This window comes from Sinohyriopsis cumingii, chromosome 2 (assembly GCF_028554795.1).
Source record: "Sinohyriopsis cumingii isolate HCF-2022 chromosome 2, ASM2855479v2, whole genome shotgun sequence".
In the NCBI taxonomy this organism is placed as follows: Eukaryota; Metazoa; Mollusca; class Bivalvia; order Unionida; family Unionidae; genus Sinohyriopsis; species Sinohyriopsis cumingii.
The window spans coordinates 24,278,475-24,350,563 of record NC_142962.1 but is presented as its reverse complement, the minus strand read 5'-3'; the positions used below and the strand labels follow the sequence as shown (position 1 = coordinate 24,350,563).

At 35.8% G+C, this 72,089-nt stretch overlaps 1 protein-coding gene across 1 annotated transcript; it reads right to left on the bottom strand.

Moving 5' to 3' along the window:
- Positions 1-27,530: 27,530 nt before the first annotated feature.
- On the bottom strand, positions 27,531-54,656 carry LOC149804482 (mitochondrial amidoxime-reducing component 1-like). The gene is made up of 9 exons (XM_089940698.1): positions 54,468-54,656; positions 48,962-49,013; positions 47,695-48,024; positions 46,710-46,880; positions 40,696-40,870; positions 40,283-40,423; positions 32,468-32,532; positions 32,065-32,139; positions 27,531-29,350 (listed from the first exon to the last, which is right to left on the bottom strand). Exons 3-9 carry the CDS (start codon positions 47,919-47,921, stop codon positions 29,239-29,241), a joined length of 966 nt encoding a protein of 321 aa, XP_089796824.1. The 5' UTR covers positions 47,922-48,024; positions 48,962-49,013; positions 54,468-54,656; the 3' UTR covers positions 27,531-29,238.
- Positions 54,657-72,089: the final 17,433 nt, after the last annotated feature.

Genomic DNA, 72,089 nt, shown 5'->3' with positions numbered 1-72,089 from the left:
ATTTCTACAAGGAACTGTAGATAAGCACATTACTGACTACAGCATACGTCATCGTCATCCATCTTGGATTTGACATCAGGATTCAAATTTGAAATTATTAGAACAGTTATTACTAGGACTTTTGCAATTTAATTCGTGGATTATTCTTAGATTATTTTTGGATTTGATTCTTGAAACCGTAAGTTCTTCTCCTTTTTTCAGTTTTACAAAATTTTCCAGGAAAATAAATTATTTGTTAAATTTTAGAAAGATTATTGTTTTCACTCTTTCTGTGTTACTGTTTATTCGAGCCTAAGCACGTAACAGTAGATAGGTAAAGAAAATAATCGATTTTAGGTTTTAAAAAGGAAGAAACAATTAATAAGTAAAAAGTCAGTTCCTTTTCCAACATTCCAATAAATAACGATATTATACAAATATTTGAAAAGATTATTTAAAATAATTTGCATACGGAATACAGTTATATTACGTGCACGTCAAATACTATTTTTGATAACTACACATTATATTTTGACTATAATGAATAGTTAAATTGATACAGTGCACAGCGTGGTATGAAACATTTTGTCAAATAAGAGGGCATAATTGATATTAATAAATGGGTATGTTTTTTCATACAGGAATTTATTAGATAATTGGATAACAATAAATGGGTGTGTTGTTTTCATAAAAGAATTTATTATATAAATTGGATACCATAATTTGTAAAATCAATATGCAGGCTGGTGTTTTCTTTCTAATAAGATACAATATTGCAGAATACACACCAGCTGATGTAAAATGTGGTTGTGATTATATTATAATTTGAGCGCCGTAAAAATTACATTCTGAAAAAATGCTAAATTTGGAAACTGATAAAATGTTAGAAATTATAAAATATATGGCATGCTTACTGATTAACAGTACTAACAATGGGATATTGATAAACGGTATGTATATTGAATTTGTTTTGTTTCCTTGACGTTTGTCCGTGATTAAGGGTAGAACAGAAACAGCTTACCTGACATTTTATAATTTTTTGAACTTGTTTTTCTGATATCTGAGTATATAATCTCCTCAATTATAACGTTATTCACCTTTAGTGATTCTACGTTTTCTTTAGCTCTTCTATCTCGTCAACAGAAGCAGCAGGGATGGCGAATCCTACAACTTTTAGAAGGTTCCAAATGCCGAAATAAGCCCTTTATAAAAACCACGATTCCTAAGGTTCCAAATGCTGAAATGACGCTTCATTGTAAACGCAACTGTCGCCGTCGTTGCTGCCCTTTGTTGTCGTTGCCCTCCCTGCTGCTCCCTGTGTCCTTTTTCAAAAACCGACCGAGGAAATAAATTAAAAATTACTATACCAAATAATGGTACACTCAGAATCCTACACAGCTAGACTATCTAGAGAGCGAGAAGAAGCACTTAAAAATATATCCCTGTAAAGGAAAAGTTTAAAAAAGATGTGCAATCACAACAGGAAGCACATGTTGAGTACGCAGCTGAAGCGAAACAATTATTTAGACCGGTCACTGCGGTTACTGGAAAAGTCTTAACTGCTATTAAGGGACCTGAGGGGGAAAAAGAAGAAAGTCTTATTCAAGTATTAACAAACCGCTGAAAATAGCTGCCGCACAACCTGAAGGCGCTGTTGGTAAAAAATCTCTTGCAAAAATAAAACTCGGAGAAAGATGTACTGAAGCGGGTATAGCAGAAATTGAAAAACAAACACGGAATCTGCCCCGGATGCAGTTGCCTTTGGTGAATTTGCTGCCGAGAGTTATCATCGCAAAGGTCAATTTTTAAAACCCGAATATTCTGCAAAAATAAATAAGAGTACTTGTAATGATTGGTTGTACAAGGTAAATAAAGAAAGTTTTGATTATCAAATATATTTTCGGGCGGCAAAACAACGTGATGATACTACTACGAAAACACTACGACAGCAGCAACTGGCAGAAAAACAGGAACGGCAAAAAATAATACGAGAACAAAAACAAAAAGAGCGGGATGAAAAGAAAAAGAAAAAAAACATCAGGAAGAACCCTCCCTTTCACTTCCTCCGCCGTTACAACAAGACCTTACACTTCCTCCGCCGTTGCAACAAGACGAAAAAAAACGACGAGGAAGACCCAAAAAGAAACCAGAAACAATAACAGTACCACACGTGGATGTAGATGATCTACCTCCGCCATCTCCTCCGGCTCCGACTTCGCCTCTGCAGCAAAAGGGGCAATTTGCAACATTCCCTACAAAACATATTTTCACAAGAGAAGCTCGTGAACTTTTTACTGACGGTGACGAATTAGTCAAAATAGCTGCAGATTATGAATCAAGAAAAAAATATCTAAAACCTGAATTTGTTAATTCCCTAAGGCCTGGTGGTTGGGTTGATGCATTGTATACTGCTTCCAAAGACTTAACCCCAACAGACGTTCAAAATGATCCTGGGTTAACAAAATTTAGGGAGGATGTGAAAACCTATAAAGGAGGACAATTTGGTGGTGGTCTAGATGGTTTTGGAATCCCCTGCCCTGATAATATCTTCAATGACGTTTCGCGGTTAGAAGTTCTCATCGGAGGAAAACGCGCTGGAAACAACTCACCAGAAATAATTAATGAAGCCGCTGATATCTGTCGGCGATTAATTCAAGGTGGTGTTATGGATGCTAACATATATCAAGAACTCGTCATGAGCTTGTTGATTATTACAGCGATTAGATACATAACAACAAATAACATAATATGGTTATTTACAACAGACACTACACACCTGTGCAGGTCAGAGCAGTAAACTCACGATTACCAGTTTATAGCGCAACTTACGGAGATGGACTCGGCGGTGTGGTTCAGGGTTTATTTGCGGGATTAGCACCAAAAGTGAGTCCTCTTGCAAAACAGTTATCAATGAAGGCTATTAATGTTGTTGGTGAAAAAGCTCCTGGTGCAATTGTTAGTGCTGCTAGTAAGGCACTCTCGGCAATTAAAGAAAGACTAGCTCGACTAATGCGCAAACCTCAAAGACCGGTGAAATTACCAAGTACCGAACTTATGCCCGCGGATGTTAGTAAGGTGATAAATCAGGCTGCAAATCAGAAACTAGCATTCTTGATAAATCAGGAATCTGACGCACAAAGAAATATCACAGCAAATTTGATAGCAGGAAGTGGACTTCGTGTGCAACGAAGATAATCACCATTTGGAAAAATACGCAATAGTATAAAATGTTCAAACACATATCAGACTCAGCATTTGATATAGATGCGCCGGCGCCGGTCCCTAAAGATAAGTCAGTGCGTGATTATCAATTTTATTCCTATGATGCAGTTAAACCGGATCAACGAGGGCGTATCGAACTTCAAGTTCATGATACAAGTAGATATTTTCTGCCTTGTGAGGCGTTTATTGAAGTAGAAGGTGACCTTGTAAAGGCGGATGGTCATAACTACGATCCCAATATACGAGTTGGTTTTGTCAATAACGGAATTATGGCTTTGTTTAGTAGCGCCACATACATGATTGATGAAAAAAATATCGAATCGATTCAAAATGATGTCGATGTTGCCACAACAATAATTGGTCAGGAAACAATAACAGTTTTTCGTGCGCGATTCCACTCTCTGACATCTTCAGATTTTGCAGAGATGTTAGAAGGGTCATCTTTGGAGCTAAACACACAGTTGTGCTTCATAGAAAAGGTGATGATAATGATGCGATCTGGCGAGGGGCTGGTGTTGCTGATGCTGGTATGGTAAGAATAACGAAACTTTCACTGTGGATGCCGGTATTAACTCCATCGGTCACAGAAGAGCCGCGATTACTTTCTTTTATGAATCAAGGTGGTAAATCATTGCTATCGTGGTTTACAGTAACCACAGACGCCATCCAAAGTTCCGTCAGAGATGTGTTTACCTGGCATATAGCATCACAACAAGGGGTTTCTGCACCGCGACATATTTTTATTGCGCTGCAGGATTATCGTCGGGTGGGTAAACAGGAACGGTCTCATATGATATTTGACAAACTTGACGTTACTGAGGTTTCGTTGAGAATAAACGGACAACAAGAACCATCCGAAGACATATCATTAAGTTTTACAAATAATCATGTGGCGCGCGTATATCATCGCTGGCTGACGTTTTTGGTGCGTAACACAAATATAGATACTGGGACGCAAATATCACAGTTTGATTTTACAAATTTGTACCCGATTTATTACTTTTCGCTGGAGCATCTTGATTTATCCAAGCAGTCTGTCGTTGATATACACTTTCGAGCTCGTGTCGGCACCCTACCAGAAACTGATCATGGTCCGCCAGCTGTTTATGGTCCCTATAGAGCAATCGCGGTCATCCTCAGTGACAAAGCGATGTTACTTGAAGGTATTAGTGGCCGAATAAGAATCATTGATGCACCAGTAGAAAACATATAACATTGTTAAAACAATGTGTAGACAATTAGATCAATCTCGTATTAAATAAAATGTCATACAGTCACGTTAATGTCACTCTGACTTCTGGTCAGGCTAAGAAATTACAATCGAAAAACGCAAGCACATGTGGGGCAACGATAACACTAAAAAATGATCAAATCACTAATGGTGGTCCAAAAAAGCTATCGTTGACTAAAACACAACTTAATCATTTCAATAAAGCAAAACAAGCAAACACTGGGGTTCAACTTAGTTTTGCTCCAAAAGCTATCAAGGATATGGTTAAAAGCGGTGGTATATTCCCTCTTTTCGCCGCGATACCAGCACTGATAGCTGCTGCTGCCCCAGCTGTCGCTAAGGCCGCCGCGTTAGGAGCTGTTGGAACAGTTGCTGAAATGGCACTGAAGAAGGCCACAGGTAAAGGATACAAAAGAAAAAGGACGCGGGTTAAGACTTCCAGGAACTCCGCCCACATGGTACCCAAAACGGTTTTAGACATCACTCCAATGTCAAATTTTGATTTACTCGATGCTGTTAAACAATTAAATATAAAAAATTTCAGAGGCGTCTTTATGAGAGATCAGTTACCACAACAACCGAATAATCCAGAAACTGGAATTATTAATCTCGATAACAGTAACGGTTCAGGAACTTACTGGGTTGCTTACGCGATACATCCAGGTGGAATTATCTATTTCGATTCGTATGGGTTACCACCGCCAGTTGAATTTCTAAAATATACAAAAGGCATCCCCCTGTCAAAGACAGGGACAAAAGTTTGGTACTCAACGCTGCCAACACAAACACTGACCGATCCTCCGATATGTGGTCGTGAAGTATTAAATGTCTTCGATGCGATATCAAAATCAACCAAACCACCTCACACATTTAAACAATCGTTGAATAATAATGGTTGATATTTACGGAAGATCTCTTCTCAACAGAAGAGTGAAGCTCACCGATATAGACCTATCAAAATATGCGACCAAAGATGAAATTGATAATCTTTTAAGCCTGACCGGGATAGACTCAGATGAGGTTGTTATTATTCAGGACCGACACGGAAAACTAAAAACCAGTGATATCAAATGGCATGAAATAATTCGTAGGGTTATTGGAGCCACTCCGGGTAACATCCCTGTGTTCACTGATAGCGGAAAAATCAGAGATTCGCTGGTATTAATTGCGGCGTTAAGAGATGATACGCAGAAAGCTGCAGGGGAACGTGTAAAAAAGACCGGCGACACAATGACAGGTGAACTCAGCATGAACGGTAACAAAATAGTGGTTTTAAGAGATCGAACACCCCCGGAAGAAGCCGCGACAAAAAATTATGTTGACACAAGCGCTAGCGCCATTGACGGTAAATTATCCACGTTGCGGGCCGAGTATGACAAGCACGTAGACGCGTTTACAAGACTTCGTAGAAACTTTCAAAAAACCGATAAGGCCACAGATGAGTTCTTTGGAACTCCTCCCGTCATCGATATGAAACTTTCTGATATCAAGACCAATATTGACACGATCAAACAAACACAACAATATATCGTAAGTGGGAATCTTGAGATCGTTAACAAAACCGGTTTGATTAAAATCCCGTCTGGAGTTACTCCCGGGCATATTATCAACATAGTATATACAGTATCATCCGGGTTCGCAACATGGTCTAAACAAAATAATACTATCAAATATACAGCAACAGTCACTGGAGTGTATAGACTGTCTGTGTTCAGGGCCGCTAAATTTGAAATTTTCACAACGTATCCCTGGCGACATTCCACTGACAATTATTCCGGGGTTGTAACTATCATATTAAACAAGGGAACCGAAGAAACATTTATACTGGAATCCGCCGACAAGAAATTAACCGCGACATCTTACTGGTGGTGTTTGGAATTCGTAGCTGAAACGCCTCAATTGGTTACTGCGTAAAATAATAAAATGGCATTAATGAAGTCAACAATGGCAGCATCAACGACTACACTGGATGCGCAACAATATAGATATGATCAAGTACGCGAATGGCAATCAGAGTTAAAAAAAATACCATTAACGAAAGCACAATAAAAGTAAAAAAAAATACAAGCGGCGTGTAATTATCCTAGACACAATAGTGTAATCGGTATCTGCGATAGTTGCATCTACGGGAGTATTATTATCAACGCCAACACCAGTGACAACTGCAATCGCGGTCACAATTACAGTTTCAACATCAACGACAATTGCAGGCGTTGCTAATATTATCGCGAAAAAGATATCCTCCTGCGCGCTAACAAAATTGCACGAATATGAAAAGTTAAACAACGCGGCCACGAGTGCCTACTCGAAATTATCGTCGCTGATATCATCAAGCCTCGACGATGCAGTAATATCAGATTCCGAATTTACGCTAATGGCAAAGATGTATGAAGACTACACCAGTCATTTGAAGCGATGAAAGATAAATAATAATGCCGGAATTACTTCATCAAGCTCTGCTTGATATAGTCGAAAATACACGTCCAAAACGAACTTCAATGATAACAATAATTTCGACTGAACCAAAATTCAGTATTAATTTTCCAACTGCGATTCAAGTAAACGAGATCGCTTTAGCACAATTACGAGTATATCACAGTTGGCCCAATATCAGATCAAAATCGTTTGGTGGATTGCCAGCGAATAATTCGTTTGTGTTTGCACATAAAAATAAACCCGATGGCACACCAGACTGGAACGTCATTGGGTTACAAACCGGGTCTTATCAAATCGAAGAAATCAGTGAAGAATTACAACGTCAAATAAAAAATATCACAACAAAGGAATCTAAGATAAGAATAACTGTTCATGAACCAACGCTGTCTTCTGCCATCGAAATAAGCACCCCAGACTACGCCGTGGATATATATAATAGTTCGATCAGAACAGTGTTAGGATGGCCTGAAACCCCGCCACCGGCACCGCCAATACCACCGGAACCTAAAAAGTCTGACTATGTCACTGACAAACAATCATATCACGAAATTAGACCATCGTATAAAGATCGTCTACACGATATAAAAAATGCAAAGTTGGGTAGTCAGTTGGACTTCTTTCTTGGGAATAATTTTCAGTGGTCGTTTACTGATGAACGAAGTCACGAAGAAGGAAGGCCCTTTATTACCATAGAAAATATTATTGAATATTTTAAAATCATTAATCAAGAAATCAAGAACATAAAACACAACTAGAGCGACTACGGCAACTTTTTCAAGAACATCTTTTTGATACATCGCTGCGCAGCGAAATCATTAAACACATTGAAATATTAAATCAGCTTGTATCCGACATGGAATATATTAACCAGCGAGTAATTCAGGCAACAATTGATTACGCCAACAGTGACAGACATCGCCCTAAGTTTCTTATATAAATATAAAATAACAAAAGCTACGCTGCCAAATTTTAAATTACCGGGTATAATGTTCCCGAGCTAAAAGAATCTGTTAACGATCTAATCAATGAGTTCTTTGATGACATACTCGTACAGTACAGAAAAACACTACCGGAACCAACTATCCTCAGACACAACAATAGTCTTTCGGGTGACGGACGACATGTATCTCCGGGCATCATAAATATAACTGAAGTGGTCGCGATCAGTCTTGTGTGTGATGTAATCGACGGTAGCTACGGCATAGACACGACAGTATCAAATCAAGCCCAGCAAGGATTTGTTCTTTATTCATTCACCCCGAAAGAACCACCTGGATTTCTAATCGTGCAAGAGCCGATCAATCCAGTCTATCTACGATGTCATAATCCGTGGCTGACCAGAATAAATTTCAAACTAACAGACCAGAGCGGCCACCTCCTTGATTTTCGAAATGAAAAACTACATATTAATTTACTTGTGAAATCGTAGCTCAGTAAAAATATTTTATTTATATATATTTTGTACACATCGACCAATTTCTTAATTTTGATAGGGTGTTTACTTAGAAATCGTCCGATTTGCTAATTTTGATAGGGTGTTTACTTGCAAATTTAGTAATATATATATATATATATATATATATATATATATATATATATATATATATATATATATATATATATATATATATATATATATATATATATATATATATATATTACTGAAAAATCGTTTAAGATTTCACAATTAATCAAGCGAGTATTATATAATGTACCACCGCGTAAAATGTTTCATACATAACAAAGAAATTCTTGATGAAGCTGTCAAAACCGGAAAAGTTACCACGGAAAAAATAATTGTTGACGAATACGGCACTGACGATTTTATACTGACTGATACGCAACTACAAGTATTAAAAAAAGTCATATTGTGATCGCGCATTGCAGTATACCTCAAATTTTAGAGTATATACGCGTATTTAGATCTTAGATCTTTAAATATGTACCACCACATAAATGTTTTTGTGTATGACAAACAAGCGCTCGAGGAAGCAGTTAAGGTCGCATTTACCCAAGAAGAAATTAACGTTAAATTTATTATTGACGAATACGGAAACGAAGATTTCTTACTAACACAGCAACAGTTAGATAGTCTCAGACGCGAGCATATTATTTCAATTGTATGCGACCGAGATCAAGTTCTCAATTATGCGCACTTTGCATTAAATCCGATCGACTAAGGGAAATATTATCTAACTCGGACTGATACAAGTCACCTTGATGAAATCAAGGAAGTAAAAAAAGAGTGATATTTTTTTTTTACTTTCAATTTCATTTCCAAGTACTTGATGCAATCACCTTAATGAAATCACCTTGATGAAATCAAGGTGAGGTATTTACTTCCTCGTCATCCATGACTTCGTCAAGGGACATACAATTTTTTAGCTTTCTTACACGAGTATTTATTATCTTCCTTGTTTCAAATTCTTGGGCTAATACCAACCCAATTTTTTCAATTGCACGAGACAACGAAACAAATTCATTTATTTGTGCTTCTTCTACTGTAGCCAGCGATTTATATAAATTCGTCTGGATCTTTTTTTATAAATCGGTACTGAGCAGGCAGAATATAACGCCCTGCTCATTTAGCATCATGTAGTGTTTCAAAATCAGACATGATTGTTTCAGGATTTAGTTCATCGGATATATTAAATCCGCGCTCTTCTAATTTTTTAATAGCAACAATCACATCATTGATATTTTCGTAATTCATATATATATAAATATTATATATTTAAAATAAAAAAAATGAACAGCAACCATGATGAGCGGCTATCAGTCATGGGTCTGGCCAATGGGTCTCCACGAGGTCCTTTCAGACTGTCTTATTTTACTTTCTTGATTTCATCAAGGTGATTTTTTATCTTTCAGACTTTCATCTCGAGATTTTATCTCGGAGATTTTATCTCAGTCTTACAGAGCATTTCTGATGGCTTCTCGGCAATCCTCGTGATCGGTTCTATTGGCCTTTGTTTTTGTGAGACTCATGTGACGTAGAGCTTTCTGCATCCAAGGTTACTGTTTATTTTTGTGGCTCCATGTACATACCCCCCCCCCGATCAAAGTCCCAGGGGTGAAAAAACACACCACCACGATTTGAGGTGGAGGAGATATGTACATAAGGCCCCTGCTGGAGCTCCCATTTTATTATAAAACCCCAAATGGGCACCATCGACAATGTGTCCGTGACGAGATTAGAACCGCTGGTATTTGATAAAGTCGGGAGGAGAGTCAAACGCTTTACCCCTGTACCACGGTCTCATCTGATAATACAGGGTTTAAAAATTATCATATAGGTAACTTGACACACAGTTAACAAGTTTTGAACTGGATTTTAAACACTGAATTTAAATTCAGAATTTAAATTCTGAACTGGATTTTAATTGTGAAAATAACACTTACCTGTACTGACAAACGCGGAAGTGTTATAGACTGTGACGCAGTGTGTATACAATTGGCTGTGAAAAAAATAACCGTGTAACATTCTGCTCGCTGGATAAATTTACCTCTATTGCACACTCTCAAGGAGTGTTGCGCAATCTCCTGATGAAATCACCTTGACAAGGGGAGGGAACTAATTGCATGAGATATGCTTAACGGAGCTATCTCCCATTTACATTAAAAAAACTTCAAGATTTTAGTGAAGTAAATCATAAAAACAATTTTTTGTTTATTATATTTTTTAGACAGAGCTGATTTGGTTATATTTTCTGCGACTCTTCGTACTGAGAGCAGGCAAATGTCAAAATATTTGCCAGCTGCATACATTGATTGAAATATTATTATTTCATTCGTACCTAAATTTATGGATACAACTTCCTTGGCACTTTTATTGCTACATCCAGTATTACCGAACTTACAATTTTGACTTTGTGTTACAATTCTTAGATTGGATAAAGAATTATCGAGTTTGTTGTTGTTAATATGATCGATCACAAGACCGTCTTGGATCTCTCCGTTAAACACCTCAAACACGAAGCGATGATTGTGATACTTCTTTTTTCCAACAGTAAATCTAAGATAACCAGCATTAGTAACAAAACCAACTGGTTTTTTCAACTTGCAATTTCTGACTATTCCCTCACGATTCGCTTAGTAATTCTTAATGATATGGTGTGGGACAAATTCTTGATTCATTTTATATATATAATATATTTGTCTAATTTAAAATTTGTCTGAAAACTTAGTTATATAATCACGCTCACATTTTAGCGCAACATTATTATTTTTTTTTGTTATAATATCTTTTAAGTTCACTGTATCTCTTTCCCCCGCTACTTGCACATAACTGTGTTTTACCCCTGACCCCAACACCACATCTCAGACACGGTATTGGACCTAAACTCACCCTTCGGACGCTTTGGGAATGTTTCCCGCAGAATTCTTTCCTGCAGGATTTATTACAGGCGGTTACAGATCCAACTTTAGACCACTTGCACTGATTCATTTTATATATATATATATATATATATATATATATATATATATATATATATATATATATATATATATATATATATATATATATATATATATATATATATATATATATATATATATATATATATATATATATATATATATATATATATATATATATATATATATATATATATATAAGATTATCTGCAATAAAGCCCTGGAAAGCTTCTAGATTCGATCTTGACAGACTAACCCCTGACTCGCGGAGACGAGCCCTGACTGATCTGTTTGATATTATCAGGAATGCCAAAAAAGAATTCCGTAATGATGGAGCATCTCACGTATGGTCTATATTTGAAATTATACGCGACGCCGAAGGTGTCGTTGACGAAGTCCAGGACGCTACAATGAATGATGCACGAGCGAAAACAATTATCGATTATCTTAATCAGAAATATTTTTTCAGAATAAAATTTATTGTGCAAGCAGATTCCGACACGTGGATTATCCGTGATAAAATTGACCCTGTCCTTGCTAATGGAAAAACCGTTCTGTTGAGTAAAGATTCCAAACCAGGAATGTTGACTGGGATTGATAAACCATATTACGCTCGAGCGTATCCTGTGACCGCTGTCATTTATGGAATCTATCCGATAAAAACACCAAAAATCAATAAATTTGTCCCAATGAGATTCTCAAAGCTAAATTGTGTAGCCGAGCGAGTAATGGAACATTTCAAAAATGCGATGAGCGGAAACGGTCTAACTGATCTAAGACGTTCCAAGATAGCAGCGTGGGCTGAAAAAGTCAAGGATACAGGAGCGTCAATAAACGATGTTGTCGAGCTAGATAAAGCACTAAGATTTCCCATAACCGTAACAACGATAACAGAGAAAGTATTATACAAATCGAAATATAATCGGAACGGAGCTCCAATAAATATCATTGGTCATAACGCTCACGCTTGGACTAACGCAGTTACGATATTTCCGCGGGATCGTGTTGTGAAATATTACCCCGGTAAAAATATGTTTCATTTTATTAAACAGATAAGCGAAAACGACCCTGTGTCGGTGTGGTTGTTTAAAAGTTCCGAAGATGGCGAGTATGATCAGTTTGTAAGATCTAACGGTGAATTATACCGGACGGAATCTCTACAACAGGAAATGAAAAAACTCGCATAGAGATATTCAGAAAACACTGAGAAGTTATTAACTATTAATTATTGTTTTACAGTTCCGAGTGTTGCCGCTCACGCCGCCAGAGAAAAAAATTCTTGGAAGCCAACCCGAAGTGAGTTTCTCGAGGATATACAATTGAGTTGTGTCGAGTATGGACATGGCGGTTTGTGGAATACCAAGTATGACCACAAGGATATCATTTCCGTAGACATGATTGCGTGTTATCCGGGAAGCTTTCTTGGGATGGGCGAGTGTAGTGGATATTTTAATAGATTTGGACATCCCACGAACTCGATGACGCGAGTTGCTATAAACGGTCCTTTACCCGATTTTGACCTGACAGGATTTGCACGTGTGACGTCGTTTGAGTTCGCTGAAGAGCTTCATCCATGCTGTTATGTTTGGTTTGGCAGACATTTCTCAGAGAAACGTTGGGCACCAATAGTGTTGTTGCGATATATGCTTGACAGCCGAATAATGGTATCGTTGACGGTCAGTGAAGCAATTATATCATATCGATCGCAGACTTCGGTTTGGTTACCAACACCTGAGCGTATCAGTCTCGATGAAGTCATTGAAGAATATGCACGAGAGTGTCCCCATCAGACAATGGATGTCATTAACAATAACGCTCCTAATATTCTTAAGATTAAACTCAGCAATAGTGAAAAAACAGCAAAAGATCTGGGTAGAAGAATAATCGGTAAATTTACTCAAGGCGGTGAATATGATCATAAACGACATCACTCACGATTGATTATGGATGATGCTGAATTAAAATTTATAATTGCTGATGCCGCTGCGAGAAGTATATTTTGTAATCGGAGGACGCTTTCTTGTCCGACAAAACACGGCTGGGCACAATTGTAAGTTACATTAATGGAGAATCACCTCAATACACACATTTAAGATCTTCGATGCTGGCTTATGTTTCTATAAATTTGCTATCGCAAGTAAATAGATTTCCCGACGCTGCAGTTAGAGTTGCAACGGATTCATTTTATATCGATAAAAGATATTCAGAATCACTGGCTCGTTTTACAAGCAACGATGAATCATGGAATTCGTGGAGAATAAAAAAGGAAATGCTACATTGTTATTGTGAATCCGCTGATGTTACGATCACAGACAGTTATTGCAAATCAGAATTATCAGAAGTGTCGAATTCACCATCTGTGAATGATCCAATCACCAGACACAAAACCGTTTATTTGAACGGACCGGAAGGTTCTGGGAATTATTTCGTGGAAAATCGGATATGACCGTATTAACACCAACACACAGACTTGCCAGGGAGATGAAACAACGAGTTAATTCTTGTACTTATCACAGCTTTTTCAAATATAGCGGCGGTGTGTGGACTTCTGACCGAATCGGGGAGAAATATATTCCGAGGATTATTATTTGGGATGAAGTGTGCACAGTGCCGTTAGAAACATTAAAAACATTTCTTGATTGGTTGCTAACAAAAAATACTGCAGTCGTTATGTGCGGCGATCACGGTCAGCCACCACCTTTTCTTGGTCCATCTCCGCATTTGTGGTTAAAAGATTTTGTTGACTATGTTGAAGAAGTGTCTGATGATCATAGATCTCTTAATACAACGTTGAAGGAATTAAAAACATTAATCAGATTACAACCGAATAAAATTCATTCTGAAATTATGCGTAAAATAATTTCAGAGACTTCAACGAGCGACTTTTGGTAAAAGCGGAGACCAAACGATTTGATAGTGGCAAGTAGAAAGATAGTCAGAGACACACTTCAACAACAGTTATTTCAATTACAACGGGAGAAGTTTCCAATGTTGCCAGTGCCGTTGTGTTATAGACCAGATGATACGCGGTTACAGAATATAGATGTTGATATTCCTGGGAAAACAGAGAAACAGAATTTAGTATTAAATGATATTGTCACAGTTGATGTCGGCGTTGTTGAAGATGCACTAAAAATGAACAGATCCCCGTGGACGCAAGGATACGCAATAACGATTCATTCATCTCAAGGACTGACTATTTCTGATACACTTGTTTGGATCGTTGATGATCGCATCGAGTGGTCAAACTTAGTTTACTTGTCAGTGTCTCTAGTCAGAAGAATATCTCAATTGCGGAGAATTGTCTTGGACGAGTCAATGGCTGATGAAATTAATAATGAAAACAACAGTGATATAATAAGAAAAAAAATTAGCCGGTTACAAACAGAGTGACAAAAAAAATAATCGCGATTTTGACCTCGATGTTGAATTTATCATGACACTGAAGCAACAGCAGAATAATCACTGTGCGAGCTGTAATTGTGTAATGTTGTCGCAGTATTCGAGTAATAATTCAAGACAAGTCACCGTAGATAGAAAAGATAACAGTCGCGGTCATACACAACAAAATGTGATGCTGACATGTCTTGAATGTAATCGAAGTTGTGGTGCTGGCACCCTTGGTGCTAGTTAAGTGATTTGGGCGATAACTGTGTGTCCTCAGGAATTACTTGTAGTTGTTCACGTGTGAATCCGCGTTGAGGAGCAGTTGAATCCAGCCTGTAGATTGCTGGTCTACCAGTGGATCTAGTTATGTTAGATATCTTGTGTGTGGTAATACTCCAGATAGGATCAGTCGCTCTTTTTTTACCACCTTCAAGTTCACCTGGTTCATATAAATATCTCACAGTGACATTACCCAATATTGATTGTGCTGAAAAATCACGTCGTTGTGGTATATGTTTTTTGGTAATTGCGTTAATAGGTTTCATGTTGTTTGTTCGAGTTATTTCATTATTTAATGCAGCTATCACATTTGGTAATCTTGCAACCCATTCGCGTGATCTCTTGTCCTGAATGAATTCCTTCGCGTGCTGATAACCAAATAACCGCTCAGCAAGTGTTCGATTAAATCGTTCAACAATTGCCTGATCACGGTGAATTGCAGTATGCTCTCGTCTGATGGCGACATTATGTTGTTTCATCAGCGATGATAATGCGCCTTGAAATTCTTTGCCAGGATCAACTTGTAAGAGATGTGGCCATCGCAGACCACCTCGTTGATAAATTCGTTCAAAAGCAGAAGCAACCTCAGATACTGTTTTAGTCGTTAACGGTTATCCATCTTTGTATTTTCTTGCAACATCAACTACAGTTAGCGCGTATTTATATGTTCGACGACGAACGGTATCACGTGGCAGAAATAATATATCAGCCTGATGAACTTCATTAGGAACACTAACATTAAAATGTGCAAAATTAATTTTTCTAAGACGCGGTAGATAAATTTGCCATATTGCCTGTCGGGATAACCAATCTGCTGCAGTATCACGTGTGACTTTTCCTGCACTGGCAAGTTTACTAATTGCAGCGCTACCCCTCCAGTATCCTCTTGGGGAATAATAAATCGACTCCATTATAATTAATTACCAGCGCCTAGCGCTAATTTACCTTTCATTGCGGACTTTATTAACCAAATAGCTAACCTCTCCTTGAAAGATTTATCTGTAATGGAATTTAGCGCGTGAATTAATTTCACATCCGCGAGATGCCTATCTTGTAGATTTTTACTTTTATAAGCTACATCATGAGCATGACACGCTTTATCGTTAGCTTTTATCGGATACTCACCTGGTTTTGGTTGATCTTGGTCATCAAGTCTGATATCAAGTCGGGTTCCAGGACCACAATAAGTATATCGTGGGAGATGTTTTTCTCCTGGGTATTTAGCCCACGGAGCTCCTGGTAATTTTCCTAACTTGGCGGCAATATCACCTCCTTTTTTTTCTTGGCACTGACGGAGTCAGGGAGATAAATTTGAACTTTTTTATACCGCATGGCTCACACTTGCCCGAAACCGCGGACCTATTATTTTTTGATGTAATGGTTGTTAGATCACTTGTTGTCGTGCGCGCCCTGCATTTCACACAATATAAATCCATATTTATATTATATTATTCTAATGGAGATCACTGACTTTTCTGCTACAAGGAAACGAGAACCAGTTAAGCATCACGCAGCGCTACCAAATTCTGTTCGTATGATTATAATTGGCCCATCTGGGAGTGGTAAGACACAGTTGTTACTTAATTTAATGATGAAGTGGATGAAGTGGGCCAAGTCGTATTTAGTAGCACCAAGTGTAGGCGATCAACGATGCTACGAAGTGTTAAAAGATTTTAATGAAAGTGCAAAATCGTTAAATGAAAACGGCGATGATGTTGTTGAATTTATAACTGACATTAATAAAGCGCCAAGTATTGATTTCATTGATGGATTTATTAATAATTTAGTCGTGTATGATGACGTGATGTTGGATAAACAATCAAATCCTGCCAGGATATTTTCCAGAGGCAGGCACAAAAACACAGATGTGATTTATGTAACCCAGCGATATACACAAATTTCTAAGGTGATCAGAGATAATTGTAATACTCTTGCTGTGTTTAATGGAGTTGATACAGACACGTTACGAAATATACATCAGACTTGGTGCAGTGGTGATATGGAGATAAATAAGTTTAGAAATTTATTTAGTCGTGCTCAGTCAACCCCGCACGGATTTATAACAATAAATTTAAATGATCTTCGAACACGGTATCGAGTTGGGTTAGATACGATCATTGGATAATTTTTCTCACATCAGTTTTCGAAAAAGGACACAGGGAGCAGCAGGGAGGGCAACGACAACAAAGGGCAGCAACGACGGCGACAATGGCGTTTACAATGAAGCGTCATTTCGGCATTTGGAACCTTAGGATTCGCGGTTTTTATAAAGGGCTTATTTCGGCATTTGGAACCTTCTAAAAGTTGTAGGATTCGCCCTCCCTGCTGCTACAGATGGTATTTTAGACTTGTTTACACTGACTTTTAATACATGGTATTTTAGACTTGTTTTCATTGACTCTCCTATCTCTTCAATATATATCATTTTAGACTTGTTTTCATTAACTTTCTTGTACTTTGTATTTGACCAGCGAAAACATTTTCTATGTTGTTATGAATGATAGATATCACACAATGTTCACGGTATGACATTATCTATGTCAAGTTTATCATCATTAGCACCTTCGAGGTTTATTAAATTTGGCAATATTTTATCAAGTCTAAAGATCGAGTATTCTTAAACTGGTATCAGAATTCATGCACTGATTTGTTTCTTTTAAAAAAATCCCACATCTTGTTATGTAGATTTGTCTGTAACGTTGACATACTTGACCCCAATTTGCTTAAAATATTTCTTTATGTACACATTTTTATTATTTGTCAGTTTATTATAGTACTCTTTCATTTAGTGACTGCAGTGTCTACAGGCTCCGTTCAACACAGTGATAACCTTTTCAGCTTTGCATCTTAAACACCTATTTTGATTGTATTTCATTGCGCTATTTTGCTTTAAACGAAATTTAGGCTTCTCAAATTGTACCATTGCTGTCTTGTAACACAAATTAAAGTTAAGTACTGAGTCAACACAAAAATGTTAATAAAATACATGTGTATGGCTTTTGGTCAACTTATAAAGACCCTGGAAATCGCAACTGTGTGCATTTATAATTTTGTTGCATATTAAATGGACGATAGCCAAGAGACAAACAAAGAAAGAAAAAATAGGGCTGCTTTAAAATAGTCCACAAACGAAGAAAGAAATACAAAGCTGAAACTGAAACGAAAACCTCAGTAAACGAAGTTATCTATAGCTAAAAAAAACCCCAATAAAATACAAGAGAAAGATAAATCAACGTGGAAGTCATATTAAATGTCAAATTAAACCAACTTTTAACAAGCGTACTGTTTGGGTGGCGGGATAATTCGTTTATGTGTTGAGTTAATGCACAATAAACTCGATTCTGTTAAAACTAATGTTACAAAAAACAACCATTTAAATCAGTTATTATACCAAACGAACAAACTAAATCATAGCCCAGAAATGCTCTAAAAATTCACTGTAATTTTCAGTTATAGACGTGAAAAAGAAGCTGCATAATTAACACGATTTATCATGCAACTCAAATTGGGTATGTTGTCAGTCACAGCACGATTCTATCGATGTTTTAAATGCCAATATAGTCACAGTCTAATATCGGTGTTGAGGAAGTCCTAATATTCATCAGTCCTTAAACCTCATTGCAATTGACTACGTTGCAGTACATGGACTATTAACAGATAAATAGTTCGCGTTAAGTAAATGAATGCTAGTGAACCCATAGATAATTACATTTCAACGTTAAATTGCAAACCAAAAGAACCATTTAAATTTAAATAGCCTGCCAAGATACAAACAAAGAGACCGACAAGCATACACAATGTTAATTCAAATACAAGGCATGGTCTATTTCATATGAAGCAGACCACATTCATATCCAATAATTCAAACTGATAATGGTAATAATTTTAGATTACAAGCAAGTAATGGATTTAAAATTATACGTTTAAACTGTGCATATAAAATGTTCTTATTTCTTCCAGGTATGATAATAGCTGTTATTGCTTTGTCCTATGCGCTTGGTACTGTCATATCTTTAATACATCTAGAAAGTCTTTCGTAATAACAATAACTATTATCTAAGTTAGTAAGCCATATATACATTGTTATGTATATTTACTTTGCATTGTTTGTTAGTTAGATTTTTATTGTTTTTATTAGATTATATGCTATTATAATATAAAATTATATGTGAGATTTAACCTTGTCAAAAATCAAGTTTATTTTCTGTTTTACATGTATTATTGTTTTTTAATTATGTAACTAACTAATACATAGCTAAAATAGTCTCGTTGTGCCTGGTTTTAATATCAGGATCATTATTATTATGTTCATGCACTGAGACATTCAGTGGGGTTTATAGTGAATTCGAACCTGAATATTACTGTGTTTGAACAAACGATTGCTGGAACAACAACACGATACGGGCCACAATAGACAAATCATCATTGTCAGCGTTGGATTTAATTTGATTTCTCCTAAAGTTTATTCCGAACTTTTAATTATTATGACATGTGTCTGTAATTCTAGAATTATTTTGGCCTTTAATTCGCACTACTAGAAGTTCTCTTTGATTCCTTTTCACTTTGTAATCGAGAGAAATAAGTTATTTGCTGAATTTTACAAAGCTTGTTGCTTTTCACTCTTTGCACCTTACTTTAAAAGCATAAACTCATATGATTTTTCTGAGGCGAAAGCTTCTTTAACGAAGCAAGAAATAAAAAGTATTTTGGTCCAATATTTGGTGGAAAAGAATGATCTGGATAAAAGTGCTTTGGATCTGATTAGTCAGGCTCCATCTGACTCTAAAATGCATGTTATGGATTTGAAATTAAAATGCAGGAATGAAATAGAGTTCAGACAGCTTAAGCTTCAAGAAGGACAAATGCAATTAGATAAAAAGGAAAGAAGGGGGAAAATGCAGTTGCAAAGAGGAAAGAGAGAAATGAATGCAAAACGAAACTGGAGAACGAGGAAAGAGAGAAGCAAATGCAATTGCATATGCAGAGAGAAAAAGAAAGTGAAGAAAAGCAATTTCAGTTTAGATTAAAAAATTAAAGCTGTTTGATGTCATTTAGAATATTGGGTTAGTACCCCAATTTAAACAAAAAGTAGATAAATATTTTCCTCATTTTAAAAAAAAATGCTGAAAATTTGAAATGGCCAAGGGAACATTGGACTCTGTTATTACAAAACGCACATTTTGGCAAAGCTGGTGACAACTACGCCTCTTTATCAGAACAACAAAATGATGATGATGATGATCCGGTTACGGAATGCATTTTGAATGGTTATGAATTAGTACCTGAAACTCTTAGACAAACGTTTACGCACTATAAAAAAGAAACTGAACAAACTCATGTTGAATTTGCATGAGAAAACGAGCAGTTATTTGAAAGGTGGTGCTTAGCCAATAAAGGTGGTCAAGATTACAAAACCTCAGAGACCCATATTAAAGAGTTTAAGAATAGCGTCCATGGTGACTTTAAGACATACCTTGATGTGCATAAGGTCGAGACTTTGGAAAATGCAACTCGTACTGATGACGAGTATTCATAAAGTTTCTTATTCAGTATGTCTTCCACACAGCAGTCTTCTGGTATAAAAAATTATTTCAGCCCAAAATTAGCACTTATAATCCTCAAAATGGCACATCTTTTAAAAAAACAAGTTTCTGATAAGATTGATCAGAAGTCCTTATCGCCTCCTACGTGTACCTATTGCAAGAAGAAAGGACACGTTATTTCCGATTGCTACATATTGCAAAATAATCAATAGAATCAAGACAGACCTAATACAAATGCTCTTATTTCTAAGAGGTCAAGGTCACGATCATGTAGTGAAAGTCATAAATTTGTTAAGGCAAACAAATCCCAGTCTGATATCATTATGGAGAATTATGAACCATTCATGTCGAACGGTTTGATTTCACTCATTGGTGATTCTGCCAATCTTATCCCTGTTAAAAGTTTTAGGGACACAGAGTCTTTTCTTATCAGGTTCTTTGCTTTTTTCTGAGAAGTCTTCTTTTAATGAGAGTGTTCTTATCCAGGGAGTAGAGTGCGGCTTTGTTAATGTTCCTCTCCATTGTGTAAGTTTGTCATCAGACTTGGTCTCAGGACCAGTGACAGCCAGAACAGTGTAGTCTTTAAACATCTAGGATATTAATTTATTACTAGGCAATGACCTAGATAGAGATAAGGTTGTGGTTAATCCACTTGTAACTCCCAAGCCTTGTTTGGATCAGAAAGTCTATCCTATTGAGAAAAAAAAATCCCTGATTTATATCCATCTTCTGCAGTTACTATAGCTATGGCTAAGAAAGCTCTTAAGAATGATGTTGATCAGGAAATTATTCCTTTACCTCAAACTTGTATTGGTCAGGCTTTTTGAACAGACATGAAATTCTTCGTTTGGCCCATTAAACTCCTTTGGGATCAGTATGACTTATTGCAAGAGTTTGAATCACTTTTACTGGCCAAAAATTAAGCGTAATTTTTCGAAAAACTGCATATCTTGTCAAACTTGTCAACAGATAGAAAATCCAAATCAGAAGTCATCTAAGGCTCAAATACAACCTATTCCTGCAATCGACGAACCATTTAACAGAATAATGGTACAATGTGTCGGTCCCTTACCTAAGAGCAAGTAAGTCAACGAATATTTTCTGACGATAATGTGTGCGTCGACAAGATTCCCAGAGGCAATTTCTTTGAGGAATATTAAAATTAAAGCAATAGTAAAAGCTTCGATAAAGTCTTTCTTTAAAAACAATTTGGCTTTTCCAAATCTGTCCAATGGTCAAATTTTATGTCTGCAATTTTCCAGCAAGTTATACATGAATTTAGCATCTAGCCGTTCAAGTCAAAAGTGAAATTAAGGTACGACAAAACGAAAGTGGAGAGAACTTTTCAGCCTGCTGATAGGTTCTGTGTCTCATGCTCAATCTTCAAAATTTTCTTCAGATTATATTTTATGGTCCTTACAAAGTTAAAAATATGAGTGAGTTAAATTACAATTTTGGTACCCCAAGGATGTAAGTATATTAAAGTAGTACAAGTATGTTGATAGGGATAGCCAGGTTAACCGTGCAATTATTTTAGTTGTTCCTGTCCCACACGGTGAGGATTTAAGTGATGGATTGCAATCGGACTATAGTAACTTTGGACTAACCAATATTTGGAATTCAGAAATTATAAATAATCTGGACCAAAAATTTTCACATCTGCAGCAACAAGAAAGTACGAAGTAAAACAGCTCTTACTTGAACGTGAGCACTTGCTTCCAGATGTTCCTACACGAACAAATAAAATATACCATGATGCCGAAATTCTAGATTCCACACGTGTGAAACAACACCCTTACAGGATGAATCCTCTCAAACAAGAATGTTTGAAAAAAGAAATTCAGTACTTGCTGGAGAATGATTTCATAGAACCGAGTAAAAGTGACTGAAGTTCACCATGTATACTTGTTCCGAAACGAAACAATACTTTCCGCATGTGCACTGACTATAGAAAGGTGAACGGTGTGACTAAAACAGATTCATTTGACCTGACAAGAATTGATGACTGCATTGATAAAATTGCAAATGCAAAGTATGTTACCAAATTTGATCTTCTGAAAGGATTTTGTCTAACGCCACTGTCGGAAAGTGCAAAGGAAATGTCGGTATTCGTGACTATAGACGGTCTTGAGCAATATAAAGTAAACCCGTTTGGGATGAAAAGTTCGCCTTGTACTTTTCAATGTTTAATGAACATGATTACAACTGGTCTTGATAATTCTGATTCTTCAGTTGATTATGTCATGATCTAAAACGACACCTGGAAAGATCGCATAAAGACACTTCGGAAATTCTTTGACAGACCCACTGATCCGAAATTGGCAATTAATTTAGCAATTTCACTTAAATACTCAAAAAGTACTTTGATACAACCAGCACCTTTTATACAGAGTTGATTGGGTATTTTTACGTTCAGATTTGACATGTAAGCAGAATCTGGAAGGAATATGTCTGTATTGTTCACAATTATTTTACTTTTGTTTGCAACCGTATATGGGTTTTGCGATACTCTAAAAATAACTATGTAGAACATAAGGAACGTTTATGTGGAGGTGGTGATTATGATAATGTCGTTATTGATGGTGATGACAGTTTTTAAATCTTACATCTGATATTCTTGTACGTTGACATCAACAGCTATCAGTGATCTGACAAGGTTTTATGTTGCATAACAGTTTGTAATCGTGTAGTCTTAATTCAGTATTAAAATGATTGATTTTTTAAGGTGGGATATTTCTGAGATGAGACTAACCTATATAAATACTTTATCCAACAGTAACGATAGTGATCTTCATAACACGTGATATCTTCAAAAATAATCATCTAGGTAGTTCCCCGTATGCTCTTCTATTCCTGGACATATGTATGAATAATTTATCTTGACAAAATACTATTTGGTATCTAATCTAATTATATCTCCCATTTCCGAATTAACAATATCAATTGCATGAAATAAGTTATTGATGTCAAATTCTAGTGAAGTCAAGCTGAACAGGGTCTTCTTCCCCCGCCGTTTGCTATTGCATTTAGATACTTGATGTTCAATAATTTCTGCAAATTATCAAACAACATTAGATCTTGTACATTATCATAATGCATCTTAAGTGTTTCTTTGGGATTACTGCCACTGAAATACGTATTCTGATATACGAAAGAACAGTGCAAACATCCGGGTCTATTATATTCAGATGATGAACCATGACTACTAAATTTGTAACAACTTTAACTCATTAAGTATTGAAATATGCTAAAATTGTGGAATATGATGTTAGAACCAGTATGCCCTACTCTGCAGTGATATTTTTCATACTTAGTAGACATACTTGAATTTTATCTTCGCTTCCTGCTATTATTTCTTTTTATATACATATGTTAAGGTCTTCCATTCAGCTTTATATCATCAAGTGCTCGTTGTTTCTTTTCCATCCAATAATTATTATTATAAAACAATTTTTGTGGACCCAGTCAAGGGCGGTTTCCTGGTTAGCGGTTTTTGGCTGCTAATAAGCCTCGGGACCGTTGAATACAAACCGCACACACAATATTTTCTGATGTGACTAAGCAACATGATAACTGAATACCAGCAACACACAAGACAATTGAATACCAACAGCAAACACGCTATTTTCTGACGTGACTAAGCAACACAACAACTGAATACCAACAACACACACACTATTTTCTACCATGATTAAGTAACAGGGCAACTGAAAACCTTCAGCACACAAGCTATTTTGTGACATGACTAAGCAACAGGAGAAATGAGTACCAGCAACACACAAGACAACTGAATACAAACAGCAGACGCGCTAATTTCTGACATGACTAAGCAGCATGACAATTGAATACCAGCAACACACAAGAGAATTGAATACCAACAGCACACACACTATTTTCTGACATGACTAAGCAACAGGACAATTGAATACCAACACCACACACGACAACTGAATACCAACAACACACATAAGACAACTGAATACCACCAACACACAAGAAAATTGAATACCAACAGCACACTCGCTATTTTCTGCTATGACTAAGCAACAGGACAACTGCATACCAACAACAACACACACACTATTTTCTGTCATGACTAAGTAACAGGGCAGCTGAAAACCATCAGCACACAAGCTTTTTTCTGACATGACTAAGTAACATGACAACTGAATACCAACAACACACAAGACAATTGATTAACAACAAAACACAGGCTATTTTCTGCCATGACTAAGCCAAAAAGACAATCTAACACCAATACCACACAAGCTGTTTTGCCATGATTAAGCAAAAGGTCAAATGAATACCAACAGCACACAAAAATATTGACTACAAATAGCACATTGACTACCAATAGCACACAAAACAATTGACTACCAATAGCACACAAACAATTTACCACCAATAGCACATAAAGCAAATGACTACCAATAGCACACAAAACAACTGACTACCAACAGCACACTTTTTATTTTCTGTCATGGCTATGCAGAAGGTTATTGTGTGTGGGGATTGGTTTCAAACCAGACCAAGGAAGTGACGGATGACGTTTCCACCCAATACAATCGGGACAATTGTGTGTGGAAACCGAGTTCGCTGAGACACTCGACAACGCATGAATGTGGTCCTGTGTTACGAACTCAATAATACATTCGACACACTTGGAAAACCTCACTCCTGGAAAACATAGCCATCGACATAGACAATCAAGAACAGCAACGACAGCAGCTCTAGCCACAAGGTCAAGGTGTGAGAGAATGACAAAAACATAGGACGAGAAACAAACAGCGATGCAGAATGGTCAGGAAAAAAGGAATCCGTAGTGAAATGTTTGATGCAAATGTACTAGAAATAGATATGAGAAAATATATATAATTGGACGAAGTGGCACGCCAACGCAGTTGTGCAATACTAAATAAATGTCTCATATTGGCGAAGGCATGGTGTGTGGGAATTTTGTTACAACAGTTTCCGTTGGCCTTGTCAATCTAGGATCGGTACAGAATTTAATTATTCACACCAATATGACTTAAACACTTCTATGCTGACAATGAAACGTGGTAGCTTAGTTAGCAAAGCGTTGGACTCGTAGTTCAAGTGTCGATCGTTTGATACCCGCCCAGGTCAGCGTGGTTATGCTGCTTTGGAAAGAGAGTTAGCTCATATTTCCTCGGTATGATATAGCCAATAATATATTAAAAGTGCCGTAAAAGCAAACAGAAACAAAAATCTATCATGCCATACTTATTGATGTCTACGTTGAATTCAGAAATTTCAAGAAAGTCTTGAAGAATCTTATTCACTGGATACAACCAAACAAGAAATTCAATCTTGCCTTCAAGCTTTAGGAGACCTCATGTTTTTGATCGGTATAAAACGTTTGTCTACATGTATACATGCATAGGCTATAAGACGTATGACCCGCTATGAAGTTAGGGTGAAACTGATTTAAAAATTAAGCCCTTAATTTGTATATTGAATAATTTATACCATATGTAAAGAAGAAATGTGTAGTTATAATTTCTGAGATCCCATTTTATCTCAATATCCATTCTTTCATACATAAAAATGTCGTTTGTCAGATATTGTTTTATAATATACCGAGTTGTTGCTTTTGTGCGTATCATTTAATGACCGTGTTTGACTGTAGACACTGGACTGAATTTTATCACGGAAATTGCTAAACTTTACAATTAAAACTTGTGTGTAGATTTTATATTGCACTGAAAAATGATGATGATTGTAGTGTGTGTGTCTTTGTCTGTGTGTGTCTTTCCTTCACTTATCTGATCTCCGTTATGATGACAAAAATGTGTGACCACTTAAACATACATGTACCTAATAATTGTCAATGCCCCGTCCTAACCCCGTGCGAGTGCACGGCAACTTTTCTAATTCAAATCCATGTGAAAAACACCCCACACCATGAATAAATTTTTGTGCCTGTGATTGGAGTCCTAATAAATATTTTTTTTCACGTAATCTAATAACGAATCTATTGATAGGGTTTATGGCGAACACGACATTTATCACCTAGTCATTAAAGGGAGACACCTCTTTCAAAATAATTTTGTTCCTTCTTCAAATAAATGTATAGATAAAGGGAAATAACTCATGAATTTAAAAACGTTCATTCTATTAAACTTCACACCGGTACTAGATTGATGTAGTTTCCTCTTTTAGTTCTGATGTGTTCTAGGGAAAATATTAACTGTTCGTACCACAGCTTCTGATGAGCAAACGTGGTATGCGACGATCTGATCCCGCATTAAAACATACAATTATATTTATGACTATATCCACTCTTTTCTCGTTTAATTATATATAAAAGTATAATTACCTAAAGATCCGGGACGTAAACGATTTACACCTTTCCCTTCTTCTATACTCAGTTTTGTCTTTTCTCTTCAATTGATAATGTAGATTAATGTAGATTAGTAAATTAGTAAGACCCAGTTAGTCTAACTGTCTGTAAGTTGTATACAATAAGTTAATTGATTCTTATTTTTTGTGACTATTGTTTAGTATATATATATATATATATATATATATATATATATATATATATATGCTTGATCGAAGTATGGAATGTGTGTGTGTGTGGGCGTGGGGGGGGGGTGTATACGGTTTCTTCGTAACCAGCTAACGAAATGTCACTAACAGAAATTAGTACCGAATGCAGCTGATACTGTTCTATTTTATTTTTTAACATAAGACGGGTCCATTTTCACGATTTAACACGAGACAGGGCTATTTTAGGATTGAACATAAGACGGGACAATTTTCAGGACTGAACATGAGACGGGCCATTATCAGGATTTTAAAACACTGAAATATGTATCTTGAATGGCAAACTGTACAGAACTGGATGTAATATTAATAGTTTGCAAGGGTCATAGGGACTCCCTTTAGATTTTTTTTCCTTCGACGATTCATACAAATACATATGGATCAATGTAAATAAGCCATTTGCCCTGGTATTCAAAATGTTCGAATCAAACAATTACTGAAACAAGCAAAAAAATAATACAAAGAAAAAGAACAGCAGTTTATTTTAATAGCAAATGATGAATAATACCTGATTAACAAAACTGAAAACTGACAATTACAATCAAAAGATTATATGGATACACAGTGGTCACGAACAAAATTAATAATACAATATTATAGACGGTTTGCATTGTTTATACGTTTGCAAGAGCAGGTTGGATGAGTATCAACCGGACGGTTGTAAGTCTAATTTCTAGTCATTGAACAGTATGGTTGAGTCTGGATTTCAGTTTGAGTGTAGTCTGGCCAAAGGGTTCAATGTATGAGTTACAGTCTGAGATTAGTCTGGTTTACAGCATTCAAACCTAGCAAACATTATATGATCGTTATTTTTATGATTAACCGTTTGCAAAATTAATGAATCATTAATTAACTACCTATTAAATGAACTATCCCCTGACCCTCACCTCAGCTCCCATCCACACCACCAATAAAACAGGCAATAAAGAATTAAAAACATGAAACACTACTTCATCCGTAAATACAGGCAGACAATTTATGTCCGCATGCGACACACCAAAGGGTACCATGCTAATCATGCAAGAATGTGCTGATAACTTAAAAATAAGACAAAAGAAAACATAGAACACAAACAAAAGCAACAAACAATTCCCAACACACACACACACACACATGCACACACACACACACACACACACACACACATGGCTAAAAAGGTAACAAACAACTTATGGGCTTAGCGATATGCAAATTAACTGTGTCTTTGTACAACGTCAATCAGCTGTTAATTGGTGTTTTTCAGCCAAGATAATCATAGACTTTGTCTTTCTGTGATATACTTTCAAATAAACTTGAGGTTTCTATACAATATGGCGGGAAAGTAAACATTTGCGCATAGCATATGTAAACATGGTTGTATATTCTTATTTAAATGTATTTCAACCGATAAGACTATCGCATGGTGAATGCCGTGCATTGTATTGCCAAGTACACTGGTACATCCAGAGCAACCTTTATGCACTTATTGTCCCTTAGTATCATTCCGTATAAATCGTAGATTCATTTCAAATAAAATTTAATCACTACAAACATTAACACGTCTCATGCAAACAAAAACATGCCAAACTGTAACGCGTCTCTTGCCAAACCAAAAACATGCAAACTGTAACGCGTCTCATGCTAAACCAAAACATGCCAAACCGTAACCCGCCTCATGCCAATCTCAAAACATGCCAAACTCTAACGCGTCTCTTGCCAACAAATGAATGATGTGGACCGCAATCGCTGGCACCTAAACAGTGGATAATATATTCAATGATAAGGGCAAATTTGTTGTATATGTCTGCCTGTAAATACGTATTGATATATTTCTCCCACTTATCTTTCAAATTCGAAAATGCGATATTTTTTCAATAACCGGGGCTCTCTCCTCCAAACAACCTGATATTGCTCGTACAATGCAGGGATAAACATATTCTCCATGCTGATCTATGTAATGTTGTCTAAGCCGGAAACGAAACTTGATGCACACGTGTAGATTGGAAAATTAGGAAACCTTTTCCTGAAGACCGTAAATCCTGAATTATGTATAAGGAGGTCAGTTGCAGCTATGAATACGGGCGTCTCTTAAAATAAATAAGCCTTCTTTGTGTATAAGCTATAGTATATAACAATATCATTTTATGTAGATTGCAGTTTTCAGTTACACATGACAAGTGTGTAGAATGGTCCTCATCTGTTTCTGGCATAGACTGGATCCCCCACCTTAATGGCGCCCTCCACTTCAATTGCAAGATCAATGCCCAGACAAGGCTTGGGTCCGTATGGCTCCCTACACCGATACCTGGATAGACAATGCATGTAACGAGGAAGAAGAGTTTAATCACAAGTCAGATAATAAATTAATATTTAAATTATTAAACATATTGAGAGAGAGAGAGAGAGAGAGAGCGGCAACTTAAAATCCTTTGAACAATGACGTAAAAGGTTTACATTCAAGATGATATTACAATTATACTACGTTACTAGTAATTTGTAGGTATTCACCTAGCTGTTGTTTAGATACCTTTTATTGCACGCGACGTACATACTGTACATATATTTTATTTATATCACATACAAATACATATATTTGCCCTTTGAACGGAGTTAAGATTTACAACAGGCAGCTGTGTATTGACCGAGTGAATGAACTCACATCCCCGAGTGTGTCCGCTACAAAATGCAGTTCTATGCATTTTGTGGCTATTTACAATCACCTTTGCATATCGATAAGTCGATTTTTTTTCTTTTTTAGTTTCTATTTTTCTTCACATTCATTAAATCAATATAATACACACTTATGATTTAAACATGAAAGATGGTTTTAATGATAAAAGTAGAGCACTACAAACACATGGTTAGCTACGTCGTGCACATGAAAGCTTAGCCATTCTCGCACCGGCGCATGGAAATTAATGTGGAATAGAAACTAAGCGAAGTGACGAACCAACAAGATGTAATTAAAATATTTTACTCTCTCTCTCTCTCTCTCTCTCTCTCTCTCTCTCTCTCACACACACACACAAACACACACACATACACCTCTCTCTCTCTCTCTCTCTCATCCTTTGGTCGGTTTGACTTAACTTTTACCATCCTTTATAGTTCCAGATCGTCGTATGACAAAAGCGAAAATTCTCTACCCTCGTCTTTTCATTCATGTTTGCTCATATGTTGCTACGCAAGTCCAGAGAGACATACATTGAGGCGGTCTTTGGACAGTTTCATATTTAATTAATAATAATCGATTTTAGAACATTATAATAGGTTTAAGAAACAATAACAACAACAACAACAAACATTAAACACATCACAGTACGTAACCGAAATATTTACCCTATAATGTCGACACTGTTTACAACTTTGTATCATTCATTATATAAACACTGATGATAAATCCCAGGAAAAGTGCACATAGTGTTACGACAAACCATAATCTTGTAGTTTACTTGGTATAAGGTCAGTTTAAAGGTTTTCGTCCACAGCAAATTATTTTTCTCTCTCGCTCCACATTTCTGCATAGTTTGTCCGTTATGCATGAGAGGGGAGAGGGGAACAGAAAGCAGAAAAGAGAGGATCACAATTTTATATACCAATAGTATTGGTATATCAAATTTCTTTATAACAACACTTTAAATCTCTCATGTTTTATATATATATATATATATATATATATATATATATATATATATATATATATATATATATATATATATATATATATATCTTACTAACTTTGATCATATTCATTGTTGTTGCGTAATGAATTGAAGATATGACAGTACAAAAAGCATAGGGCAAAGCAATAACAGCTATTATCATGCCTGGAAGAAATAAAAACATTCTTATATGCACTGTTCAAACGTAAACGAGTTTGATTCTGGTTCGGTGTTTTACGGCACCTAAAGTAGACTATTTAGTGCAAAGGCTTTTGGAGTAAAGTACCTTGCCCAAAGACACAACACGGCATCCTACCTGGGCCTATCAGATGGCAATATTCGAACCAAAACCCTTTCGTCGCGAGCTTGACATGCCAAATACAGCAGCTCCTGTCTCTAACAGTAGCTTCTTTCGACAAAGGTGATTTTGCATCTGGATTATGCTACATCCCAGACTGTCATGCTTAATCTTAAAGCAGCTTAAAATTAACAGTAACAACCGAACAAAGTTTTGTATTTGTAAAATACGCATGCAACTATGACAGTTCCTTTTAATCTAAGTTCAAAGCTAAATGTCCAACCGAAAACACACAAATGCACATGCACAAACACAGAGGAAGAAACTGCAAAACTGCACACAAATCTGATCTGATACGCACAGAAACAGACACACCAGCAGTTTATGTCGTACTAATACGGTTTTCACATCAAAGTGGGGAAGGCAGAGCAAACAAGTAAAAAAAGGATCTGTGGTAATCGTTAAGCATTCCATAGCATAATTTTAACCATCTTTAAGCAAATAAGTCTTACTGTAGAAAATGTTCCGGTTGTTGCACGCTCATTTTGAGAAGCGACGGTGGGGAGGGGGGGAGCGCGGCTCCACCCCACGATAAAAAGCTGATTAAACGGATCTCAATTTTAATAACCTTGCACAAAATTTACATATAGGCAAGCGAGAAATAGTTGGAATGACTTTATTTAAATCGTGCTAGGGGTGTATGGTCGACCGGAAGAAGAAAAGCTAGATGCCCTGACTGTCCATGTAGTAGTGGCCTCATGAGGAGACTAAAGAAGGACCGTTTCTAGCTTTGCCAAGGTTATGCCAACAATATAACTGTCCATTACTTGATTCCCATTAATTTCTAGGTAGTCACAAAGGTAATTAGAGCATTTTCTTACAAAGCATTCTACCAGGACTACAAGGAAGCCGAGACAAAGTTTTGAACGATCGAGATATAATACGAGCGGTCGTAAAGAGTACGAGTGACATGATGGAGAAGCGTGTGTACGACTTTATTATATTTAAAGACTGTAACAAGTACAAGAGACTTGACGGACATGCTTTGGTAAGACTTACGTTTTAAGAGTTCTAAGAGGCTCTTCTTCTTTGTCCTTTACTCCCAGATCTGGATCTACAGTGATCAGGACGCACCTAAAATAAACTATATCATTATCTGATGAAAGAACAATAAAAGAAGATGTATGTGTATGCATTTTAGCTCTCAAATTCACTGGAAACAATACTCATCTGACTGACAGCCGTATTATTAGATTGAGACTTTCCTCCTTATTTAAGATACGATTGCGTCAATATTATTTAAGATACGATTGCGTCAATAATTACAAAAGTCATTGCAAACAAAGCACTGATACGACTTACGGTGTAATTTTGCTTCAACTGAGGCCGTTATGTATATAAAGTATCTAAATTATTAAGCTTTGATTAAAACAAATGTTAGGAGATGAAGTATTTTCTGTACCTTGTACAGTGATCGATGACGCGAAATTCAACAGTGTCGCCAATACGTACTGCCAACCAATCATCCTGCAGGAGAAATGTGGCATCAGAGTTAAAAATAATAATATCACGGCTAAAATGCGCTTCAAGGTAAGGAGAATATGAAAAATCTATTTGTTTTGCATTTAGCGAAATACGTGGAAAGGAAGATTTTGATACTTATACACAGCTTGGCAAACTTTCTCTGATCAAAGTGTTCATCCACTATTTTGCTATTCTAAGGGTCATGCATTCAAAAGGCAACATCAAAGCTTTAAAACAGTTACGAAACATTTAGAGAAAAAGAATTAACCATGGAATTAGTAAAGAACATACTGCGTTTTTTTTTAAATTGTTAAAAATTACACAAATCAGCAACGTGTATTTGCTCCGACCTGTGAAACAGATATTCAGCAAATATTTATAACCAACTCCAGTGATCCAGAAATTCTAATGATCCATACAACATTCATAAATCTAGTTACCAAGAAACTGTCATGGTTTATACGTCTGTTGTACAAGAAAGAAGTAACTCAGAAACTTAAACAATACAACTCCTAATATCAAGTGACTCGGAATCTCACCAACTACAACTTCTAATATCGAGTGACTCGGAATCTCACACACTACAACTTCTAATATCGAGTGACTCGGAATCTCACACACTACAACTCCTAATATTAAGTGACTTGGTATCTTACAAACTACAACTCGTAATATCAATTGACTGAACCTCGTACACTACAACTCCCAATATCAAGTGACTCAGAAAATCACGTTACAATTCCTAATATCAAGTGGCTCTGCATCTCACACACTACTACTCAAAAATATCATGTGACTCCGAATCCCACACAATATAACTCCTAATATAAGTGTCTCGGAATCTCGCGCAATACAACAAATAATATAAAGTGATTCAGAAAGTCACACAATGCAAATGATATTATCAAATGACTCGTATTCTCACACACTACAACTCATATCAAGTGACTTAGAATCTCACACACTACAACTCATACCAAGTGACTTAGAATCTCACACAATACAACTCATAATATCAAGTGACTTTTAAATTCTGATTCTTACTAAAATGTTTAGCATAAACATACATCGATCTACCAATACTAATTAATACTGATAAATGAACGAACATTCAATTAGTCACGAAATAAATTATCTGTATCTTTGACTGTTGAATGATCTATATATAAAAAAATCTCAGTGACAGTAAGAGGTGCACGTGTATTATCAGCCTATTTGCGATTTATCCTGTTCTATGTCTTGCTAAACAGATTTGAAAATTTTAGGGTACCTCTTGTTTGTCTGTGTCTTTTTTCTAAATCAAGCTATTTATTTTCCACTGCTACAAAATTTTGATCGATTGGTTGTCACCTAGGACATCTCACAAAACTGGACTACAAAACAAGAGTCCCTCGAGAAGAATGCAAGATAAGACCAATTCTTTCTTTTAACTGTCGAGTGTTGAAACCATCCATGACATTCTTAAGCGATAAAGAGATTTCCAGAGTAGAAGCGTCTTTGTACAAACCTCCTGTCATAATGATCATCCATTTAGGAAGAGTAGTGAAAACAATTTTTAAGACAGTCGGCTTGGTAGCTATTCTGGTTGTATGACTGACACCGGTTTCAGTTAGGACTTGGTGAAAACCACCTGTCATAATGATCACCAATTCCAGGTGATTAGAGAGAACAAGATTATTTAAGACAGTCATAGTGGCAGCCATATTGGATTTACAACTAACACCATTTTTATTTAGGTATCACGGGGGAGGGGGGTACTTCACGAATTTGGTAACTCGTCACGATGAAATTATCTCACAATATATTGTTTCCTCAATTGCTTGGAGTCATGGCGAGATGTTCTGGATCCGACCCGAGAGCTGTATTTTGCCCACACCTGATGTAAGTGGAGTAGCAATAACAAGATTTTAAAGATGGCCATTGTAGCCACCATTGTGGATGTCAAAAAGGATTCATTCACAGTTAGGTGGCAAACTGCAGTTTCGTATTTTGCATAGGTTAGATTTTTTTAAGTTAACGAATTTTCCAGGGCTTTTCACACTGATAATATTGACTATTTAAGAAACACCTTGTATATCTTAAGTAGTATTAATAGTTCAATTCCCTCTGTTTTGGTGTATGATTGATGGGTGTAATTTGGTTATGAGAGGATAAATCTGGACCTTGAATGAATGTAAATGTTTCCTATTTAAAAAAAACTAGTTCCGCTCTATCATTTTCAATTACTGCTCTTCAAACGTTAATTATATAAAAAAAAACGGGCCGATACCTTTTTTCCTTTTCATAGATTTTGTAATTGTTTCACTGCAAATTCAGAAGCTGGTATTGTGTAGTCTGGCAAAATTAGTTTTCTCTGTTTCAATAAATGCTATGAATAGTGTACTTTAGTCTAATTCAGACCGATTTTTCGATCACATGGGAGCTGCCATTTTGTTTAGTTGAATACTTAGATCACGTGCAATTTCCACAAGTACAACATCAAAAGAACTTTCAGCCACAGTACATGAAAGTAGCATTGATGTATGTCAACATTCTCTCCGTTGTGCATGTTGCAGATGCGAACAATTTCACCTCACACGTGTAATTCTCTTTGAAGTACGTAATATCTGTAGAGCGCCAATTAGCACAAACTTGACATTATAATAAGTCTCTTATTGAAAACATCATGTTGACATGACTATCTATTCAGGAGTAGTTGTTATGTATATCTGTACAATGTGCAATATCATTTATATTTATAATTATTAAGGGTTATTTAGTTAATAACATTTTAAATACGAATTTTCCCCATATGATCGTAAGTTCGAACTTGAAAGATGAGACATTCATTTACAGTACATAAATCCCTAAAGTTCCAAGGTTAAGTTGTATACTAGTTCACGTAATCATCATGCGATGTGAATGGAGGTCACGGGGTTTTCTGAAAGATCAGTTGACCTAATTTCTAATTAGCCAGTGAAACCCCGTGACGCTGTATGAAGTTGAGATAACTGATATGTAAGCTTTGTCTTGCGTATTATTAATATACATCAGAGATTGAATACGTAGAATTATACAATCTTAGTAGTAAAAATCAGTCTCGGAAAATATTCCACTATATTAAAAGGATTCATTTGTTTAATTATTATTCGTTGGAATTACAGTGCACTGACATTCATTTAAAGACTGTCTGGATATTTAACAGCCGTTACGGAATTACTGTAAATTCATTTGAAAGACATTTTAGGATTATATCATAGTGATTCTTCTGTATCGTTGATACATCAGTACAATACAGAGCATCATTCTGAATATCAATAGCACTCATTTGGACTACTCGATTTTTATGTTTTAATGGAACATTTAGAACTGTTTAGGATTTCATTCACCATACTGTATGTTATTTTTACTTTTTCACGTTGCAACTTAAGTTTCTTGTTCCTTATTTTAAGACCCTAAAGTCGTAAAATACTGACGAGATTTTCAAGATGGGAACCTTGACGGTCATATTCGAGGTCAGATAGTCATCATTTTCATTTAGACCTAACAAGATTTTCAAGATGGCCGCTGTGGCAACCATACTGGATATCCGAGCAGCAGCATTTTTGTTTAGTATCAACTTGACTATGGCCTCTTTCTGTGTGTGTGTGTGTGTGTGTGTGTGTGTGTGTGTGTGTGTGTACGGGTGTGTAAAGTATCAAGGCAATGCTCCACGTAGTTTAGGAGGAACAGGGATAACAAACTTGTGTTAACGATGGACGGATGACGGACGACAGATCTTCACAAAAGCTCTTCTGGTGTATCACCAGTAAAGATAATATATTCCATTTGGGTCCAGCTAGATATCATAATAAGCTTTTAAGCTGTTACGACTTTACGGTCTTTAACTAAGTAATAGAAAAAGCGAAACCAACAAGTTCAGTCAAATTCAACACATTATTTATTTCCAATGAACATAAATGGAAATTTTAAAGGAACTTAAGAGTATTGTGAATTTAATCTCAAGTAATCGTAATAGTACTATCACAAGCCCAAACATATAGTGTTCCGAATGAAATGAAGTGTTGAATTTACTGCTGTGACAATAATCTTGGATGAGCTGATTTACCAACAGACTTTACGTATCATAATGATAAATTCAAGAATGTCTTTGAATGAATTCACAATAATTCCAGAGTAATGTTTTAGTCCAAAATGTCAATGAGCACTTTGAAATTCCGATGAATAATTTCAATAAATGATTGCTCTCAAATGATATTTTAGCACAACTACAAGTGATTCCATAAAGATTGATATTAAAATAGGAATGAACAATTGTTTACTTGGTCTTCTTTATATACAGACTGTTGTCTGACTCATATAACAACAAAGTGTCGTAGACTTAGGTCGTTCCCAACGGAAATTTCCATCACATTCGTAAACACAGTAAAGGTCTGTTTACTTAAATTTTAGCAAACAACCTGATAGAAATTAGGTAGACCATAGAATTTCGAAGGGAAAAACGAATGTTCTGAACTCATTTGGAAAAAACAGACATTAGTCAGGTAGGACCAAACTTCTACGCTCAATTATGGACAAAGGTAAACCACACAATGAAAATTAAATATACATAAAATAATATCCATAAAAAATATTAACACATCTAAAGCAATACATAGAAGAAACAGACAGCTAATATGTTGGTAATAAATATGTGGATATTTTTCTTCTTCAACGTAAATTCTTCAATAATTTGTATTTTATGGTCATTTATTTCAGTAATTTATGTAGATATGTTTTTCTGGGTCACTTGATACACTAGTATAATAAAACATGAGAGTCTCTGAACCAGTTAGTTATGACTTACTAATAGTACTTGAGATCTGGACCATTTAATTATGGCTTACTAGTGGTACTATCGGTCTGAACCACTTAATTATGTAATGCAACTAATATAAAACATGATTTTTTGGGTCACTCACTATTAATAGTTAAGTAATTGTTCTTATTTTAGCATTTTGTAAAAGCTGCACAGATGAAAGTGGAGGAGCTACAAGCGACAGAGCAGGAGTGATATAATCTGAAATATAAATTAAAACAATTACAAGTGACCTTGAACTCTCATGTACTAGTCTACTCAAAGGTCTCTTTTCTTGGTAGCTTTTAAATCTATCTAACACTGTGATGTATATCTATATTGTGTGACTGAACGTGATCAATATTGAGGTTAGAGGTTTACCTGACTACTCACATCTTGTGTGTGTGTGTGTGTGTGTGTGTGTGTGTGTGTGTGTGTTGTAAACAACATATTAATATTACACAGTTAATACTTGTTTATGAGTTTAGTTTATATATTAAGATAATTGTCAGTTGGAGGTAAACATACCTACTAGTTTTGCGTTCTGGATACAGCCTTGATTCTGACTTTAACATTTTCTAGAAACAAATTTTGTTTACAGTTTGATGAAAATTTCCATTAAGTTGACCCTCATCCTGGTTCTGAAATTGTCTTAACTTTTTATATAAATGTTGGTTACTTCATAATTAGTCATTCCATATCTTAACATCAATCTTATGGACTGAAGTTGTGTTCAGAGAATTTAACTTATATCCTTAAATTATTCACTGGAATTACAAAATGCTCTTTGAATTTAGTGCTAAATTATTATTTTGGAATTAATGTGCCTTCAATCAAGGATATTTTGGATGATTGTAATACATCAAGATTGTTAGCATATCAACACTACTCCAGGCTACTGCACATCATCACATACAAGTTTTGAAACACTACTGGAATTCATTTGGAATACTCTAAGCTATTGGACTTGTGATGTAACATTTTGGACTATTTTGGGACTTAATTCACAATACTGTAAGTTCCTTTCTAAATTTTCACTCTGTATTCTTGGGAAATATTGTTGAATTTTAAATTATTTTTATGTTGTGGGGGTCGCTCTTTTCTGTTATTTAATTTAAAACCATATAGTCGTAACAAAACGAAGGCACAAATTCAATCTGCTTAAAACAAAGGATCAATCTGCTTTATACGGGTTATATGTTCTAAACACGATGGAACGAATTCAGTCTGCTTAACACGAAGGAACGAATTCAGTCTGCCTAAAACGAAGGAGCGAAATCAATCTGACTAACACGAAGGAGCGAATTCAGTCTGCCTAAAACGAAGGAGCGAAATCAATCTGACTAACACGAAGGAGCGAATTCAGTCTGCTTAAAACGAAGGAGCGAAATCAATCTGATTAACAGGAAGGAACGAAATCAAATTGCTTAGCATGAAGGAACTAATTCAAAGCCATTAATCACATTTTTAACGTGAAGAAGTGAATCAGTTGATTACAAGAACACAACATACAAACAAAGCAACGAACAAGCAAAGTGCTCTGAATCTTTTCCACTTTAGAGACTTACGTAATAAGGCAACCAAGTAGAAAGACATGAAAACTCACATAATACTGTATCAATCTCATATTGTTATGACTTATCTCCTTAAATTATTCATTGGAATCACAAATCGCTTATAATAGTTATAAAAATTATTCATTGGAATCACAAAGTAGCTCTCAAGTGTCATAGATCATCATCCAGTGTCTCACCAATTGTACACTGATTACACCCAAATATACAAATCTAGCCACCCAACTGAAGTTGATGCTACCATCCAAGGTGTAGAGAGGTGCCTTTCTGATGTGAAAATCATGGATGACATGTAACAAGCTGCAGAAGAATGATGACAAAAATGAGGCCATTCTGATTGCAACACAAAGACTTTCTCATTCACGTCCTTTACCTCAAACAATAAATACCAGCAACACCAATATTAAATTCACACAATCAGTACAAAACCTAGGTGTTACTCTGGACAGTACTCTCACATTGTACCAACATGTCATGAACATATGCAAGGCTGCATATCTTGAGCTGAAACGCATCAGCTCCATTTGCAAATATCTTTCAGTTGATGCCACTAAAACACTTGAGTGTTCATTAGTACTTTCAAGACTGGACTATTGTAACTCAATTCTGTCTGGTTCATCTCAATATCTACTCCAAAAGCTTCAAAAAGTTCAAAACACAGCTGCTCGGATCATACTTAAAGTATCACGATCAGAGCACACCTCCCCGCTGCTCTGTACCCTACACTGGCTATCCATTCGTTCCAGAATCAAACACAAAATTTGTTCTCTGTGCTACGTTTCACTGACGGAATCTAGTCCAACATATCTATCCGACCACACCGATGTGTACACACCAGCAAGATACTTACGCTCCTCTTTGACAATCGTATACTCATTATTCCCACTATGAAAACAAAGTCATATGGACAGCGTTCTTTTGCATACCAGGGCCCAGCAACGTGGAATGAATTGCCCACTGAACTTAGACACAAAGACACAGTGATTACATTCAAGAGTGCTCTCAAAACTCACTTATTTCGACTGCAAGAACAAACTTAAAGACCTAATGACGTTTCCTACCTTAAATATTCTCAGCATGTTTTTTCTGTTTTCTAATTTCATGGTGTTTGTGTTTGTAATCATATCATTATATATGTTTTTTATCTTATAGGTCGTTGCCTAATGTTGTAAAGGGCTTAGAACTTCTAAAGATTAGGCGCTATACAAAGCCCTCATTATTATTATTATTATTATTCTCCATTGTACATATTTGAAAAAACACCATCGTGCTGTTTTAAAGCTTAATATCAAGATTTCAAGATCAACAAAGTTTAGCAGACAGATTTGTACAGGTTGGTGTCGCAGAGGAACGTATTCCTTACCTCTTCATACGGGGAAGTACCGTTCAGCAAAATGTTGGCCCGGAAGTTACGATGTGTCACGGGTTTTTGGAGTCGTTGGTTTATATCCTCTATTGTCGCGTTACTCACCAACATACAGTTACAGAAGTCGTGAAATGCAATCTGAAATTACCATTAGGAGACAAAAATGCTGATGTGTTCCTAAAAATTAAAACATTTAAATGTTTACCTCTTAAGTACAATAAATATAGAAGACAAAATATATATTTTAGCATGGAGGTGTTTTCGAAGATATTATTATTATTATTATTATTATTATTATTATTATTATTATTATTTAATCCAGTGTCTTAAGCAGGGTATAGCGAGTGATAGGTATTCACAACGCCTAACTTTTTTTGTTGAAATTAAACAGCACGTATTTCGCTACTTACCATATCGGTTTCCTCAGCATTTATTCCCCAGTTTTTTGGGACGTACTTTGTTTGTCTTTTCACCAACTCTGGCCCACAGAAGTGAAGCATCAGTCCCTCTACCGAGAGAAATTGGGACAACCATCTTGACACATCATCCCCGCAGTCGTAGGATTGAACACGGACATTCTTGATTCTGGGTGAATAATAGATAACAAAGTTGTTGTACAAATCTCATAAGAAATATTTGCAGCTGAGATGAACCTTCTGTCGCAGTCATATACAGTTTGCGGGGTGAGGTTGGGGTCTTTTGTATGTTATTTTACAATTAATCCTCCGAAAATAAACCTGAATTGGAGATGAGACATTTTCTGCCGAATGATGTGTGCATTTTTGGAAGAACTTTTGATTACCCTTACAAATGTAATAAGTTTATTACCGAGAAATGTCATAAATTACAATATGGGTGTCAGCTTAAATTATTCCTCTAGTTATAGTGCAGTATACGAAAGAATCGACATTTTTTCTAGGTTAAGGAAACTTCCAAAACATAACACGCTTCTTTAACTAGGAAATAACTTTCATCCTAGTACTTATGTTTGCGAAAAAGGAAAACTCCGAAGCATGCTCAACGCTTTAGCCAGCTAACAGAATCTTCTATTACTTTGAATGACTTAGATATAGCCTGACATATTTAAGGTCAAATACTTCCGGTGAATCTTGTGATATGATAACAGTCATATAAAGACTAAGAACTGTGCATGTTTGTATTTATTGCAATAGTAAACACTCAAAAATAACATCCCTTAATATTCTGTCATGTATGGAATCTGTATGCAAAAACTCAATTTCATAGCGAAAGTGGTAACTAGTTTAACATAGGCTCTTTCTCCTTGCGCGTGCCCTTTTTCTAATTTCATCGTACAAACAATACTTTCATGCACTACGCCTAACGGCAAATTAAAAGCAATCTATGGGCAACAGGTGTCGCTTGCTATAGAGAGTCGTAAAATATGATAATTGATTATAGATACCCATCAAAAATCATTATGAAAATGCACCATGATACCTGTCACAGGTGGTTCGTAATCATATAACTTGTCAGCAACTCACTTAAAGGTCACTGACCACCTATATTGTACAAACGTGTGATAATATTATAGTCATAAAAAGAAAACCGCATTTGTTATGTATGCACACCATAAAAATGTTTAATTAGACTTAAAAATCCGTTATTTTAAATGAAAAATTTATTCGGTAATTTCCGTAAATAATTGGTAGTTTCCGCGTGCCAAAAACGGATATGACGTACATTTATCCCTTCTATTCAACCTAGCCATTCAAGTGTTTAATTTCCCTACATAAATGTCTCTGTGATATATCTCACTATCGTGCTTTTGTACAGCAAACATCGTGCACTGTGTTGCATCTGGATGTGACCAAAAATGATGAAGGGACAAAAGGGTTCTTTCTTTTTCCGAAAGACCCTGTTTACCAAAAAAAAAGCGAATTGAAGCTGTGGGACCGAATACGGTGCGGGATGGATGAGTCCTAAATCCTCCTAAATCCCGTAGAAAGCTCTATGGTGCCTATGAAGTAAAAGATATCAAAGAAAGGATTGCAGTACAGTAATGTTACTGCAAATGTAAAATACTAATGTTGAAAACAATCGTAATACTTACTGAACGTGCAGAGCGTTGACCTTGATGAAACTCTTTATTTAGCATCATTATAACCAATATGAACTCAAAATGATTTTAAAAAAAGAAATATGAGGTATTAATCTGGGACGTTTGTCAAGTATAGGTGTACAAATCTGTAGAATCAGTCACACACACACACACACACACACACACACACACACATATATATATATATATATATATATATATATATATATATATATATATATATATATATATATATATATATATACCTTATTTACCTTATATATCGGGACACGATAAAATATTTTTTCTCTGACCCAGAACTTATGGTGAAACGTTTCTTTCATCAAGGTATATGTCCCATGACTTAAAAACGAATTAATTTTTGTGTTGAATTTGTGCCCCACCCAACCCCCACACCCCACTGCACGGTACAAGAAAATAGATAACAAAACGCTTATTTGAAAATAAAATGAAAGAAACTAACCTTGCATTGTTATCATCTATTCCTTCTTTTTCATCATCCGAAATTTATTAAAGAAAAAAAATATATCCTCGAACTCCGTATATGTAGCAGATGCCGGCTGGCGTATGCATCCTTACTGTAGTGTGTATCGCTTATATGAGACAACCAAATCGCAAATGAGATGGGAATATCACCCGATTGCTTGAATGCATCTGCCATTCACGCTTGATACATTATAAGGTGCAAAATGACCAAGATTGTATTGTATCCAGGATAACTATACGACGGTATCTCGCAAATAAAAATCATTATTTGAAAATACATTCACTGTGAGTGCAAATGATAAGCTTTTCGCTAGCTTGGTCACAAAAGTATTATTAAAGCAAGTTATTGCTGTGTATACTATATACTCTGCAAAGATCAATGCCCGTTTGTATCAATTGTGATTAGATATGGCAAAAACAAATAGAAGCCTAGGTGATGAATAAAACACAAACGGCAGCGAGCGATAAACTCACTGCTTAAACTTACCGACAGGATATCAAATACAAAGGTTATTTTATTAAAAAAACAAGCCAACACCCGGAAACTGACTTTGGATTCTTTTATGTGTGCCGATTTTTTTTAATGAAGTCGGCCGACATAAGGTGGTTCCTTTTAGATTCTTTAAAGTGTGCCGATTTCTTTTTTTTTTTTTTTTACATAGTCGGCCGACATAGGGAAGCTAGCACTTATTTCTTTTTATCTGTATTAACGGGAATTTTGAAAATAAATTAAAACAATCGAAAAGTTTTGAAAGTGACACAATCTAATGCGTCGTGCACACATCGATATAAGGCTGAACAGTAAATTAGTTTTCAATAGTTTCATCTAAATGTTCCCTGTCCATAGTTAACAGTGTTTTAATTTTCGACAAAAAGAAGCGTGTCCTTCGTCTTGTGGGAATAAATGTACGTCATTTCCGGTCGGCGTTCTCTATAGGTAGGAAATCGTAGCTAAGGGAAAGTAACGGCGTTGTATACTTCTATTTCGAATAATTAAATTATATTAGGACAGAATTTTAGTAAAAGTAATAAGATTGAAATTTTCTCAAAATTGTATAAAAAGTAATTTTTCATTAAATTATATTTAAAGTTACTTTCTACTAAAATATATTGAGATTAATTTCATTTATTTATGTATTACAACTATATACTATTTTAATAAAGATTGCACCCTTTATGAGCAAACGCAAAAACTCCCTTGCATTATACATTTCTGTATAGAAAAGTCAGCAAAAATTACACTCGGTAAGCTGTGTAGGTTGTTGAACTAATGAATTCCTAAAATTTCCTTTGAATGAGTAAGTATCTGATGCGGCAAAATTGTCTGTCTAATGACGTACACAGGCACGGGCGATTCAGTAGACAGGAGATGGGAACTTCGTTCTGATTCGAAATGAACGAACACTAGTATCTTGACGAATGTCCATATTTGGCCGTAAGATGCGTTCAAGACTGCGTATAAATTAAGAACAAGCATGCGCAGAATTAGTTCGTTCTTTCAGGATCAGAAAGAGCCTGTCTCTCATTGCAGGTAAGAATCGCATGTGTTCGTGAACTTCTTTTAAGAAAAGGTACTTTTTAATATTTAAAATTTTAACAGTAAAGTTCATATTTTTGCAACATTTTTCTGAGTTCTTCTATTTTATTTTATAAGATAATGGAATGTTTAATTGTTTTAAAGAATTTATATTCATTTGCATTTATGGTAATTATTATTGGAAAAAAAAACGAGTTCGTTACCACATTCATGTTTATATTGATTGTGGAAATAAAATATTCTTTAAGTAAAAAAGAATAATGTTTTAGTAACCTAATCCAAATTAGTATTCTATTTTAAATTTAGTAAAATACATTTCTTCAAAATGATTGTTGCATTAATCGCAACTTTTGAATTTTATGCTCTTTGGCTATCATGAAGTTAATCGAGATTTAACTATATGTATTATATTCTAAATATGCAGAAATGATACAAATGTATGAAGTTGGTAAGCTCGAAGGAAAAGCGTACTCTTATATGCATTTCTTGTATTTTAAATATAAAAGCTTTATAGATGTGTCTCTAGAATGTAGTACTATATATATATATATATATATATATATATATATATATATATATATATATATATATATATATATATAAAAGTTCGTTCAGAATCAGCAACAGTTTGTCTCTCATTTCAGCATCCCGTACATCATTCCCCAAGATGTAGCCATATCTACACCTTCATGAGTGACACCTCTGTTAAGAGAGCCTGAACTCTTTCTTCTCTATCTCTCTCCCCATGGGCAAAGATATTTCTTAACGTATGAGTAATTCCTTCTCCTGGCAAGAAATGAGAAGAAGGTTATGATACACAAAATTCTTATCATAACAATTATTTCTTCTTTACATTTGACAATTTTTTTCTCTTTTTGTGCGAGTATTACTTTTAATCATGTAACGCAAATCTGATGTAAAAAGAAAAATGTTAGAATATAGCCGGTGATCTTTAACACTGGCAAAGACGAATGAAAAGTAGTTGGAAAGTTCTATAAAAATATGATTATTGTTTCGTATATAAGCAGCATCTTGATTATCTATAGATTCACTTACATAACGTATGACTATGAAGAATCCTCAAGAACGACTGTATGAAAGCTCCTAATGGATGACTGTATGAAGACTCCTAATTTATGACTGTGTGAAGACTCATGATGTATGACTGTATGAAGAATCCTAATGGACGACTGTATGAAAACTCCTAATGTATGACTGTATGATGAATCCTAACGTATGACTGTATGAAGACTCATGATGTATGACTGTATGAAGAATCCTAATGGACGACTGTATGAAAACTCCTAATGTATGACTGTATGATGAATCCTAACGTATGACTGTATGACGAATCCTAACGTATGACTGAATGAAGACTCATGATGTATGACTGTATGAAGACTCATGATATATGACTGTATGAAGAATCCTAATGGACGACTGTATGAAAACTCCTAATGTATGACTGTATGATGAATCCTAACGTATGACTGTATGAAGACTCGTGATGTATGACTGTATGAAGACTCGTAATGTATGACTGTATGAAGACTCATGATGTATGACTGTATGAAGAATCCTAATGGACGACTGTATGAAAACTCCTAATGTATGACTATATGATTAATCCTAACGTATGACTGTATGACGAATCCTAACGTATGACTGTATGACGAATCCTAATGCACGACTGTATGATGACTCCTAACGTAAGACTGTTTGAAGACTCCTACTGTATGACTGTATGAAGACTCCTACCTTATTACTATATGAAAACTCCTAAGATAAAAAATACACCACCACCCTTTAGTATTTTAGGTCATTATCAGCTTTTGTCAGATTTTCTGCAAACATATCTGAAGTTTGGGACTCTTATAACATCAACTAAATGTTGCCCATGGCAAATATATGAAGTTTTGGACTCTTATAACATCAATTAAATGTTGCCCATGGCAAATATATGAAGTTTGGGACTCTAATAACATCAATTAAGGGTTGCCCACAGTAAATATATGAAGTTTGGGACTTTTTTAACATCAAGAGAGATCTTATATTAAGCCTGGGACTCGAAAACCTCAATTAAATGTTTCCCATGGCAAATATATGAAGTTTGGGACTCTATCATCAAGCGAAATCTTATATAAAGCTTGGGACTCTTAAGATCAATTAACGGTTGCTCACAGCATATATATTTTGACTGGGACTCTTATAACATCAAATGAACGGTTTCCCACATATAGATCTTATAGGAAGTTTGGGACTTGTATAACATTAATTAACGGTTGCCCACGTCAAGACGGTTGTCGACAGCAAGACCTTACCCTGCTTCACTTAGCCGTGATTGTGATGTGTGCATGGGAATATTGATGTTCTGCATACCAGGTGCAGACAGCACCATCTGGTCTCCATGGAGACTAGCTGTAATAAGTGCCATCTTGGGGTACTGTCTAAGAGTAATGTAGGTGCCATCCTTGGTCGTTACCATCCAGTGCCTGAAACCAACAAATGTATACAAGGTCCACGATAAGTTATATTTTGACATGACTTTGTTGTAACTATCAATCCCAGGGTTAGCTTCACCAAGGAATCACTAAATTCAGTTAAATATCTAAAAGCACCTTTTGATAGTCAATTTTTTTTTTGCAGGCACAAGCATAATATTAAGACAGTCATTTGGAATAATTACACGTTAAAACAAGCTTGTATGCAGTGACATATATTCCCTTTTTTTTAAGTAAGATATAGTTTCACCTTACCAACTACAACATGATGTTATTACACATATTTTTTCCACCAGAATTCAATTCTCAAAAGAGAACTTAATGAAACCAGCCAATATATAAATTTGAACTTTCCTCCATTTGCGGTGTGTATGCAACTTCCTTTAACGTTTAAGTAACTGAATCAGTTTGATAATTTATAAGAAACAACATGTTCTTTAAACAAATACAATCTGACCAGGTGTATTAAAGGAATAAATTCTTTCTTAATCTGTTAAATACAAATTTTAAAAATGTCAAAAAGCCTTTTTGGCCCGATTTTTGCTCACCGCCAGAGTTTGAAGTTAATCGAGTAATCTTTACATTTTCAAGTTTAAAAAGAAGACTTTGCATGCAGTATCTCAAGAGTTGTATATGCCAAGTACAAAGTGAAAAAGAGAACCAAAATTTTGATCTAAATTAATATAAAGCATTTAGACTGGGAAATACAAACTTTAATAATTAGAATGGTACAAAGTTATTCATTCTTTACTGGTCTTCTTCTTCTTTGCAAGTTTGTTTTGTTCGTATTCTTGGTGATTATTACCTGTCCGTTACATTTTGATACTTCAATCCATATCTGGAGCAGAATGCAGTCTGGACACTCATTCCTCGAACAGATTTCACCGGGTGCACAATTAGCTCAGACACCGATCCTACCAGTGTGAATTGATTTCTAGACCTCCAGTGTATCCATGACAATTCAATATACTTAGCAACCGCGCCTGCACATAGCGTCAATAGAATCTTCGCCTGGTTTCCAAAATCAAACATGTCTAACTTAAGACTGGTAGAAATGAAATATTTTATATTTTTTTCAAACTTTTGTCAGCTCTTCCTTGTGATTTCAATATCAGCTGTTGCTTCAACGAGTGTTCTAAAATGTAAAAACACTAAATATATTTAGTCGCAAACGATATCTGTTACAATCTCTAAAAATGAAATTATCGATAATATTATATAAATTTATCAAGTCGTAAGCCACATGATGCCTAAAGATGTCGGTGAACATATCGGAGAACAACTAAAAATTCTCTTTAATCTGTCATTTAAGGAAACAAATTTTCCACATAAAAGAAAACTGGCGCATATTCTCCCCATAACCATAAAGGTGATTTACACAGTTTCCAATTATAGACCAATCTTATGTGTATTATTATTTTAATAAAACGTGTTTTGTACAAGTATCAATCACGATTCCTTCCCGGTTACTCCAATTTTTGTTATCAACTAGTCATTATATGTAAGTCTCTGGAACAATCTCAACATTCTTGTTGTCATCAATCAAAACCTTTTGATCCGGCATAAGGACCAATGTTTTAAGCTGAATCAATATGGTGTTCCAGATAATCTGATGAAATGGTTAGAAATTATGTAAGTAGCAGAAAATAATTGTCCTTTTGTAGGAAAAACTATAACAATACTGGTGTGCAACAAGGATCCGTACAGGGCCTCGTTTGTTTCTAATCTATGTGAACTATATTGCCGATGGTATGAGCTCTATCACCCATCTCTATGCAGGTGACATGTCTTCGCATTAGACAACCCCTTATTGTGCTGAAATAGGACTAGTCATGAATAATGATTTTTCTAAAAATCAAAAACGGTCCAGGCTGTGGCACTTAAAGTTTAATCCTGAAATTGAAAAACGACAGCTTGAAGCGGCAAGAATAGTTTTAGGACTTCCAAAATACAGGGGTAGGCAATTTTTTGTTTTCAGTCTGGGACGGGAAAGTTCTGTAAACTTGACGAAAGAGACAAAAGTTATACATACTCTATAAAATTTAAACGAGGCAAACTACTATCTCACTTACGTTCTCCCTCCTCTGTGTCGGAACAAACAAATTATCCAACTGGTTAGAATAGCTGAAATAAAGAAAAAAAAACACATTACATCCAATCGGTTGGAATAGCTGATACGAAGGAAGGACCATATTACATCCAACTGGTTGGAATAGCTGATACAAAGGAAGAAAGATATGTTGTCATGTTTAATGTGTCAGATGCTGAGAATTAAAGTCTCGGCATTCATTATAAATAACAACTCTATCAAGGTTGAAGTGTTTTCAGTGAAATCAGTGGGCTGATTAGTGCATTTGTGAAACGAAAGCTCATCACATGGTGATTTCTTTTTTCTTCTTATTTTTTATATACCTAAGAGTAGATTTAGCATATTGAATTTGGAGTCGTCTATTACAATTATGTCTGTCATCCCTATTTAAATAGCAGGGAATGTGGAGTCTTCTATCATTAAAATATAACCGTTGGTTTCGTTTGGTTTTGGTTTTGTGGGGTTTAACGCCATTTTTCAGCGCATATTAGGCCATACATGGCGGATAGAATATTTGGTGGAGGAATTGACCGGGAAGACCCTGGAAAGAATCATCGACCCACGGGAAGTTAATAGCAAGCTTTCTTATATGCCTGCGTTGGTCGAGCCGAGACTCGAACCAGCGTAAACAGAAATGTGTTGTAAATGATCTTTAAAGGCGAGTATCATAGGCCACTCGGCCATCTGGGGCCCTTATGCATTTATAGGCCTAATGAATAAGACTAACGAAATGGGTGTGTCTGTCTACGTGAAAGTTTAATCCAGTAACATCCTAAAGCATTGAGTTCAACATCCCGTCGCCTTGGGAAATGAAGCGATTAATTCTCATAAATTTTGACACCACCATGAGTATTGCATACACAATAATTCCTAATTGGATTATGGCACACAGGTTTGTTACAAAGAAAATTGTGAGTCTAACCTGTAACAATATAATACAAAAGACAGGGGTCCGCACCCCTCGGTAGTTCCAACCCTGCTAGTTTATCTTAATTGCGTCTGCTAATTTCCAACTTAAGCCAGTTGTAATCAAGAATGGTTCAATTTTCAAAACAACTCTACACACTTCGTTCAGTTTGCTACATACTGGAGAAAATGCAATAATTGTTGTCCGATTTTGACGTCTGGAGAAGTACTGTCACCGGCAGTGCAGTTTGCATTCGGATTGTCATGAATTTCACCATCGACCGAAAGGAAAGATCTGAACAACCTCGAGTCTGTAGTGCGAACTCCTGTCTTCCCTTGTGTTATATTGTTACAGGTTAGACTCCTAATTTTCTTTTTAACGAACCCCTGTGGATTATGGCACAAGTGGAGTGAAAGGTCATCAGAAGAAATAGACGGATTGAGCGATGTTTCGGTGAAGGCTAAAACATCAAATTAGTTTGCCATTTTGCATACAATGCATCTAATTTTTTTTGGACAAAATAGGTAGAACATTACAGTGTGTAATGGAAAATCGGTGTGAATTGCCAGAAGAAAATGAAGAGCAAAATGTGTAGTACGATGAACAAGTAGGTAGGTCGTAGAGTCTGATCTCCGATTAGGATGAATGTCACCGGCTATTACGATTAAGCCAAACAACTATGTTGTCAAAACTAGGGTATATAGACAAGAAAAATGTGAACATGATATCACTTAAATAAGACTTGTTTGCTAGAGCAAATCTACAGTGGCCTTTCAAGTTGTTCCTACATGAAATCGGTGAAGACTTCAGACAATGTAGATGCAATACTGTCATCGCATTTTTGGATGATAAGCATAATCAAAGAATGAAGCAGCAGTGTACATGTGAAGTTCAGATGATAGACCCTCATGAAGGCAACAGGGATGCGTCTAACAAATTTCAAGTGCTTGTCCGAATTCGACGAAGATGCGACCGAGATGACACTACGAAGATGTTTCCCGCCAAAGCCACATTACATAAATAATTCTTTTATGATGTAGCGGAGTCATCAAATACCTGCATGATTTCACTCAGTAAGGACGAGGAACACGGTAAGGAATAACAAAGTAAATATAAGTGAAAAACAAAATACGCAAAACAATAATAACAATAAATGCAAAACCATGTCTGGAAAAAGTCGTTCATCCTCAAGCTGTGGTCAACGTGTGAGAATCTTCAACGTTTACGTTAATGTGCGTGAAGCGTTGTAATATAAACTATCTGTCTTTGGTAAATGAATTTTTCAGTTTCAAAGGGATGTTTTGAAAAAGTGATGCAAAGACGCATATAAAGGTTTTGATATGAAGTATGATATTAGCAGTTAGAACTTTATTTGGGAAGAATGAATATGTATTGCAGATTTCTCATACATACGCATCGTCTGTTTTTGTATAAAAAATTTGCAATACATATTCTTTCTTTCCAAATAAGGTTCCAAACTTAAAACATACTAAATTTTAAACATAATTAAAACTTGGAGGATGAAATTTTCCTGTATTGATTGCCTTTCTCATTTTATGTTTTTCTGAAATTTTGGATCTTCTTCTTACGATCCTTATTCAATCGGCTCAATCTGTTAAGTTTGAAATTCTGAACGCCATCTGTGTTTATTAACAAAACTGGGACGTAAAAATATTCATATATATAAAGAGCTGATTGGTGATCATTCTAGTCAATCAGCCAGTCAGAAACGACTTTGCTGTCAGGAATACATACAATACATAGTGATACAAATATAACATAAATTTATCCATTAAAATGAAAATCATGTGTTTTGATAATTTTACTGAAGTATATGGATTCTATCTTTGACTGTTTTATTTCAGAGAATTTTATTTGGCAAAGACGAGAATGGGTAACTAGGATTTGGATATACAAGGGGTACTTAGCCTGGGACGACGAAAATCAACTTTTCAGAAGATACTAAACGTAGTGACACATCAATATGCACCAACAAAAATAAGTCGTCAACGAGCCAGTAAAATAGGCTCTTACACATCAACAAAAGTGACCTCTTGTCGATAGATACGTGACTATTTGGAAAAGAAATTAACATCAGTTCATTGTCAGCATGAAATGTCACTTTACTCCAACCGTTCGAGAAATTTTACTAGGGCTCGTAAAAATTGGTTAAGCAGTGTTCATGATAAATGGGAAAATTTTAAAGGAGGCTACCTTGGGTGAAAACAGCGTGGCAGATTTTCGCCGTGACTTGCGACGATGGAAGATGTGGCATTCATAAATGGGTCATACTGTCATGTGTTTGCGCACGAGAGAGAGAGAGAGAGAGAGAGAGAGAGAGATAGAGAGAGAGAGATTTAACGTAGCTTTATCAATGTTTCAGTCATATCGCTACGATGTCTGCAGTGTGGCAGTTTATAGCGATGTCTAGCACTGGAGCATCGTGCTGCATACATGTAGCATGATGTCCCACCCACTAACATTATTCTGACACTAGGCCGACCAGTCCTAACACTAACCTCTTAATGCTGAGCGCCTAGCGAGGCAGCTGTTAGTACCATTTTTATAAGTCTTTGATATGACTTGGCCGGGGTTGGTTCCGACCCGCGACCTCCCGCAACAGAGGCGGACGCTTTGACCACTATGGTAGAGAGAGCGAGTTACAAATGCGTGTAAACTGTTCTGTAACACTGTTGTAAATAATCCGAGGTATGTTGTGACAAATACATGTATCACAAATTAACAAGCTTTTGTTTTTATCAATCAATCTAAAAAAGGAAAGATTAACACCTGCTACCAAGGACTACTCTCGAGACACATTGCTCATCTAAAAAACGGCACGTTTTTCTTCAATCTGTTAACGACTAACAACAATATCACTGCTCATACTCACTCTAGTCAATAAAACAAACAAAATTTACAAAGGAGTATTGCACAGCTCTTCCTCAAAAAGGTAAGTGCAGTAGAAGATCAGACTTAAATACATGTTTCAACTTGTTTAAAATGACTGATCAAGGCGAGATCGTTTAAAATTGATCAACAAAATAATTACTCGAAACAAAATGATCGAGGGTCCCGGAGTGGCTCTAAAGCGCTCTCCGTTACGGATCCATGCCATCTCACCTCTGTCTGCGTGGGTTCGAGTCTAGGATTCGGCCAATGTGGGTATGTGAGAAAGCTTGCCAGTAGCTTCTCGTGGGTCGGTGGTTCTTCCCGGGGTTTTCCCGGGTTCTTCCTCCACCATTAATACTGGCCGCCATACATAGCCTATCTTGTGCTGAAAAATGGCGTTAAACCCAACAACAACAACAACAACAAAATGATCGAGCTAAGACGAGTATAATTGTCGTTCTCACTCAGAAGGTAGTGGACATTAATGAACACCTTTGACCTGAGTGAATGAAGTGTTTCCTTGGAACGCACACATGCCGTATTGTAACAACTCTCATGACGTAACGAGGTGCCCAATCAGTATCGCATGCAGCGTCACATAATGTGACAGCTGCGCTCCCCGTGCTCTTTTACTGGTTTTAAGTCTCGTAAGTGTGCATAATTTAAACACGTGCGTGTGTCTGTGTGTCAGTTTAATAAGTGTTATTTTTAACAAAAGAGCATACGTCAGCCGTCAAATATACTAACTTTTCAACTGCTATTACGAATGTAAGACTAAATGTTGTTGATATGCATATGAAACAGACGAAATTTTCGGGCAGCTTTGTTGCTGTTTTTCTTATCTGAGAATACATAGTATACACACTGCCACAGTTTTGCACACTGAGCATAATTCAGTGTCACAGTTAGCTTTCTAAAGTCCAAACTATTGACCCATCCGGCGTCTTAAGTCCACTTTCTCGACTATAAATTTACCATACCAACTCGTCACAAACTGACCGCTCCGGAGGCCTAGTGGTTAGAGCGTCCGCATCGAAAGCGGGAGGTCGTGGGTTTGATCCCCGGTCGAGTCATACCAAAGACTTACAAAAATGGTACTAACAGCTGCCTCGCTTGGCGCTCAGCATTAAGAGGTTAGTGTTAGGACTGGTCGGCCTGGTGTCAGGATAATGTGACTGGGTGGGACATCATGCTACATGTCTGTGGCATGATGTCCCAGTGCTAGACATCATTATAAAATGTCACACTGCAGACATTGTAGCGATATGACTGACAAATTGTTAAAGATACGTTAAAACTCCAAATCACACACACTCGTCATAAACTACTTTACCTTTACTAGGTTTACCTGAGGTGAAACAGAAACCACTGTTTATGCGTTTCTACGAGGCCCGCTTGTTGCCTGATATAAAATAAAGCGCGTGTCACTATTGTGGTTCGTACATTGTACTGCAGATATACAACAATCGATTTTATTGTATGACATCTTCTCCCTAAATTTGTTTCTATTCGATGTCGAATGTCGTGAAACGACAATTGACTACCTTAGTATCAACTTTTCAGCGGAAGGATTTGCTAAAGAATTACTCGTCTGCTCGAACACGTCACTAGTTGTACATAGATGTTAATATTTGCTGATACTCCCATATCCCCCAAAATATAAAGCCACGTTATACATGGACTTACTTACCTTGAAAGGTGGTGGGAGATCAGGGACCTGTGACATATTAGGACAGGTACCACCCGGCAATTTGGTTCGTGATTGGCCAATCCTGATCGATCGAAGCAAATATCAGTACGTGAAACATTCAACCCGAGTCGGAATGTTCTCGTTCTTTTCCGTTAAGTCGGAAATGGCCAAGCGATACCTGTGCAATTGCCAAACGATGTACTATACAAATCGATTCACGCGGTGAACTCGGTTCATAGAGGTGTCGTTGTCTAAGGAAACCATCATTTTATCTTGGCATGGCCGGATCAGGTCAAGTGTTGAGGGGAGGGGTTTCCACAGTTTTAAAGGCCGTGACTTCCCCAAAAGAGCACCAACACAAAAGTATGTGTCTATTTACTCAAATTGTGCATAATACCCAATAAATATGCGCAAGAATAAAACGATGGTCTAATTTCAAGTGACAAGTGAGTGTACGTTCGTGTGTGTGTACCTTTTTAAGCGGGGGGGGGGTCCCTCACCCTCAGGATCCCCCATCAGGCCATGCTTGGGGAGTAAGAAGATGGAGGTGAAGGCAGTGTGGTCTGGACCGGGATGTTTCAAGGATATTATTTCTTAACTAATATGTTGGATATATCGAGAAATTGTGTTGTTGTTGTTGCTATTATTGTAGAAATCAGAGCAAGGTTAAATTGAAGTTACTTTCAATCTAGATAAAGCACAATGGAACCAAATAAATTCTCTTCCCTCCCACACCACCCTGAAAATTACACAGACAGTCCCTAAAGTGCGCTGATATACTGATATACGGATATACTGATATACGGATATACTGGCTCACTGGCTCAGTGTTCCTGTTCAAGAAATTGTTTGACGGAGAAAAGATTAAACCCATTATTCGACATCAACTATTGATATTGCCGCTGTTATGTAAGATGGTAATGAAACGGATATACGCAACTTCAAGATGTTAATCAAACGGATATACGCAACTTCAAGATGTTAATCAAACGGATATACGTCATATCAAGATCAAGTGGAGGAGAAATCATATAATTTTCCACCGACATGTGTAACGATTAGTCACTGCTCTGCCATAACATAGTGAACTCGATTTCTATATTATCCATAACGAGCACGCTTACGAATGTATTATGAACTATAACAAATAATGTAAACTTTACAAGTACTGGCAAACTCTGTTTTTAATCAGTATTCAGTCTTACATCCTAGCTGTACGAGGCTTTAGGACCTATGCAAAAATTACAGTAAACTTTGTCGCAAGATCATTTACAGTAGTTGCGCAACTTACAATCATCGTCCTGCTTGCTCTCAAGAGAACCGCCATTACGACCCTTTAGTTATGTAATCAACTGCTTCGAATAAAAAGAGACAACACACGCACACACACGTACACACACACACACACACACACACATATTTCGACTACTCCAACATTTTGTGATTGGTGGTGGTGAAAAATAGTAGAGAGGCTCTTTTAAGTTTGTTAACATTTGACAATTGAAGTAATGAATGAATGAATGAATGAATGAATGAATGAATGAATGATTAAAGTGAATAAATGAATGAAATTTTCTGCTCACAGACTGATATTCACAGTCATATCATGATGCACTATTACCTGTCGGCACCAGATCACAGACTCACAGTGATATAAGGATGCATTATTACATGTCGGCACCAGCGCTACCATTAGCAGTTGTTTCAGAAATCGCCCAAGATTTACCGCAAACTTGTTGACATAATTACTGTGGAGCAGTTTGAACGCTAACATGGAGCGGACAAATAATTCCATTTGAAACAAAATATTAGCAAGCCATCGGTCTGTAAAGTCTTTTGCTTTCTAGTAAATTCTCTTCAAATAAAATAGGCTATACTTTGGAGCTCACCAACGGTACGGCTGAAGTAGGACATGTCTGATAACCGAAAACAATAGTAGTGAGAAAAAGTGAAATAATCAAAATTGAACGAATTACTATTGAAAATATATGTAATGGAAATCCTCAATGGTTAGATGAATTGTTTAATAATGATATTGCTCATTAAGAATTTGTGTTTAAAAAAAGATTTAAGAAATTAACGCTATATTTATCCCCTCTTATCGGGTTGACCTTAGGAGACTGCATTTTACTTTCATCTTTTACTATTAGATAATTATGTTCTTTGTGGTTGGACTACAAAATGGTATGGCTAAAGCAGAACCTTCACAAAATCATTAAAAAGCAAACTAAAATGAGCCAAACTGAGCTAAGATTCACGTTAAATAATTAAAATAAACAAAACATGACTCTATCACAGCAAACAGGAAGTTATTATTACTGAAATACGAATTAACTTGTAACTTAACAGTTCCAACGTAATAGTTGCTGAATCTTTTTAGTTAATGAAATATTTATAAAATTCAACAATGACTAAACTATTAATTTTATTTTGCCTGACCATGAAGTAAGTTTACAACGTTGCGGAGCAGTCCTTTTTAGGGGCGTGGCGGTGAAATTGCGAGCAATGTTGCATATGACAATGATAACCTCTCGTTTAGTTCAGACGCGTGCAGTAGTATCATTATGGGCGGTTTAGAATTTTGTCACTGTTATAGATTAAAATATTCTGTACCCGATGATATTCCTTACAGCGGTACAGCATCATCGCCATACAAAACAATAATTACAACAGTTCTGCGGAAGGATGCACACATACGCGATGTATATAAGTCGAAAAACCCAATTACAACCACCCTAGCCGCAATTCTAGTCTTCAAGGTGGATGCAGCTAATATTCCAACCACGTAACTATTTTAATTGCTGCCAGTTATTCTGGGATGTATACGCACAGATGTGTTTTTTTATTTTTTTATTTTTATTTTTATTTTTTGCGCAACAGATGCTACAAAATACTCCACCGTTTGCCTCTATAGGGAAGTTATGTTACAGCATCTCCAAAACATACGTGGGTTTTGCACTTTGGGATAACAACAACTGAGATACCTGCAACCCTATTTTGGAAAATCGAAGCCGTGTTGGAAACAATTCTCTATCTATCAACTTCGAAGGCTTGCAAATGGGGTGCCTCTATAGGGGGAAATTAGGCAACAAATTTGTATGCCAAATGGAGTGTGTTGGTGTACAAGAAATGTTTGGCAACAATGTCGCGAACTTTTGCAAATACCAGAGGTGTGGGAACGAGGGATCTGCCGTATCGAATTGCCGTTGTACGGTCATTTGCCAGAAGATGCAAATTTGGAAACTGCCATAGATGCTGTTGAACAGATGCTATAAATCACGTACACTTCCAGTCATCCTCTATTCTGGATACAATTAATACAATTGCAAGAACTGGCAAGATCCATCCATTGCACTTTGGTTGTGCTGTCGAAGACATCGAAGACAATCTATGTTATATACTCGTGTAATGCCGAAAACAGACGACTCTGCGAATTTTCGAAGCGCTCTATGGAACAGGATATGGTAGCATTATAGGAAACATAGCATTGCTGCTCTGGGTATCCGATCTTGTTTCGTATGTTTGCCAATCCAGTTGAGCCTACTCGATCAGAACGAAGATGGTGTGCATGCAAGCCAACATAAATATCGCAATACATGCTTGGATTCCACAACCTGTCTATCTCAGAGCAAAGCCCCGCACGCTCGACATACTGCTGGCGATCCAGAACCCAACGACCCACCTGCACCACGATATCTAGCGGTGGAATCGAAAGTTATGGAAAGCAAACAGAAGCATGTTGCCGTTTCCGATCGAAGACACGCTCTTTTTACGTACAACGTTACCTACGGCGTATGACTTTAAGCCATGGCAATTTCATGATACAAAGCGTCGGCAATTGGTGGTGGTGGTGGTGGTGGTGGGGTATCCCGAGTTCTCAAGCCGTGGACTAGACCATTTGCATAGTACTAATACTGCTAATTCTCACTACAGTATATAGCCACAATGCAGAGAAGCTTCGCCAGAAAGCTGTCAACGTTTTACAAGCACAACATTTATCATTCTATCCACAGATAAACATGTCTCATGTATTACAAGGCCCTGTAATTGTAGTTATATATGTTACGGGGAGTTGGCGAACTCTGTGGGGTTGTGTAACTGGGATCAGTAGCGATGTTAGTTGGACGGACGATGCTGATTAACCCACTTAGAAGGGCGAAGGGGTCTGGACCAACGGGTATGCGAGGAAGGGAGTTGTCCAAAGGAAACACGATATCATTACTCGACCATTCATCAGGAACGCTGGATCGTAAATATTAGGTTTATAACCTAAAAATACATGTCTCTATTATAGGTTACTGTATTTGTATGGAAAAATACGAACGAGTTTTTTTCTGATGGAGACTGCACGACCTTGGGAATGCGGAATATCAATCCGACAAAATGGTTTCATATTTTCCCATACAAATGCAGCAACCTTTTTATTATATACTCATTTCCTTATTCTACCTAAGGCTTAATTAAAAAAATAAGAATAAACTACAAGAAATAAAGTAATTGAATGTATGCTGTATTCCAAACTAAATAAAGAAGTGTAGTACACAACAACACTATTAATGCGCACATAACCCCGCCCAGTGAAAATAAAACTTAGTCGCGCGCTCGACATCACTTTCGAAAGAAGTTGTCATTTTGGTCTACTTGAAATTTAAATTTAAAGTCATATTGTGAATGAATGCGCATTGTAACAACTTTTCAATTGGCCCGAAATAAACAGAGTTTGGTATTTTTGTCGATTCTACTAAATTTATGATTATGGACTGGATTTATCTGTATCACTCCTACATAAAGTACATCTGATCTGAGCAGCGAAGGCGGTGTCTTGACTCATCTGCATGTGTGTTTCTGTTCTGTCATTGAATGTTTGGAATCACAATGTGGGAAAAATATAAACTCTTTCAATTGTAATTATTCAAAAGACGCTAGGGAATATAATGTTCATTTAATTTTGAGTTCAGTAAGGAGGATGTTATTGCACTTGGAATGTAGTCGAAGTTACAGTACAATTTCAAAATGTGTAATCAAGCTTTAGAATTCATGACATAAATCCGAAACATTGTATCAAAAATGTTAACGCGGAATATTGCAAAGCAGTTGGTATGTGGCTGTCCACGAAACAGCTGCTTTAACATCATTCAGCAACAAATTTAAGCAACCAAAACGTAAGGCGTCTACTACATGAGTGTACATGATTTGTTTACAAAGTAGTTCCTAATACACTATACTACTATTGGGCACACGTGTCGTGAACGTGCGTGCAATATCAAGGTGTTCAATATCGTAAAATACTGAACGATTCTGAAATTGTCAAGTTAACGGAGACTAAAATGACCCATAATAAAACAATATACCGCACAACTATATATTTGTTGATAATCCGTACATTTATCACATCTAACGATAAATACATACATGGATCAAATTTGTTGACAAATCAAAATAGAACTCATAGCTCTTGTAATAGCTCTATTTGATAAAATCCATGCATAAATAATCCGTTGAAAAACAATATCATTTTAGGTGTTTATAACTGGTGCTTTTATTGTATCCATTGATAAACGATACCATTGTGTTATATACGTTGTTGAACTTTGTGCTTGAGTAGCGTAGGGATTCAGTTGTTATAGTGTTGTTTATGAGAGAAGGAAGTACGCGTATGAGATTAAATCATCATTAGTTTGAATTGTATGAATAAATGTGCTTAATTTGTGTTCATGATTGAGGATATACTTTTGGTATGTACGTGCTTTTTTGTCAACTTTGTAAGTTATAAATAGATTGTTTACTGATAATTGAGTTTCAAGGTCTAGTTTTTCTGTTGTTTTTTTTTTTCATAGAAATATAGACTGTTCTAGAACCGAGCTTTTGATGCACGTCTGGTAATTTTATTGTGTCTTGTATTTTTATACGAGGTTATTGTCAACAAAAATATTTCATTCCTCCTTTAAGTTCAGTCTGTGTAATTATCTGTTATTGTGTTCAGATTTATAAATTATTTATTTGAATTACAATGTACTCATTGACATTTTGGACAAAATCGTTATTTTGGGATTGTTGTGAATTTATTAAAACACATTCTGGATTATATCAAGACTGTTGGTACATCATCTCATTCAAGACTATTTGTATATCAGAATATTCAATATTGAAATTCATTCGGAAGTATTTTATTTTGGATTTGTGTTATAATATATATATATATATATATATATATATATATATATATATATATATATATATATATATATATATATATATATATATATATATATATCCCGCTATAACGCGATTCGTTATAACGCGATAACAGCATGGCTCCGTTTTTTAATTTAGGGTGACCTCTCTTTTTACATGTTCTCGGGAATAAAAACAATTATTAGCATCCCTAGCAGATTATATGATCAAGATGTTAGTTAAACTGATCACATTGAACTTTCAATGCACATTATCTATAGGGAAGTTTTTCGGGGGAAAAAGAAAGCGATCCCGCTTATATCGCGATATTATTCTCTGTAGCCCTGGCATCGCGTTATAACGGGTTTTATCTGTATTAGAGCGAATGGCCACATTATTCACTCGTTGTGATGGGTTTTAATCATGATAATTGATGGGTGAAATGTTTTTATTACTTTCCCACTGACTGTCTCCGTGACTGTCCACATGTCTTTTCTAAATTACATAGTTATGTTATGTCACCTGATAATTTCACTGTAGTTAATTCTTCATTGATTTATTAGTTGTTAACTATTTAATCAGTCTGCTTGTTAAATTATCTAGGCTCCAGCATATAAATAATCATGAGTTCATTTCTTTCTCTCTCTTCTCATTGCAGTTCATATACCTTTGCACAGTCTCACAACCAATGTTTCCGACATTATTTTTCATTTTTCACGTCTCTATATCTCTCTAGCTGATGCTTGTCAGCTTTCAAAATATTCCATTAAAATCGGCATCTACATCACGATTCGTAATATCATCTTGGATGTGGTGTTGTTGTTTCCGCATAAGTATCAGCTAGGCAACTCTTTCCATAAAGTACCCGAACAAAAACAATTCCACCTCGACCACGTTATATATTTCATGCATACATTTAACATACGTGGATATTTATATCGCTGCATTCAGGCAAAGCGTATGAACTCCTGAAGTTATTTTCCGTTACTTCATTGATAACAGCGACAAAAACTCGTTGTGATGCATTACTGAATCGGACCTGCATTGTTTTCAGATAGGGTATAATAGTTTACAAAATGACACAATGTAATTTACTGTGACAGATTATGTAACCCAATCCTACCGCTTTCTTAGCTCACGTATATTTATACGAGCAGGCTAAAAGAGTGAAATGCATTTATGAAAAGAGGTGGGGGTGCGTGTTGTGCAGAAGAGGGATGGGTTTAATCTTCTGAACTTCGATTCTGGTGCACGTTTGGTATACAATAAAAAGAAAATTTTCTTTTCATACGTTAATACCAGATACATTTCATCTTATTATCTGCTCATTTTTTCTCCGTTAACTTTACATTGTCAGAATCGTGCAATATTTTTCGGTATTACACGGCTTCACACTGCACGATACGTGTGTCTAAATATAGTATCGTGCATTAAGAGCTACTTTGTTTACAAACAATGAACACTCATGTCGTAGATGCTTTGGGTTGATTAGATTTTTTTGTGAATGAACTAAGCAAGCTGTTTCGTCCATTTGAAAGTGGAGACGATAAGGTTAGCTACGTGAACGAGTTCACTGATCCACAAACAAAACTTTGAAACAAGCAGATGAATAAATGTGATATTCGCAATGTCAACAACAAACGTGAGAGGCGCAGTAATTGAAAATACCATTCTAATCATTTAAACAATTAATTCGGATATATATTCGTAACGTTTCGCAAATAGAAATTGTGCAGTCTATGACAAATGCTCTCTAGGCTCTATAAAAATAGCATATAAAAACATAATGAGGCCAAGGGCTCACGCATAGCTATCAGAGACGTACCATCTTACTAGTCAGTCAAAACACTAAATTCGAGAAGAAAAAAATGCAATTGAAAGTTTTGGTAGGAACAGATGAGCATCAGAGTCAGTAAGTCAAGACGACGAAAAAGTATTATTTCCGCTGGCTAAACGGACTGTCACACAACATCTGCTTTGCAATTTTCCCGGTTTAACTATTTTAATGCGATGTTAGGCTATAGATAGTAGACATATACTGTATGATAGAGGTCATAGTTGGGGTCCCTCAAACAACGACCATGCAAGTGAGAGGGCATAAACATGTGTCTTCTTTAATGGCAATACATATAATTACATTCACGCATCTTGAATTTCCCCAAAATCTACTTTAGTTTTCAAATCCGAATAAAATGACACGTGTCATGGAAAATGTGATACACACCAAAATGATACTGTAATTTCGAGTACATTTCCAAGTGAAATCACATTCCCCTAATTGCACTGAATTGACACACTAAATCCAGTCCATAATAAGCAGAAAAGCAGAATCTAGTTGGACCAACAGAAAAACAACATCCATCCACTCCCGACCAACTGGAATTTGTTTCTAATGAGAATTCATTCAAAATATTACTCTACACTGCAATTTTAAGCAAACCAAAAGGAGGATTTTTTTAAACTAATGTCGAGCGCGCGACGAAGTTCAAATTTATATACAGTCTGACATGCATGTGATGTCTGCATATGCGATATAACAATGCATGATCTTGTAGGTCTTGTAATTAATTTTTCGTTTATCAATTTTCTCTTTTCCCTTAAGATATGTAAAAAGACAAAATATTCTAGTGCCAGTAATTTTTATTTTTATTTTAAATATTCTATAAGTATTGTTGGTCTTAAAAAATACGGTTTAATAATGTTCTCATATCCTTATACCCGCTGTAAACGCAGTATGTTCATAGCATCTCTAATGAGTTGATTTATAGACAACATGCACGCGTATTTATAATGCTAATTCGATTCTGGTTGATCTTGCTAACCCAGATGCATTATTTAATATTTGATATGCATTAAAATTATTTTTGTTCCAAATTGATGTAATAAATTATTTATTTATTTATTTGTTTATTTATTTATTTATTTGCATTGGAAAAAATCTCGTCCTTTGCTTCACAGCTAACAATCGAGCTTAGTACGAGAGAGAGAGAGAGAGAGAGAGAGAGAGAGAGAGAGAGAGATGGATTATGCGCGTTCAGGGTCTTTAAAGAAAAGAAAACTGCATCAGCCGGTGTCCTTTAACTTTCTGCGTTTCTATTCTCACTGTCTGGTATACTGCAAACATTCACTCGTAAGTATTTAAATTAGTGGTATTTTGACGTAAAAATACCAACAGTACTTTGACAACGTGTTTTATTGTTTCATATTTCCTTTTGTCTCACAACGTGTGTGTGGGTGGTGGGATGTCAATGACTACGAGCAAAATAATTCTTTTGCAAGCTGATGAGTGATGACCTATGTGGCCAAACAATTAATTCTTGCAAGTACATTATCGTAACCCCATTGAAAGTTGAAGCCGATCATGAAAAATTAAATCACATTTTTGCTCACATTTTTGAGCTGATGTAACATTTTTCAAACTATTTTTAGACACTTTTTGCCACACGTGTAATTCACTACTTGACTAAGATACAAAATAAATTGAAACCGCGATTCAACCGCTAATATTCACGTGTAATCGACATTGATATTCTTAGGAAGTTACACAAAGTGTTGAACTACGCACGAACTTTAAACCTTTGCTTGAATGCTTTAAATGGAAACGCCGAGTCTCCTATGGTGGAACATCAGTGGAAGTGGGGAGTAAAAGTAATGTAGAAAAACCCACCACTTAAATTTATTACTTAGTTGTGAAAAAAGTTTTATAAAGTGGTTTTGAAACTAAATTCATAACACCCAGCATATTGCTGAAGCAGAACAGCACACTCTATAAGATCAAAAAGTTATTGTGCCCCTAAAGGGACGAATTCGTTGATGGCATTATTGTGCCCCAAAAGGGACGAGTTCGTTGATGGCATTATTGTTCCCCAAAAGGGACGACGAATTCGTCGGTGACATTATTGTGCCCCAAAAGGGAGGAATTCATTGATGACATTATTGTGTCCCAAAAGGGACGAATTCGTTGGTGACATTATTGTGCCCCAAAGGAGACGAATTCGTTGGTGACATTATTGTGCCCCAAAAGGGACGAATTCATTGATGAAATTATTGTGCCCCAAAAGGGACGAACTCGTTGATGGCATTTGAGTGATTGATATGCACTAGCTTGTTAACTTTCCAACTTCTGCTGCCTTTCTTCTGGTGGCTAAAAGCTTTTACCATGGAACGAATAGTTCTGCCACAAGCAACACAGTTGTGTTTTGTGATAGATTGAGCCTGTTTGATGCAGTTCTTCCTGCTTTGGCGTTTACTTTGTAATTGGTCCAGTCACTTTTTGTCATGATGTCGCAATGCCACCCGTAGCTGGTGGCGGAATTCGTGTCTGTTGTTTGATTGTGATTCCCGTTCGTTGATGTCGATGTTGATATCTGTATATCACAATTTCAGACGTCTTTAAACAGGTGCATGTGTCCTAGGCAGCGCAGTCATCTCTTTTTAATGAGTAACAGAATGCTCGGTAGTTAGGCCTGTACGTCGACTTCAGCGTTGGTGATCTTGTCCTTCAATTTAGTATCAAAGACGCAACGCATGCAGCGAAAGTGAAAGCTGTCGATTTTCGTCTCTTGGCGAATATAGGTAGTACATGTTTCATTGCGAAACAACACAATACCGAGAGCTGATAGAATTTTAGTCTTGATTTTAAGTCTGGTGTTATTCCGGGTGCACTGTTTGAGTCATCCATTTGTAATAAGTTGTTATCTGGGACAACTGACACCTGATGGTATTGATTCATGTCATGAATATATCATGATCAAACTTGGTGTATGTATTATTTATCAAACTCTAAAATGAACTGGATTAGAAGGTAATCTGCTGCCATGTTTTTCATATTATCACTCTATGGTCTATTTATTCGTTAGATTTTTCTCCAACTTGAATAGATCATTATATCAGCACGATTTCTGAGGGGACATCTACTAGTTATATATGCATACAATACTAATCTTACTCTGTCATCTGATAACATTGTTTAATGAACTTGGCACATACTCTTATATTATCTATATCTTCCATGATTATTAGCGACACCCGCGCATATTTTTTGACAGTATCCTAACAAAAGAGTTGTCAGGCTCGTTTCACCTGAGGGTATGTGAGAAAGTGTGCCAGTAGCTTTCCGTTGTCGGTAGCTCTTACCGGAATTTTCCCAGGTTCTTCCTCCACCAGTTATAGTCTCTTGTGCGCTGAAAAGCAGCGTTAAACCCACAATAACAAGAACAATATGACCGGTATTTAATAGTCCTGATAATATGATAGTATTGTCACATCAGAACATTACTGTATTTTCTTATCCCATGACATAAATAAGATTAATACGTACCAGAATTCTCAAAAAGGTTTTTGTTATGATAACGTTAGATGGATTATCTCAATATTTTATAGACTTCAATAAATTAAGTTTATAAATCTGATGATATATCAATGGTAAGTTTTCAAAGTAGATTTTTTTTATAGCAGGTAGTCTACAGGATAAGCTATTGGATTCTGAACCAGATTGTGATTCAGTTTAAACGTACCAGCGATGATTGGGCAATATACAAATTTGACATAATAGTGTACTGGAATTTCATGTTTCTTATGGCGTAGGAGCCACATATTTTTCTCAGAAACAAATGTTTGGAAAGTAGTGTAGATAAAAGTGTGACACTCACTGGTCAAGGTAGAGCAGGATTTTGAGGTCATAACTATTTTGAGGACCGATGACCATGGTGACCAAGAACCTTTGTTGCTGTAGCAACTAAATTTATAGATCAGTGACCTAAGGTCAGAAATTAAATGGCCCAGAACAGGCCAGAGGAGTCTGATTTTTGAAGGCCATTGTATCATGTTTTCTTGTAAAATTTTGAATGCCAGATTCCAAGATTTTTATATTTATAAAGATTGAATTTGAATACAGTAGTCTAGCTGGTCCAGATGTTTTTCAGGCCAATTCGAAGGCTTGTTACATAGGTCAGAGGATATGGATGAAGGTCAAAGGTTACTAATGTAATGAGCTGTAATCTTCTTTTACATAGCACAATTCAAAATAGCATGAAGCTAATGTATATATATATATATATATATATATATATATATATATATATATATATATATATATGATCATGACAAGCTGTGTAAAAAGAGATCGATCACCATGTGGGCAGAACGTTGTCAACATTTCTTCAATGTCCGTTCTTAGTTCTATTGACATTTTAACAATTTTTGTTTAAAGCATTCTGTATGTAATTGCGAGACCAGATTTATGTGCTTGAGTTTGACTCATTTCTTTCACTTTGTGTTAATGCATATTTTTGTGACGTTGTGCAAGCACAGTCATCGGTGTTGTAGCGTCTGCTTGTTCTCTCTTTTCAGACGTTCGCATTCGACTATTTTTTTAATGCATGTGAACGTTCACCAAGTAGTTTATCAAGTTCGACCGTACGTGGACTTGTTTGTTTTCAGATACCTTGTCCGATTCTTCCCTAACTTGAGTTTCATCCTGAATTTTGTCTTCTCACCGTCCGTATATAATACAAGGAAATTTTAATATACATTAACATAAGTCTGACCATGAACATAGGTTAATTGCAAGATTACCAAAAAACTAATTCGCAATGCAAACTGTCCACTAAAAAGGATGGATTCAAAGACCTGTTCGAAACGTGGAGAAGATTAATACAGAAATGACTTTTACAGGACTAGTAGGATGCTTTGCAAACAATATCATAATGAATACATAAAAGTTTCATAGAGAAAACAGAGAACATCGAAAAGAAAAAGTGAAAAGTTGGTAAAAATAAATGTTAGGTATATTTGATTTAATTATATCTGATGTAATTGTTTGCAAGTTGTAAAATCTATTTTTTTAAAATTTCATTATATGTCAGAATAATGTAGTTCTAGTTGCAGAACTCATACTTTTTTCCAGAAAGTAGTGTGACCTCGACGGTTCGTTTTGTGACCTTGACTGTTCGTTTTAGTAAACACCATGTGTTGACCTGGATCCTGGCATTGATTCAAAGTTAGTAGTAACCACGTAAATAAGTTCTATTTTTATTTTAAAATGATTGGTTGTTGTCGATGTCATGATGGGATGACGTGGTTCAAGGTGTAAACAATTTTTTAAATTTTATTCTTAGAGTAAAATGATTGAGTTTTCTCAGGATTATGTTCGGCGTACGTGATATAAACACGATCACGTGACCCCCTTTTCGATTTCGCAACTTGGGGATTTTCGAAACTGCGTTTTAGAATACGATATAACTCTTGTTTTAGAGAGATATTCTCAGCTGGGCTTTTTTCTTTAAACTGGAAAGTGTCTGTTCTATCGTTTGGAGATATTTCAAATTATTTGGATTCAAAAGGATTAATTCTTTTTTCCTGGAACAATACGTGTGCTCATAAGAAATACTTGAACAAAAACAGGTCTTATAAAAAATTTATTCGGATTTCCAAAACAGGAGTGATATTTCTTGTCTCTAAAAGGAACCGTATACTTCAACACATTACAGGTTACAGCATACATCATCGTATTCCATCTTGGATTCTTCGTCAGGACTCGAACTCGAAATCCTTAGAAGATTTTATTATTAGGGCTTCTAAAATTTGATTCGTGGATTATTCTTGGATTAATTTTGGATTTGATTCTTAAAACCGTAAGTTCATATTTTTGCATTTTTACAGAATTTTTCTAGGGAAATAAATTATTATCTTTTTCAAAGCTTATTGTTTTCACTCTTTCTTGTGTTACTGTTTATTCGAGCCTAAACACGTAACAGAAAGCAGAGAGTATATTAAGAGATACATGAAAAGGAACTTTAATTTTTTTTCGAAATCCTTACATTAATTGAAACAACAAGAGTAGGAATGATACACGCATTGAAGCAAAGCGCGTTATCAAATACGACATTAAAGATACTTGAGGTTTCCACCGAATAATTTGTCACGTAGATGGCTTAACTTGCAATGCCGTGTTCCTCTTGTAATTTGTTTGATGCTGAACAACAAAGATGTTTCCTCTGGTCGAAAGCAAGATTCGTGATAACCTGTGAAAAGATGTTTAACAATGTGAACATGGTTTTGATATAAGCGATGGAAGATAATGAAAGATTACTAACTTAATAGTTGAGGAGAATTTGCTAGCAAACATTGCCTCTGGCCTTGACCAGTATTGCAGTTTGTTTTCATTTTGTACACTATATTACATGATACAATAAGAAGTCTGTCATGATAAATAGTGTTACAAGTTTGGTCAAAGCTAGCATTGCATTAACAACAGTGACACTTTTCTTTAACACGTTTCTTTTTAACATTGTACTGTGGCATTAGACAGTCTTTGGCATATCCTTTTTCATAGTTATCTTCAGTTTTAGAAATCTATATGTTAAAAGTTATGAAAATAGCAATCACTGCAAATAGATGAATGCCTGACTTAAATGAAGAAAAACAATCCGGTGAATTGTCTAATTCGTTTGATGTCATGTTTCAATGTAGTCATCTTTTAATCATTGTTTCAAATATTCATGTAGTGGATTGGAATAGGTTTCCTAATACCTAATGTCGCTATGTAATTTACTTCATCTAGCAAAGATTTTGAATGTTTAACAGCTCTAGTATTTAAAAAGAGGTCATACCCTTTCGTGATTGCTCCCCCTCCATCTTCTCTAACTTCTATCTCTTTGATTCCCAAGTATTGCTCTCTGATATATATTCTTTTCTTACCTTTATACCGGATATATTTCATCGTGTGGTACCAAAAATCTGAATTATAGGTTTTGGTACCGGACGATGAAATATATCCGTTATTAACGTAGGAAATTAATATTTTTTATTATATACCAAACTTGCTTCAGATTCAAAATTGAAAATATTATATTAATCTCACTCTTTGACACAACACTTTCACACCACCCACACTCGTAAATTTACCTCACTTTCATTTCCTGATGATTTCAATGTAAGCGACTTAAGAAAGCCGTAGACTGTGGTTGACCTAATCTGTCGCAATATATTACATCTTTTTCATTTTGCAAATTATTTGACCCTTCATAAAAACAAAGCAAGTCCGATTCAGCAATGCATCGCAGCGGTTTTGTCAAAGTTTTCAAGTAAGGATAAATAACTTCGGAGAGTACAGAACGGCGTCTAGCAAAATAACTTTATTAACGATTAATTTCCATGTCTGAAATGTAAAGCAGTTTCTATTTATTTATTTTAGCTCACAAAGTAATCGTTTTTGTTGTTGCAGGCACAAATTTTGTATACACATACAATCAAGCGTCGCATATCATGATGGTAAATCTTATATTGTCACATGTGAAAATAATACAAGTGTGTAAGAAAAACACTTGAAAATTATTTCAGCAATAATTCTCTATATTTCACACTGATATATATATATATATATATATATATATATATATATATATATATATATATATATATATATATATATATATATATATATACATACATACATACATACATACATACATACATACGTGTGTGTGTGTGTGTGTGTGTGTGTGTGTGTGCCTTGACTGAGTAATACGTTTGTTGCTTTTGGAGTATTGGCCAGTTTGTTTCTTTTATTGATGGCCATACTTGTTTTGGCATTTGCATCTTTCTTAATTGCATTTTTTGATTAAAGGTGTAAACAAAAGAGAGAGTAAGAGGTTAGAAGTCTTTGTCTAAAGAAGGAGCTCTAAGGTTATTTTTACAATCTTGAGCAGATAACAAAATATCAAGCGTTCTCTCTACAATATCTTGATGAAAAGTTTATATTCTTCTATCCTAATATCTATTAGTATTTGGGTTTTGCCTTAATTTATATATCCAGTACATTTATATATCATTAAATTAATTTATATGTTGACTTTGTTAAGGTGACTTAATCAATATAATGCATTAATCTGAGTTTCGGGACATATTTAAGGTGTTGTTCATGTTAGTTTCTTTTCAGTCTAGAACCTGTGTATCTACGATAAAGAGTTAGCTTTTCTGACAAAAAACAGAATGCTTAACTGTGTTGACCTTACCTCGTACGATAAACTGACTTTTTGCACACATTCAAGGGCTTTTATTTATTGTTTCTTCCACATTCACGTGATTGATTTTTCATGTCTGATCTGTTCCTTTCCTCTATTAAAATACCATATTAATTTTTTATGACATTTACACAATTTGTGCATCTCTGGTATTTAATATTTTCTGTTCATTTCCTCACTAAGTTTTCTATGTTGCGTTTGCAGCATTGTGTAAGTACTGTTTTTCCTTCCAAATAAGCATCAGGAAACATCGGCCATGTCTCTTAGAGCCAAATCACGTCATAAACCCGCAAGAACTACTCATGTCACACATATACCAGGTGACAAAGGCTCCACTTAATGGAACTGTACCATTTATGTAAGTATTTACTTTCAAACGAAATTTCCGTAAAACGTTATATTCAAAATCTCTCTCTCTCTCTCTCTGTATATATATATATATATATATATATATATATATATATATATATATATATATATATATATATATATATATATATATATATAACCATTAGAGATAAGCTTCACACCATACTTTCAATTGATTCGGCGTCACCATACAGTTGGGACACAGAATTTGAGTGGCAACCATTAGCAGCATCTGAACCTGTCTCTATGGATTTCGTACGTACAATCCTGATGAAGAGTGCACCAAAGTCGTGTGAACTTGACCCAATTCCAACATCACTGCTGCTTAAGTGCTTAGATCTAGTACTGCCTTCACTAACCGATGTTATTAATACCTCTCTCTCATCCGGGGAATTCCCATCATTTTTCAAAACTGCCATTGTAAAGCCTCTGGTGAAGAAACCAACACTAGACCATAACGATTTAAAGAACTATCGCTCAGTTTCTAATCTCCCATTAATATCAAACATCTTAGAAAAGGTTGTTCTATCTCAGCTTTTATCTCATCTAAATTCAAACAGTCTTTTTAGCAATGTACAATCTGCATATCGCCCTTGCCACAGTACTGAAACTACTCTTCTAAAAGTAGTTAATGACTTTCTCTCTGCTTTTGATAGCGGAAAGATTACAGTCCTCACCCTCCTTGATTTGTCTGCAGCATTTGACACAATATACCAGGATATATTACTTCACCGTCTCCCGCATGTATTTGGCATTCATGATACAGCCTTACTGTGGTTCAAGTCCTACTTGGTCAACAGGACACAAATTGTATCTGCAAATGGAATACACTGCAGCCCAGTTGATCTATGTTGTGGTGATCCACAGGGGTCTGTTCTTGGACCTGTTCTCTTCATTCTGTACACTCAGTCGTTCTCAAGTGTCATAGATCATCATCCAGTGTCTCACCAATTGTACGCTGATGACACCCAAATATACAAATCTAGCCACCCAGCTGAAGTTGATGCTACCATCCAAGGTGTAGAGAGGTGCATTTCTGATGTGAAATCAAGGA

Bases quoted from the DNA above. Each gene is read 5' to 3' on its own strand.
- LOC149804482 (XM_089940698.1), bottom strand. From the start codon at position 47,921: ATGTTTGATTTTGGAAACCAGGCGAAGATTCTATTGACGCTATGTGCA. The intron at 40,871-46,709 runs GTAAGGTCTTGC...TTATTCACCCAG, and splicing joins TCACGGCTAAGTGAAGCAGG to AATCAAGAATGTCCGTGTTC. The intron at 32,533-40,282 runs GTAAGGAATACG...TTTCTCCTGCAG, and splicing joins GTACTTCCCCGTATGAAGAG to GATGATTGGTTGGCAGTACG.